Source organism: Camellia sinensis, chromosome 15 (assembly GCF_055761805.1).
Source record: "Camellia sinensis isolate YWXY chromosome 15, ASM5576180v1, whole genome shotgun sequence".
In the NCBI taxonomy this organism is placed as follows: domain Eukaryota; kingdom Viridiplantae; phylum Streptophyta; class Magnoliopsida; order Ericales; family Theaceae; genus Camellia; species Camellia sinensis.
The window spans coordinates 14,592,501-14,664,180 of NC_138975.1; the positions used below are offsets into that span (position 1 = coordinate 14,592,501).

The 71,680-nt window shown below is 39.2% G+C and overlaps 5 protein-coding genes across 6 annotated transcripts; all 5 read right to left on the minus strand.

Moving 5' to 3' along the window:
• Window positions 1-4,266: 4,266 nt before the first annotated feature.
• On the minus strand, window positions 4,267-10,339 carry LOC114262118 (Ribosomal protein L34). The gene is made up of 3 exons (XM_028202471.2): window positions 9,965-10,339; window positions 5,022-5,121; window positions 4,267-4,688 (listed from the first exon to the last, which is right to left on the minus strand). Exons 1-3 carry the CDS (start codon window positions 10,236-10,238, stop codon window positions 4,616-4,618), a joined length of 447 nt encoding a protein of 148 aa, XP_028058272.1. The 5' UTR covers window positions 10,239-10,339; the 3' UTR covers window positions 4,267-4,615.
• Window positions 10,340-16,074: 5,735 nt separating this feature from the next.
• LOC114262137 (protein FAR-RED IMPAIRED RESPONSE 1-like) lies at window positions 16,075-21,634 on the minus strand. Its single transcript, XM_028202494.2, has 5 exons — window positions 19,764-21,634; window positions 16,785-19,065; window positions 16,623-16,703; window positions 16,457-16,522; window positions 16,075-16,350 (listed from the first exon to the last, which is right to left on the minus strand). The coding sequence occupies exons 2-5, from the start codon at window positions 18,186-18,188 to the stop codon at window positions 16,207-16,209; spliced, it is 1,695 nt and encodes a 564-aa protein (XP_028058295.2). The 5' UTR covers window positions 18,189-19,065; window positions 19,764-21,634; the 3' UTR covers window positions 16,075-16,206.
• LOC114262127 (protein FAR1-RELATED SEQUENCE 5-like) lies at window positions 18,285-18,992 on the minus strand. Its single transcript, XM_028202484.2, has one exon. It carries the CDS (start codon window positions 18,990-18,992, stop codon window positions 18,285-18,287), a length of 708 nt encoding a protein of 235 aa, XP_028058285.2.
• Window positions 21,635-22,570: 936 nt separating the features above from the next.
• LOC114262119 (Survival protein SurE-like phosphatase/nucleotidase) lies at window positions 22,571-27,350 on the minus strand. 2 transcript variants are annotated; one of them, XR_014356643.1, is made up of 10 exons: window positions 26,735-27,325; window positions 26,186-26,280; window positions 25,882-25,949; window positions 25,756-25,799; window positions 25,405-25,482; window positions 25,161-25,314; window positions 24,126-24,272; window positions 23,911-24,021; window positions 23,388-23,679; window positions 22,571-23,117 (listed from the first exon to the last, which is right to left on the minus strand). XR_014356643.1 is itself a non-coding variant. In XM_028202472.2 (10 exons), exons 1-10 carry the CDS (start codon window positions 27,025-27,027, stop codon window positions 23,019-23,021), a joined length of 1,155 nt encoding a protein of 384 aa, XP_028058273.2. In that variant the 5' UTR covers window positions 27,028-27,350; the 3' UTR covers window positions 22,571-23,018. The 2 variants fall into 2 exon arrangements, 1 of the variants encoding a protein (XP_028058273.2); XM_028202472.2 differs by having other exon boundaries at window positions 23,388-23,453; window positions 26,735-27,350.
• Window positions 27,351-33,703: 6,353 nt separating this feature from the next.
• On the minus strand, window positions 33,704-39,629 carry LOC114262120 (heterogeneous nuclear ribonucleoprotein 1). The gene is made up of 6 exons (XM_028202473.2): window positions 39,086-39,629; window positions 38,881-38,921; window positions 35,169-35,332; window positions 34,945-35,053; window positions 34,677-34,846; window positions 33,704-34,574 (listed from the first exon to the last, which is right to left on the minus strand). The coding sequence occupies exons 1-6, from the start codon at window positions 39,283-39,285 to the stop codon at window positions 34,080-34,082; spliced, it is 1,179 nt and encodes a 392-aa protein (XP_028058274.2). The 5' UTR covers window positions 39,286-39,629; the 3' UTR covers window positions 33,704-34,079.
• Window positions 39,630-71,680: the final 32,051 nt, after the last annotated feature.

Genomic DNA, 71,680 nt, shown 5'->3' on the forward strand with positions numbered 1-71,680 from the left:
ATGATGGAGTCCTCCTCCCCAGCCAACCTGAGATGGACGTTGGCCGGGATGTCAAACTCCTGCTTGAAGTATTCTAACTTAGTTGGGGTGTCTACCCTATGCTTCCACATATCCATGATATCGGCTTGGGGGAAGGTGTTGGATTTCAGGAAGAAGTGTTTTTGTGAAGGTTTGAAGGACCTCGGCCAAAACCTAAATGTGTACTGTGGTAAGAATTTTTTAGGATCTAAGGGGAATTTGTTTCAGTTCTCCCTAAGGTTCGTAAGTTCTATAAACAAATCCCAAACCTAAGTCTAAGCAAATGAAGATTGAAGGCTGGAATTTGAAAAAAACACAGCAAACAGAAACAGGAGTGCGATTCAGAATCAAGAACAGTGGTGAATCATCAAGAACACAGTCATAAAGTTTGTACAGGTGTGTATATATTCAAGAATGGATTGGGAAAAAACAGAGCCATAAAACGAACATGCTCAAGTACATGATGGAATCCAAGACACAAATTAACGATCAAAGACATGAGCAAACACACAAAGGCAGCGAGTACAGCAGTGGAGTTCTTTGAAGTAAAACAAGAAATTTATATAAGAGGAACAGTGGCTTACTAGATGAGTGAAGCTGGTGTTGAGTACGCCCGAGTCAGGTAATGGTTACAATCGAAAAAGGTCAGCGAAAGCTTCACCGGAGGGAAGGAATAAAAGCAGCTGCAGAGCTTGAAGGTTTGAAGCAATGGCGGATTTGGGAGAGTAGAGAGAGAGAGTTTGCACGAAGATGATGGTAAAAAAGTGAAAAAATAGAGAAAGAGGGTGGTTTTAATCAAACGCAGAGAATGGCGGCAAAATACCATCAATGCGCCTAGAGAGACGTGCTTGTCAGACAGCGCACCCAGACGCAAGACGACTTAAAGGCACGTATCAAGTACAATCCAGTGAATGGAAGACGCGTGGTTAAAATGGTTGGGTTGCTGTGCGTGACAGCTTTCACGCATAATAAAACTCTTAAAGTTCTTGGTTTAAAGAAGCAAGGACCTCGGCTAGGAGGATGATCTCGGCTAAATAATTTAAACCGACTTAATTATTTGCTCTAAAGGCATTTTGAGGAAAACAGATTACAGATCTTGGTCATATTGAGTCTACGAGTCTTGACTTCGACAATAAATAATGGAGTTAGCTTAGCCGACGTGCTATGAGATCAAAAGATATAGGTTCCATCACCTCAGTATGTCGAGGTAATAGAACCTAGAGGGCAGTTGTGAGGACATAATTTTTGAATGGCAACATATGGCCGAGGTGTCACCGAAGTGTCAACCAAGGTGCCAAGTGTCCTGATCATGAGCCGAGGTGATCTCAGTTAGGCCGAGGTTATCTCCGAAGATACCGGAGTTCGGGATAAACGGATAAGGGATAAGAGTCCTAAAATGAGAGAAGGATTCAGTTTTGATGAAAATAAGACTCTTAGAGAGTTTATCCCAATCCTACTGGGAGTCCAAGATTAGTAGTAATTCAAAGTCCATTGAAGCTAGGCTTCTATTGGGATTAGGTTTGTGATGATTATAAAAGAAAGGCACCCCCATGGGTCTAAGGTGCGCTTTTGATATTCTGAATAGTGAGTTAAGCATTTTTGCTATCTTTGAGAGATAACTGACTTGATCGTCGGAGTTCCCCCGGGTGGACGAACCACTGCCGGAATCTCTTCTTTCTGTTACAGGTCGTTCAGGCGTCATCTATTTTGCCAGTGTCCTCCAGTTGAATATTAATTTGGCAGTGTGGTCAGAAATCTACTCACACAATATATATATATATATATATATATATTAATAATAAATTTCATAAATCAAACATGTAAGTTTACACAAATAAAAAAGTAAAATAAAATAACAAAAATTTATTTGACATATTATTAAAAATAAATATTAATCATTTAATTTGTGTTCACAAGCCTTATTAAGTCGAGCTTGGATTTACTTGGGCTCAACTTGATTACTAAAGGAGCCTAAAAATCAAGATCAGACTTGTTCATTTAATAAGAATAAATTATAGCAATGAATTTACTTCGCCATTGGAGAGGTGATTTGGGGCATTGCCATCCATTTTAATTTAGACAGATTGAAAAAAATCAATTCACATCTATCTGTTTAGTTAACAGATGTGGATTGAGCAGTCTGTGTAAGTTGGCGGGTGGATGTGGATCGGTTGGCGGGTGTGGGTTCTGTTTTGGACATTTTTCGAACTATTTTCTAGTAATTTTTTTTATTATTTTGATCCTAAGAGTTTTTATTCTTTATTTTTTATAGTAAAAATAAAGGCCAAACTTTCATAAGCATAATATCATTTTCTTAGGAGTGTTGATAGATCGAGTTGGGTCGAATGGCCTCCCATCTACCATCCATCAAAATTTAGGCTGATTGAGAAAAATGAATCTACATTCTTTCGCTCAGACCATTGAAAGAGTGTGACGGATTGATTCGGACCATTCGGTTTTGACTAGTCGGATGAATGCTTGCCCAACTCTAACTCACTTTATTCTACATATATTTCTATAATCAATTCTGTAATTTGATTTGTACATGTAGAATTATTTTTTGACGAATTACAACCGATTTTGAAGGAAATTAAAGCAACTGATCACAATTTTCATAATCTGAAATGAGGGAATATTTGTATAAGTTTCAGTGTATTTTCAATCAGTTTTTAGAAAATGACATTTCAAAGAAATTCCTTCTCTTTTCAAGAGATGTGTTGAATGTACTATCTATTCTATCATATACAGCACACAATTCTGATTTTTTTTTTTTTTTTTTTGAAATTTTGTAACATTTTTTTTTTCTTTTTTTGAAAGTTAACATCAAAATGATTATAGTAATAGAATAACTGCTAAACAGTTGCAATTATAACCCATCTTTGCCATCATTAAACTATTCAAATGTTTAAATGTAAAATTACAAACGTATGGCATTTACAATAACCACTAATATACATATACAATGATATATGAATTCTTACAGCAGATATAAACTCGCTGTCAGGAAAAGGATGTAAGTTGAAGAAAAATCCATGAAATGTTCTCTTTATTCCCAACTGTTTTTGGTTCTTATAGTTTGTACAACTTCACATTATTATGAGCTTTCCCCAATTTTCAATGACCATCTCTTTGGACTTGTGTTCACAACTTCACAAGCAACCTTCACATCTCGTGTATGTACGATTAAGAGCATCTTCACTTGGTGTAGTAATGTTAGGTCATTCAAAAAAATTTAGAAAAACAGAAAAACTGATAATAGAATTAAATATAACTTTATAATATGAGGTGAGTTCCGTCTTTTTTTTAGTATTATACTCATGTGAGATTGTTTCTCATTTCGTGATTGATTTCTGTATAAAAGGAATTATATATTTTCTATTCATCAATAAAAAGGAACACTTGAAAAAATGTTTTGAATTTCCCTACAATTAAATTTGAGATATATGGGATCAACCGCATCACCCACTTAGGGTGTAAAACGAATTAAACTACTAAAATTTAATTTATGTTTAACTCATTAAAAACTTATTTTAAGATCAACTCGTTATCTAACACACACACACACACACACTAAAAAAAAAACTCGATAATTTTTAAATTTCAATTCGAACTTGATAAACTTATATATACTATATAAAATTAAATTACTTAAGTTAGACTCGATTAACTTAGTACTCAATTCAACTTGTTCACAAGTATGAGAGCATCATATAAAGATGCACAGTTACTGTTCCAAAAACTAAGGCCAAGTATGAGGCCAAGTCGAGTGCCACAAGAATTTCCACTATGGATTGGTTATAGAAAAGAAAATTACATACAAACTAATAAATTTTATAAATTTTTCTTACTAACTAATGTGTTTTGCAATGATAAAATCTCATAAACTAAAATAGAACCCGCTTTAATGATACAACGATAAGTTAAAAAAAAGTTTGCAATAAGACTTGTTAATTTGTATAGAACATTACTCATCAAGAGAATGCCAACGCAAAATTTGACATTTACATGACAAGGACGTTACGTGTTGCCTGCCTCCTAATAATTACTCATCTCGCACTTTTTCTTTTTCCTTTTATTTTTTGAAAATTTAAATATAGTTCATATATTTAGCATAGTTTATATATGTAGCTTACTCCTAAGAGTGTGAGAGTGAGGACAGGGAGCTGACAGTTGCAACAAATGACTAGTTATATAAATATAAGCAAAAGATGCGCTGCAAGCAAAGATGAACATTAATTTAGAGGCCACTTTTCATTTCAAAGCACGAATTATCTATAAGCATCAATCCAAAACTTGTGATATTGTGATCAATTTTGCAACAGTTCGACACCAAACTAGACTTGACAGAGCTACATTGCATAATTGATAGATAGATAAATGTGAAATAAAACCCTGTTAAGATACTAACAATAACAAAAATTGAGTAATAAACTGCGGCGAAGATAAAGGGCATAATTATAAAACGAACAATTCAAGTGAGCCCATAAAATTAAGGCTCAGTTTTACTTTACTCAATAACCTTCAAGACATTCAGAGTTTGCTCGCTCTTACAAAGCAAGCCCCTAAGAGTTGAATCCAAGTTAAAATTAAAAAGCAGCTATGCTGTGATTCTCGACCGACCCTTTGCGATTCTTCGTGCAATGACCCGCCGCCCACCCTTGGTTGCTTTGCTGGCCATGTGTTAAAGACATGCATTAATCATACCATAAAAGTGATATATACACTATTCTAATCTCCATATGCGTACGACTTAATTGAAAAATAAACCTACTTCACATAACTAGAAGACAGATCTTTGGTCACATTCACACAAAGATAAAGCAAGGAGAGTTAAAAACCCAAGAGTTCCTAGAATAAACCTTTAGTTGGTTTTTACATCATCATTTAACAAAAAAAGGGGAACAAGAATTTAAGGGCACACATCTGAGTTTTAAAAATGCATATATACATGTGTTCATGCGCATATGAGAGAGAGAGAGAGAGAGAGAGAGAGAGAGATGTACCGAGCCAAGAATCCATGCGTCCTCTTCCTCTTGATGACACTAGGTTGGTATGTTCGTTTGGGGAACAAAAGCATTGGATCACTTGATGAAGGCCCATCCACTGAAAAAGAGAGCAACAACTTAGTTCACATACAAATTAAAGAAGGGGCAAGATATAATATTTTTTTGAGCAAGTATAGTTTATTAGAAATGGTGAAAAGTCAACAATCCATCTAATACTATTGCAAGACTTGCCAGCTCACCTAGGAAAGACATGTTGAACGTTTTTTTTCTATTTCTTTTTCTTTTTCTTTTTCTAGGTGTTTAGCGGACTTCACAATGACACACCAGGAACTTATATACAGTCAGATTAAACCCCTGTAGCTAATAAAAACTTGCCATAAAGGGTTTGGACAATTGGACAATCCTCCTAAGACCTAAACAAAAGCAGAGCTTTCATAGAGCAATTATTGCAGAATTGGACCATCGTATCATAAGACATTGCTTGGCTGAACTCAGGCTCAGGGAAGCATCAATTTCACAAAGTAGTATAACAGTGAATCAAAAGAGCCCTTACCAGGCAATCATGCTGAAAAGCTAAAAAAAATATGAGCCAAAAGAGCCCATCCAATCATCTGGAAACTATAACAGTGAATCAAATCTCTGGCCGACAAAATTGGTTTACCAAGGTAGCATCATGTTGTTTAACCTCTCATCAACAAAACTAGAGATTTTTTCCTCATCACAAAGTAAACGCTACAGGGTGAATTTTCCCAACTGTTTTCCTTCCTATGCACACCATCTTAAAGCTCTATTCAAAGTGCTGACAGAAACAAACCTTACCACAGCTAAACGCTGCTCATATAAAAATGAAAGATGCAATTGACCACAGCCAGAATTTTACTTCCCCCTACCAATCTTATGAAACTACGTCTTTAGTAAAGAGATGGTCATTACCTTCTCACAGACTCTACGCAAAGTAAATATACTGAAAAAAATAGTGAATTGCCCAAATTGAGGAAGGGTGAAAATAGAGAACTGTTTTTTTTTTTTTTTTTTTTCTTTTTAACATTTTGGAGGCACAAAGACATTTGCAAGGGGAATTTCAAATGAGTGTTATTATTAGCACCCTATGAATTATTTTGGAACCCCACTTATCAATTCTAAAACCCTTAAATTTTCTTTTCTCCTCCAAATAATGCCAAAATTATCCTTATAAAAATATTTCACCCATTCAAATGCACACCCCCACACACCCCACACCCCAAAAAGCCTCTCTCCCAAAACCCTGACAAAACCCACGACGGTGGAACCTCCCCCAAAACCAAGGAAAAAAATTTGTGGTGATTAAGAAATTTTTACTCTGTTTCATTACGAGGTTTTTCAATTTATTTGATTTTTTTTTCTTCTATTACCTCTTTTCACACACACAACACAATCCACTTTTATGCTTCTCTGGTTGATTTTCTGTGATTCATCCATGATTTCACTGTACTTGTATCTCTCTATGTGAGCAAAATTGGACAGGATTTTACCTTCCAGTCAACCAGCCAGTCGGCCACCCAAGGGTGGTCCAACCTCCTTTGTTTGTTTGCCTACTTCTGCTGCTGTTTCTGCTTCAGTTATCTGTTCCCGAACAAATAAGAAACATTCAGTTACCTATTCCTAAACAAATAAACAATGTTCGAACCTATGTTCTCGAATTTCGGTCATATGTTCAGAAATTTCAACCCGAAAAATAACCTTTTTATTTGCCATTTTTTTCAAGAAACTTACCCTCATAAGGCCAATCTCCTCTGAGTTAAGAATATCATTAAATTTATGGATCTCTTCTGAGCTTTTATTATTGTACTCCTCTCGTCTCATGGAGTTGTGCTTGTCGGAAAAACTTTCACTCATTGTCATTGCTGAAGAAGTGTATGTAATCAAATGGTTACTACCATTGTCGCCGGAATATTACCACCAAAGAGTTTTCAAGTCAAGGTTTTGAAAGTGGGTAAGTTTTGAAGATGGGATTTGGAGAAGATGGATGGATGGATGGATGGATGGTGATGGAGGTGGGTATGCTCATAAGCCCTAACTCATGATGTAGTGGGTGTGTGGACTTAATTGTGAGATTAGGTGTTCCAAAATTTTTGATGTCCTTTTTAGTAATTTCATTTTAGATGATTATTGTAATAAATCAGTAACAAAAAAACTAAAAATGGAGGGTCCAAAATAATTGATGGGGTGCTAATAGCAGCACTCATTTCAGATTTTTAATCAAAAAAATGTGCAAAGCATTCTGCGAAACAAAGAATGCACAGAATCATTCTGTGCAATACAGAATCACATTCCTCTGTCTAGTCTATCTACCCTTACAGCCAGAGTGTCTTGGGGATCAATTATATTATATATGTGCTCCAATCTCCCATAGATGTATCTACAATTGAATTGGGAGAGGCATGGATCTTTATTTGCCCAAAAGTCCCAAAAGAACAATCATTTGAGAAAATGGTTGGTAAGGCAGACCCATATACACACAGCAAGCAAGCAGATTTTGTTGGTATGCCAGCAAGCTCATAGCTCGTGGTGAGATTCATGTCATAATTAAATCTCGATTCTACCACACTATAATTTCTCTGGATCTGGACCCAACCAGGGAAAGGTATAAGCAAAAATCATATCTTGGTCATTATACCAAGGAAAAGTGGTACTCCCAGACCTTGCGACAGCAACCTACATTCTGTTATTGTTTCTTTCCAGCACAAGTGTACAACCTAGCAACATACATAGGATCAATACAAAAGAATCCGAGAAGATCTCCATGAAATCTACAGAGTTGCCTCCCTCTCTGCGGGTTAAATGATCATACATTGTATATTTTGCACCAACTCTTGTAGTGATGTATAACTGTTTAAAATCGAAATGGGAGATGACGCCCTTGATGTGATCCAATCTCCCCTAGGTGTATCTAAAATTGAATTGGGAGAGGCATAGATCTCTATTTGCCCAAAAGTTCCAAAAGACCAATCTAAGGCTCATAATAAAGATTAAGGCAAATTTATTTACCAAAAAAAAAAAAAATTAAAGATCAAGGCAAATTTCACTTTATGCTTTATGGTTTGACTCATGTGCAAATGATCCTCTTGTCATTTGAAAATATGCACATTGCCCCTTGTGAACTGCCAACCAAAGTGCAGAGATAGTTTTCCCATTCAAGTTAATGGTATGTGAGAGCCATGTGCCTATGTAGGAAGTAAGCCATTTTTAAGAGAAAAATACCCCTTATACACCTTCAAATTTACAGGGGGGAAATGCCATTCTTCTTCTTCCTCTCTCTACTTCCCCCCTATCCCCTGTCAGTCTCTCTTGCTCCACATCCCCTAGCCTCGCATACCAAGCACCACGCCACCCTCAACCACTAGGTGACCATGGCAGCACAAAATGAACAGATCTTTAGCCCCCAAAAGCATGCAACACTGGCAATTCTCTATCATGAACCAATTTTCATCTCATTGTCCCAATTTTCATGACACAAAAAGGAGCTTCTAGAGAAGTAGAAAAGATTTTACTATATAACCCTCTTCGCTATAGTGGAACAACTGGTTTTGAGCATAATTGGCTGTGGAAAGGTTCCAGTAGGGAAAAATATAGAAATCAAGAACTTGAAAAGAAAAGGCACTAAAACAGAATAAAGAAAAAAGGAATAGAAAATACAAAAAACTAGAAATCAATTTATCCTAGTTGAAACAGGAAATATTGGCTTCTACTGGAGGCGGCAAATTGAAAATGCAACTAGTCTTCGTTTCGATCAACCATTCCCTTAAGTTTCAGTGAATATTTGGGTGAGTTGTGCACCAAACATGAGTGATATATATGTTTAGAGAAAGAAGACGAGAATTTGGGTAATTATACAGGTGCTATTAACAAAAGTTAGGTGCACTTTGGTCCATGAATCATAGGGGCAACATGTTCAAATGATATGGGGGTCATCCGCACATACGCCAAACCAGGAGGACATAAAGTGAAATTTGCCCTAAAGATTAAAATATTTGAAGTTGACTCCCCCCGTGGGCCTGCATAATCATACATTGTATATTTGCACTAACTCTTACAGATTTATATATGTAACTGTTATTATCTTTTTGGGCTATTAGATCTTCTACATGCATAGGGATATATGGTCATTAGACTCATTACTCAATTTAAATCAACATTTGTAGAGTTGTGCCTATGTTCTACCCTGTGTTACAAAAAAATGCTAAATGCTAATTCCCTAGCAAATTACGTATTGGAACGAATGTTCCAAAACATAGTACACTTCCGTTCCAAAACAGTAAATTTAGTCAACCGATACGAACACAAAAGTTTTTTTCAATAAATTTCCTTAAATATTACCTTACGAGAAAAAAAAATCAAATATAATAAACTAAAATATAAGGTGAGTTAAGTTTTGACAAGACAAAACACCAAAAATGGAAGAAAAAAAAAATACATTTTATTAGATGTCTAATAGTTATAAGAAAATTACTCAAGAAGTATCTGGAATTCTTAACTGTAATATATACAAGTCAAGCCCTATCTACCATAATTTAGAGCATGTGGCTTACCAGGTTCCCGTTCCACGTACTGAAATGATCCACGTTACAGGTAACATAGGTACTACCATTATTTCATTGAACAACTAAACAGAAATGAACTGTGAAAAACAAATTTCCCCCAATTCACATATTTTACAAGGTAGAAATTGAAAATCCCTATAGCTAACGCTTCAGTAACATTGATCACTGCATTCATGCCAAGAAATAATCAGATTCTACAACTACAGAGCTCACAAATGTCAAATTACACTCTTTTTCGCTTGTTTTAACAACACAATTTGAATCTTTGACGTTGTAATTTGTAATACAGACAAACAATCCACCAAAATCAAAAATTATAGAGAGAGAGAGAGAGAGAGAAGGAGGGAGGAGAGAAAGTACCGTCGGGTAAGAAGAATCGGAGAGAAGGAAGGCCGGAGGGGTAGAGAAATCCATCGAAAGAAAGTCTTTTGAGGGGATCGGAGTCGTTGTGGGGGAAATTGAGAGAGGTCTGGAACTTGGAGAGAGAAGGTGGGAAAATCATGGGAGTGATTTCGAGGCAGCTCGATGCAATCAGATGGTTTGAGCTCGTGTTCTTCTGCTGTTGCTGAAGCAATGGATTCAACAATCGATTCATCAGAGAAGCTCCGGTCCGAACTAGGGTTTTAGACGCCATTTTTGGGTGAGCTGTCCCTGTGTGTGTTAGAGTTTCTCTGAACCCTAGAGAGCGAAGACGATGTGCAGTAAAGAAAAAGAATGTAAATAATTAGGGGTTTTTAGGTAACTTAAACAAGTGTATTTTTTATCTTTATATAAAAAGATGTGTGAAAAAGTAAAGAGGTAATATGATGAAAAAAAGATAAAAAAGTTGATTATTTTTAAGTTGTCAAACTTGATCTTAATGTAGTATAATTTTAAAAGGGTTGAGCATTTATAATTTGAAAGATGTTATATATATTTGAATAATGTTATATAATTAATATATTAATTGGTGATGTGATATAATTTAAGAAATTTTAAATATTTATAATGTAATTAATGAGTGAGATTAATAATAATGTTATTAGTAGTGTTAATATGTTAGTTAATATATTAATTAATATATATAATACTTCCGTTATAATTTATATAATAAATGAGATTAATAATAATGACATATGGACTAATTAATATATTATTAATTAGTAGCATAAGATTATCGAGGAAAGAAAGAGTACTGCAAAAGATAGAAAATCTGAGAAAAGCCCATTGGGGCTTTGATTGTATTGGCTCAGGCTGGCCCTCTTTCGTTCTGTCCATTTTGTGTTTTTTTTCGGATCACCAATGCTATGGGAAAGGGCTAATTGTTAACAAGAGTACATATTTCAAATCAATTACTTAGTGAAAAATTTTAGAGTGATGCTAGAGATTTTTTAAATCTTTTAATATACCTTTTACATGGGTATGGAAGTCATACACATGTAAATTTTTGTGAATCTCGTGTGAAATGTGGTAAAAAATTTAGTAAGATGGTGTTTGGCAAGAAGGTTTGAGTGGGTTAGGTGTTAAAATAGCCACAAAAAGTAAAATAGACTATTTTAGTCACAAAAAACAAAACATCAAATCTAACCCATAATCATTACAATCTTCTCTCACAAAAAAAGTCAAAAAAGTCAAAAAGTCCTTCCCAAACCAAGCTAAAATAGTCCAGGCTAAAATAGCTAAAAAGCCAAAAAGTCAACCCACTTCCCAAACGGAGGCTAAATTATTTGAAGTTTATAACATTTTTTTAAATTTTATGAATAAAATATGGTGTTATAAAGATGAAAGATAAACTCATTTAGGTTTCGTTTGGAAAGTGAGTTAGCTTTTTGATTTTTTGACTTTTTTAACTATTTTAACCTGATATTAAAAAGACTAATTTGAGAAGGACTTTTAATTTTTTTAATTTTTTGTGAAAGAAAGAATGTGATAATTATGAATTAAATGTAATATTTTATTTTATTAGATTAAAAAAAACTCCAAAAGCCACTTCCCAACCATAAGCGAGTGTGGCTGTTCTTTATTTCTCAAGAATACCACGTTGGCAATGTCATATTCTGTTATGAAAATATTTAATAATTTTTCATGTAAAACATGTGATGGGTAACTTTTTTTTCTATTTTCTTTTTTTTCTAACGAGAATCCTCTCTAAGGCAATGTCATATTAGAATTATTGGACATTTGAATATAGGATTTCATCCTGAAGACTCTTAATAAGTAAGGGGGTGTTTAGAATTTATTTTTTGGCTAACTTTTTGCTGGATTTTTCATCTTCCGCAAATTTCTTTTAAAAAACTTTATACTTTTAGATTTTATTTGAATAGACGGATTAGAAAAGTAAATATATATGGAGAAAAAATCAACTCTTTTGACCTTTTTTCTTGTTTAGTAAATTTTTTTTCAACTCTTTCAAAAAAATTAAATCTTCTCAAAAGTAATAAAAATAAAAATAGAAATAAAAAAAATAATAATAATGACAAAAAAATTATTTTAAAATATCAAAAAATCATTCCCCCAAGTTACTCTTACAAATTGGTGATAAGACGTCAGAAACACATTTAATACACTTATTAGTGGAATCTATGACCTCTCATAGGGGGAGTCATAGTGGCCAAAGACAATGTTAATTAAATTAAATCAATTTATTAGTGACAAATAATATTCAACTTTTGTTACCATAGTACTATTGAAAGAATGGAGAAGAAAGCACATATTAAAAGGAGTATATGATACCTAATAATACACTAAACTAACTATTCCATATTGAGAATGATATACAGAGTCAATGGTTGGCTTTAAACAGACTAAAACTATTCCATATTGAAAATGTTATTCAGTATTATTTTCAAGGCAACACTTGACATGAATAACACTTAGGCCTCGTTTGGAAACAGGCTAATTTAGTAACTTTTTAACTATTTGGCTAAAATATGAACTAAAAAAACTAGTATGTTTGGGAGAAAATTGGTCCGTAGCTCGAAAATTGAAGGGCTCGAAAGGCTCGAAATTAGAAATTTCTCTCTCCTCTCACTTTTTCATCTCGTCTCCCCTCTCCGTTTGGCAATGAAAACAACTCCATTTTTCTTTTCTTCGTAGCTCGAAAGAAATCAGAAAGAAATCATCCATCCGTCTCTCGATATCTTCCCTCTCCTCTCGATATTATCCGTCTCTCCTCTCTATCTCTTCACTCTGGCCTTCAAGGAGTACGAAGGAAGACGCGATAGGGGACGATGGACGAGGAGACGGTGGACGAACAACGACGGGGAGGACGAAGGACGAACGAAGAACGACGATGGAGGACAGAGGACGAACGACGGAGGACGAATTTGAGGTACAAATTAAAAATCGCAAAGTTAGGGTTTTACATTTGGTTTCAATTTTTTTAGAACAGATTCAATTGGGAGTGTTTGGGGTTGGATTTTTGATGCAATCTGTGTTAGGGTTTGCGATTTGGCTTTAATTTGTTCAAGAGGTTCCGCTTCTACCACTCTTGTTCTGTGTTGGTTACCTATTGCGTTTTTATAATTTCAAAAATTGACAAACATGAATTTCAAAAAGCCAAAGTAATGGAAATTCTGAAATTCATACAACATACACAAGTTCAAAAGGATAATCCTCGTTTCAAAAATAATATAATCAAACCTGGAAATTCTGTTAGAACAGCTGTTGAACATGAATTTCAAAAATATTATAATCCTCGTTTTCACTAACATGAATTTCAGAATTTAGGGCCTATGAATTTCAGCTGTTGAACATGAATTCCATACTCTTGTTCTCTGTTAGTTATAATATTGTATCAAAAATAGTATAATCCTCGTTTTCACTAACTACTGTATCAAAAATGGTTATATTCCTTGAACTAAATCTGACTGAGTTGAGTTATTCCTCAAATTTATGAAAATGGCCTCTCCAATGGAGGCAATTGGAGGAAAATGAATTGATGTAACCATCTCCACTTCATGAAGACTATGTCCTATTGAGTTAGAGTGAAGACTAAAAATAGAGTGAATTCATGTGGATTCATGTTACCATTTCCTAAATCATTGATACCCAATTTGAAGGAAGGTTAGCTATAATAGAAAAATAAAAGGAAATTTTTGTAGTTATTCTTGAATTTGGAGGCTTGCCATTGAAGAAAACTGCTTGAGAATTGATTTAGCATCTTTGTCTAATTTTAGTGAAGACTAAAAACTGCTTGAGAATTGATTTGGGAATGATGATTCAAGATTTCCTTGAACTAAAAACTGCTTGAGAATTCTTGAACTATTCAATTCAATTGTTGGTTATGGAAATCTTGTCTAAGGGCTGTCTTTTGTTTTGATTTGTTGTAGGATAGAAGCAATCCCTTTTTCTTAGTATTTGACTTGTTGCAAACCATATAGAGAATTTGGGTAGTAAGGTGAGAAAAAGAAGAGAAATGATTGTATTTTTTCACTATTATAGTTGGATGGGTAATAAAGCAAAACATATGAAAGAGGGACATGATATGACTGAGATTTTTTTTATTCCTTTTGTAATTTAAGGGTCAATCTTGGTAATATAAATATTTTATAACTAATCAACTTGTTTCCCAGCGAATCTCACCACTTTTGGTGAAAAATGAAATGAGCTAAGCAACTCCAATACTACTATGCATTTTGCCTAGTTGTGCATAAAAAAAATGATATATATGCAACATAAAAAATAATATTTTTTTCATGGCATGACACATAAGTTCTTATTTGTGATGTAGTTGTCGATGTGATATTTGCAAAACAGTAATATCTTTTAATAAATAAATAAATTACTTTGCACAAAGTTTGAGGGGACATTTCTAAATTTCTCTATTGCATAAGACTAGCAATCTCCATTTATCAAATTTAAGTCGTGTAATAAAAATAAAATAAAACAAGACTTGTGTTGTGAGATTGATGTCTAGAGCAAAGGAGTAGATAACAGCAAGCAACATAATGGTGGGAATACACATTTGCTTAGCATTAGACACTAGCTACATGTGGAGAGTGAAATTAAAAATAGGCAAAATGCCTCTTGTGATAGAGAGAGCCTATTGAAGACACAAAATGGAGCTTCACTAGCAAAAATGCCTAGAATGCTTATTTTGCCTCTTGTCTTGGAGTTGCACTAAATAAGATAGTTCTCTATCCCCATTTCTCGTGGCCCCTCATTTCAGTTATAAACCAAACATGAAAAGAGTTCACTTTGTCATTATTTCTTTTCTTATCATTTCTCATCAAGTCACTGCATCCAAATAGTGTTAATGTCATTGTGTGAGTGGACCATCTTTGTGGTTTTGTTGTTTTTTGAGAGTTGTTGTTCTATCTTTTTCTGCTAACTTTTCTCTGTTATTTATCATATCATATTTTTCTAACTTGAGCAGACTTTCTGACGACTTTTTGTTTTTCATGAATCAGGATTCCAATTATTTTTGAAGGTGATCTAGCACATATTGCGGCCTGCCATGTAAAAGAAAAAGATTTTGTTTATATAGATGATGACGACGATGACGTTACGTCCACAATTCGTGCCAATGCTGGACCTCAGACAGATTCAAGTACTGCAGAAATTAATGATCTAAGGAGAAGGAATGACCTGATGGACATAACAGTGTCTAATATGAATGTATTTTAATTTATTGTATGAAGGAATGACTTGATGGACATAACAGTGTCCACAATTTGTATGAATGTATTTTAATTTTGTTGGTTGAATGAATGTAGACTCTGTTAACAGTGTCTAATATTTAATACAAAATTTGGTCTATTGTTTGAACATAACAGGTACTCCAATAATCTGTGTAACACATGAATGAATGAATGAACTTGTTTGTTTGAACATAACAGGTACTCGAATAATCTGTGTATGAATGAATGAATGAAATTGTTTGCTTGTTTGAACATAACAGGTATGAATGAATGGGCAGATGAATGAATGAACTTGTTTGTTTGTTTGAACTTGTTTGTTTGTTTGAACTTCATTGAACTTCGAGTAAACAACCCATATGGTTGCAACCCATGGCCAACCATTGAAGTGCAGCAAAGAACAATGATGCAAAATGAACAGTTGATGCAAAATGGACAGTTCGCTGCTGTTGTTCCTATGGATATGCATACAGTTGCCGATTGATATAAAATGTAAGCCAACTCCTGTACAGGTCAGAATGGACTCATCCATGAATTGACATAAAAAATTAACACCATGTGCCGAGTTGACAAAGTAAATTTGCTACAGCAGAATAGAAAGACTTCTTTTTTGATCAGCAAAATAGAACTTCATTGACAAAGCAACTCTATTGAATAATCACCCTAACACAAATAATCAGCAGCTTCACTCCACCACCAGCAGCTTCACTCCACCAGCTACAGCAGCATCAGGAGGCATAAAGCAACTAATGGACACACAAATAATCATCCTAACACATTCCATCAGAACAACATATCAACAGCAGCAGAGCAACTCTATTGAATAATGCAACCAACCAGAACAACATACACAGGTTCAAAATTTCCAGGTTCACTCATTAATGGTCCATGTTCAACAGCTGAAATTCAACAAATTCACTGAACATACAAAGTCAGTCATACTCTTTCAGTCAACATACACAGGTTACAATTACCACTTCGAAACTAAAAAAAAAATGGATCCCCGTCGATGTTCAAGTCAACAAAATTTGGTGGTACTATCGAACTTTGACTGGTAATATTGTTGAGCATTCCAGCTTGAGTATGAGATGTGCTTCCAATGTCGTCCCCAATTGTACTAACTGGTGCCTATAAAAAATAAAGTAAATATTAAAAAAAAAATTTCACAAACATATTTACCAATATCAACCGATAACAAACAAAGTGCAATATATTAAGTCCGTTCAACACATACCGGTACATACATACTGTCTGCTATGGCATCCATAGAAGGATAATAGTAAGGTTCATTTGGCGGCACCTAATAATGAAATAGTAACACAAATGAATTAGTAATTTCAAGCAATAAAATTAAAAACCAAAAATGTTAACACCAAACAACTTTTATATTTAACGCGTACCGGTTCATACATAGTGTGTTGCACGCCTCCCGTACAAGGAAAGCTTAACTTACGAGGTTCACCTTGACGCACCTTTTGACCCTATAGCACAAGTTCATTGATGAATATTTGAAGTTTAACAAATTCAGCTATATATGATGTAGTGCAGAATGAAAAATGTACCGGATTATCCTTCTTATTTTTTCCCTTCAACCGATTCACTATTGCATCAACCTTGCTAACCTTCCGTTTCGTACATGGACGGCCTCTTCTTCGAGCAACCAAAGGACTGAGCACCTTGCGAGTCATGCTTTCTTTTCTAGTACTGATACGAGGCGGACTTTTTGGTGAAGTATGGGAAGGTGGTAAAGTAGTACTCGAAGGTGGTAAAGTACTAGTACATGGCACATTACTCGCACTACTTGATTGAACTGTTCTCACTTCATCCTTGATTTTCATCAACCCAAGTTGAATCACTTTGTGTTTACCATCATCATTGGTAGCAAGTTCTAGGATCTCATCCAACGTGTTGTGATAGTTATCATGCAACTTTGGATGTAGAGAAGAGCCAAAGTTAGTATATGTGGTTGGAATGCATGTGTAGCCTCTTTCCAAGTCTTTTCTCCACCTCGAAACAATGTATTTATTTGGCACCTCATATATGGATCTCTCAATGAGCACACAAAGTGAATGGGCACACATAATACCTCTAAACTCAAACAACCGACACATACATTGGAGCTCACATTCAGTTGAATTAAAATACACAACAAATTCCACTTTCTTCATCCCCTCACCCACAACAACAGCCTCCCTCACATGATAGGTACAAATTGCGCCCTCCTCTTTGATAAGATTTGCACGACAATACACTAGACGCTTCATTTCTAGTTGAACTTCTTTAAATTTTGAATTAGTGTAAGCTGCACGAAATTGCTTCTCCAAACGATACACCGTTAAGCAATCATACGATTTGTTACGAGACTTAAAATCTGCTTTTGTCTCCTTCTCTACCTTACTTCTTAACGCATTGTCATACTGCTCAACAAATTGCTTTAATGTTGTCTTGGAGTTCACATATCCATCAAAGAATGCATTCATACTCTCACTTCGTTGTGTAGTTGACATGCCAGCCCAAAATATGTCTTTAACATAGGCAGGAATCCACCTATGTCGCTCATGGTATAACACCCTCAACCACTCGTTATCATTCAAATTGAAATTTTCAATCATTGCTTCCCAGTATTCCTGAAATTCATCTTTTGTGAATGAATCATAAACTGCATTACTCAAAGCAACCTTGATGGACTCATATTGCGAATATCCTCGCAATTTCTCCGGAATTTTCTTCATAATATGCCATAAACACCAACGATGCCGAGCCTGTGGGAAGACAATTTCTATGGCATTTTGTATAGCTCTGCACTGGTCAGTTATTATCGCTTTTGGAGGCGCATCTGACATACAACTTAACCATTCTTTGAAAAGCCAAACAAATGTCTCCGTGTTCTCATTACTTAACAACCCACAACCAAACAAAATTGACTGACCGTGGTGATTAACTCCTACAAACGGAGCAAACGGCATATCATATTTGTTTGTCAAATAGGTTGTGTCAAAAGAGACAACATCCCCAAATGCTTTATAAGCCGCCCTACTCCTTGCATCCGCCCAAAACAAGTTTCACATGCGACCATCTTCATCAAGGTCAATTGCCGAATAGAAGTTCGAATTTTGTTGTTGCATTTTATGAAAATAAAATGTAACTGATTCGGTGTCGCCTACCCCAAGTCTCAATCTTCTAGCATTTTGAATATAATTCCTTGCATCTTGTTCATCAAACGTTAATGCCTCATATCCCCCCGCTTCAACAACTATGGAATGAAAATTCCTAGCCACCCCAATCCCTGCTGCATCGTTAACTTCTAGTCTCCTCTTCACCGGAGTAAGAGTCCTCTTATTCATTGGAAAATGCCGTGAGTCACTCGGAATAAAATCATGAGTGTGCTCAAGCACAACCGTGGTTAACTTATATCTTCCATCTTTTTGTAGAGTGGCTCTAACCCTTGCTTTACAATCTATTTTTGATGACAAAGATGGTTCGAGGGGATTTACTTCTGATTTTTTTGTTCTATTCTGCGCCCGAGTACATTCAATTCCAAAGTACTTTACTTCCCCATCCCTCGTTACATTTTGTGTTCTATAAGATATAGCAAATCCAAGTTGTTTCGCATATTTTGCATAAAATGTGTGTACTTCTTGCTTGGAGATAAAACATATCCCCTTCTTCGGTTCTTCAACTTCACCACTCTCATTAAATTCAACATTGTTATCTTGTTCTTCAACTTCCTCACTCACATTGAATGAATTATTCATTGAATCAATATCCATTGTAGCTTCAAAGTGGGTACAGATTCTTCTCAACAAAGTAAGTGACTTGATGTGGAGTGCCCTTCAATGGAATCTGATTATGGAAAACATAACTTTCAAGTAAGTGGATCACTGCCAAAATGACAATCTATATAAAAATACCTTGTTATGAGCATTAAAGTATAACAAGATGAAGCCATTGAATTGTAGTTCATAACAAGGAACTTATGAATCTGTTCATTGAATTAATTTATACAATGAGTTATGGTGTTTATAATTTTGTGCAGTGAATTATGGTGTTTATAACATATCATTGAATTTTGTAACAACAATATATTTCATAACAACAACAATGTGAATTTTGTTAATCTTGTTAAATTTTCATGAAGTTCCTTTTAAATTTTCATCAACAACAATGTTCCTTAATAGCACCAGATTTCATCAACAGAACATATTTTTCATCAACAATAATGTTCCTTAACATGTTTTGTACAGCAGCAGCAGATTTCATCAACATCTTGAATTAATGTTCCTTTTTAATTCTGTACAGCAGCAGATTTCATCAATATAACATGTTTTTTCATCAACAAAAAATAACCCATTTCCTACCAGTTTAACAGAACATATGGATTTATACTTTGACAAAAGGTGGGAAAAGGTCAAAATTCGGCACGCACATGGATTGAGCAATGTTTCCTACTAGTTTAACATCAAGATTCGGTGGGTGATTGCTCAATGTTTCCTATTAGTTTAACATCAAGATGATACCACATTAATTTTTATTTCACTCACCTTTCGGCACACACATGCAGCGGCGGCAACACCTTTCGCACACACAGCGGCAGCAACCTCGTCAGCGGTACTAGTAGAAGCGGCAGCAGCTTCGTCGGTGACACCCTTTTGCACACACAACCTTGATCGGCGTCCTTTCTCTTACTCTCTATACTGTGTTCTTGTTTTTCTTCTTTTTTTTTTCTTGGAAACGAATGTCTGAGTTTGGTAAGAATTACCTGTGTACAAAGAAGAAAAGGTGGGTGTGCAAAGAATGGTCAAAATTCGGGCCTTTCGACCCTTGACCTTTCAAGCTACGAAATGGGATTGATGTTTGGGATGACTTTTTGACTAATTACGAAAAGATGTGCAAAAAATAGGGAGAAAAGAGAATCTTTGACTTTTTAGTATGGGTTGTTGATTTTTTGGCTAATTTAGTAACTTTTTTACTTTTTGGCTAAAACAGAGCCTTCCCAAACGAGGCCTTACTCTCCTTTACCTAAACATTTTATTTATTTATATTTTTTTTCAAAATTATCATATACATGTGCTTGCTTGCCATTAATATTCTCATTGAAAAGATAAGAAAATAGTTAGTTCCCACTTACTCTATTATGACAATAATTATATCCTTAGGGAATTAATCACTCTAATATTGCTAAGTGGCATCATTTTACTAAATGTTAAACTAAACCAGCTTCCACACTATTTGGTTATTTTTACTTCAAACAAAAAACAAAAAAAAAAAAAAATCATAGAAAAGCTTAATTTGGATAACTTGGGTATAACCTTCACGACAAAAATAAACAAATAGAAAGATTTTTAGTCCGAGGAAGGCTTAACCTAAAAAAACATTTGAGTAATGTTACAAACATAAAAATTACCCAAAATTTGAATTGTGTAAACCAGATTCATTATTGATATGGACCTACAATACATCAATCTCCATCATACACTCACTTTGTGGATAAATTTATGGGAAAAAATCTTGGATTTGCATCTTTTCTGAAAACATTTTAGTATTTTACACTAGAAATTGAAGATCCTAAAACAATCAAGGAAATCTATTTCGTTTCCAAGCACCAAATAATGTCGCTATAGTTTGTCCACAACCCAAGTTCATGTTGGATGCCTTCTGCAAAGAGCACTAGAAAGTCTGCAAATACCCATGTGATGATTGATCTCTTCCAAGCTTTTTGGTTGTTTGTTTTTTTTTTTTTTTTTTTTTTTTTGAAAGTATTTACAAGGTACAATAGGCTATGTGGTCCAAATTTTAAACTTGATCACAAAGCAATTCTGGAGAATCATCTTCAATTGCAAATCTCTTGATGAGGTTCCTTTCAACGTTCAGCCAGTCCCACATGGACCAAGCTTGCTCAGTTTTTTAACACCACACAAGAAAAGCATTTATGCCCCCACCGGCTTAGAACAATTCCGACACTAGGTTACTATTTAAATTAGTCAAAAAATCATATCAAAAAAAAAAAAAAAAAAAACAAAGATTCATTCTCATTCTCTACATTTTTTAGGTCTTTAATATAAAAAAAATATCAAAAAACTATTCTCAAACACTTCAATTGCGTTTGGTAAATTTTTGTAAATATGATTTGAAAATATGAATTGTATTTTAAATTTGTAAATTTTGAAATTATGATTTAAATATGAAAAATTTATTTAGTGAAAGAGTTTTAAAAATAATTTTAAAAATAATTTTGAATTGAGTGAAAAATTTTTAATGTAACATACACTATTTTAATACAAAAACTTACAACTCATAATCAAACATACAACTCAAAATTCTATTAAAGCACATAAGAAAAATTTAAAAATTCAAAAAATATTTTTTTCAAATATATAAAAATTAACATATGTCAATTGTCAAAAAAAAAAAAAAAATTTGCGCCGTTCCGGTCAACCGGCCGGTAGGACGACCGGTGAGGCCAAATTTGAAAAGAAAAAAAAAAAATTGAAAATCACACCCCAGACAGAGTTTTGTAAATATTGTGAAAATGTGATTTGAGTGTTGTATCCAAACATTATGTTAGAATGTGGGGGTAGAAATATAGTTTGAAAATCATTCCAAACAGAGCCTTCAATTTTTCACCTCATCTTTTAACCAAAAACCCTACTAAAAAAATCACTTCTCAAACAAACCCTAAATAGGCATTTCGCCTAACCACTTTGTAATCCAACAACACACTACTCCTAAAATTGATTTGCCTACTCTCTAAGCAGAGAAGACAACAGGACAAGTTTGTGGTAGATTTGTAGGGCAAATAGGGAATAAAGCAAATCGAGAAGGTGGTGGGAATATTAATAAAAACCCGCAGAGGGTGGTGGATAGAATGGGATGGGAAAGAAAAACTCGTCTCCACCCCACTTCCTCATTAGTGCAAGGAAAACCAGCACAGGGCGAGGCGGGGGATGCAGGGGCCAAGCAAGATGAGAAAAAATTGTCATCCCCACAAAGACCCTCCAAATGTAACTAGCTAAGAGATGATAGGCATAATGCTTACCATGTTGCGTATCTTGTTGGTGAGTTCCATTTTGTGCCAAAACTAAGCTAAAATGCTCTAAATGTCTCTCCTATTGGAGATGCTTTTATAAAAGAAACCAGTAGTTAAGTCGGATGCTCTATCCAAATCTTCCCCTATTTCTTATCACAAGCCAGCTCTGTATCACATGATGAGGTCCCTCTAACCGATCGTGTGGCAGAGAAGAGCCTTGGGATAGATCCTATGACCATCTAAACTACACAAGTCAAAACTCATCAAAATTAGGCCCTATGGCCATATATCAACCATAATCTCGAATGCAAACAAATTCCATTGTAAAGATAACACCATTCCTTGATGTTTCTTAAAAATCACAACCATCAAAAATTAGAAATCCAAACACAACACCATTCCGACAAACCTACGGATCAAATGATTCGGACTAAACCATTTTCAGTTACTATAGGAACAAGTAAAACTACACAAAACCGACCTCCCAACTGAGAAAAGATGGAAAATGCAGACAAGCAAACTGAGAATCTTGTCATCGATGCAGAAAAAGCGGGGATGGACATTTTACAACATGCCAAAGACCTAAATCAATGGTGGAAGCATTTGCTCCACAACAAAAATAATAAAATAAAAGAACTGAGACGAGAAAAGAGGACAACAAAAATAAATAAAGAAAGAGACAGCTAAACTCAGAACCAACATGCATGTGTAATAGATAATTAAACAACAACAGATCTCAAAATGTACATGAATTCCCTGAACATGTTGGTCACTGTTCCCCCTGAAGTGCAGAAGAAATCCATTCTGAAGCAGCTGTTTGAGTGTCAGATTCTACATGTGGTGAAACAGAGAGTGGAGTTACTGCAACCTGTTCGGAAGTAAACACAGGAATCAGCAAAATAAGATATGGTTAAAGGTTTTTGGATTCCAAACAAACATGACTTTTACTGTCTGAGTAAATCAAATGAGCCTACACTCATTTCCAAAACGTTTTCACAATTTTCATGCTCTTAACACAACCAGATCACACAATTCCCTATCGGCATGAAAGTAAACGCTACAAATTAGATCAAAACCATTTTATATTTACATGGCTAAAAATGCCCCCAAAAACAAAAAGAGATCGTGCAAAACTCACAAATCCATTTTCAAGTGCTCTGAAATCGAGATCCTCATCCACATCTTCCTGCTCCTTGTCCACAAACTGCAAACACCAATGATTACCTGAGTCATCCCTTCATTAACAACTAAACCATTAACAGAAAAACAAACGGAGACCAGTAAAAAAATGGCAAGCAAAATCACTATACGTATGAAGAAAAATTTACACGATGGATCAGAACTTAGAAAACGTATGCTTCAACTACTCTGCCAGTATTTCATTGAACTTGTTCTTGGATGCCCTAGGAATATTACATTGTAGCGAACTTCTACATAGATTAAAAATAAATAAATAAATTTGTAAATCTAGCTTCAAATAATAGTTTTAATTTTCAAGTAAGACTCCAAAAAGGAAATACCTTCGAGAGAGAAATAGAAAGATCATTCTGGAAAATATTGTTTCATATGTGTATTAAGGCAACTAAATATTATTTGACAGCAACTTCAAATGACTCCTACATTGTTTCCAAACAAAGCCCTAACAGACAAACTTTTTTTACCTCCAATCGAAAGTACTTCATTGTTCGGTTAGAATCAGATTTTCCTGCAACTCCAACTGACTCAACAATCTCAATATTTTTTTTCTGCGTGATCATACGTCGAGCTGCACCCTGAAGGAAACAAAAAGGTGAAAATTTGAGAAAGACACTGAAAAGGTCACAATGATCCTCATGGTAAAAGGACAACTTATTAAATCTTGTGAAAAACTACTCACAGCAGCAGAAGCGTCTCGACTGAGCTGAGCAAGCTGCATGCCAAGGCTTTGCTGATTGGACATGAAACGCCCTGCAGACCTGTTGGCTGAGATGGCTAGCCAGCTTGGTGTGGATCTCCACAGACTTTGCTTGGTCAATTTAAAGCCCTGTCCAGAAAATGAATGAAACACAAACATATGAATGAAAGAAACCATTTTTAAAGAATACAGCCAGGAAGTATTTCATATTTTGAAAGAATAAGAGTATTTCAGAAGCCACTGGAATCGTAAAACAACATGCATGGCACAGTCAAAAAGATCAGGTTGTATCATATCAGCACAAGAGAGATTTGCACCATTGCCACTGATCTAATGCCACGTGCAAATGGTGTATTAGGATAGCAACCATTTAGGTGATGCTTGCTTAGGAATGGTGCCCCTTGCTGCAAGACTAAGGAGCAATGAAACCTATCCTCCTGCAGTGCTCTACAGTCAAATTTTCTTTTTCATTATAACATGGAGACCAGAGACGAATTTTCCATGATATTAAGTCATTTTCCATTTAGGAAGAAAACAATGAATAGGCATCACTGAAGAAATGTATGTTCTCTTCTTTTCTTTTCCTTATTTTTGAGTAAATCGAGAAACAATTTATATTATCTAAACTAGGGGAGGGCGTATTGGAGACAGGAGGGGGAGAGGGTTGAACCCCTGACTGGATGGCAGCCTTTCAAGTTCGTAAACATTGAGCTACAAGGCTTGCACCACGCTGTTCTTTATGAAATGTTTAAAATTTGCCAGCTCTAGCTCAGCAAGTAAAGTTAATGTAATAGGAAAAACATCAGAAAGGGAGGTAATATCATCATCTGCCAACACTATAGATGCCAGCCAACCAACCAATTGATTAACCAAGGGAAATTATATAAGCTAAATTTAATAGTATATCATCAATAAAGGACATGCTCTGTGAAGTTCGTCAAGCATTTCATCAATGTATTACAGTGTTTTGAGTATAAAAAACAAAAATCTGATGTAAAATACTTAAAAGAGGCAAACCTTGTTTTGCAGAGGAGATGTTGGAACTTCAATATTCAGTAAGCAACTTTTGGGGAAAATTCCCTTCTCTATATCTCTTATGGCTGCGTTTATTAAAGGTAAACTGACAGCCACAGCATCCTTGAAATCACTATCTTGACTTTCATCCTTCTTCCTGAAATAATTGATGATAACAATATGTTAGACATATCAAGAGAGATAAGAAAACAACAAGAAATAACAAGAGTAAAGCACCAAAACCCACCAGTTCAGTGAAATTGACATAGATGGTACACCACTCATCAATGACTCTCTAGCTCCAGCTACAACACCTGAGTAGAACCTGGAGAATTCCCAAGCAATAAACATAATTGATAATTCTTCAACACCATACATAAACCATGCATTAAAAAATAATAACAAAATTCAATTCAACCCCCATTCGCATCTTAACAACTTCAGCAAACTGTCGACGATAGAGTGCGAAAAATCCACAAGCAAAAAAATTATATATATATATATATATATTGTAAGACGAGCCCAAAAGTAAAATTGTCTAGGCAAGCTGGATGATCTAGCTACACACAAATCACAAAACCGCATGCAAATTACTTACATGTGATGGCCACAACTTGAACCCTTGTTGATTCCACTTATTACCTAAACATCAGATCAAAAACTTAAATCATTGGACAATGACCAAAAACAAAATGCATCAATAATCCCATATATGACAGCATACCAGCAGAGGCTTTGACCAAGAAAATAGTGCCCCAGATAATGCTAATGACACACAATCCACAGGAGTCCCTGAATGAAAGAGTCAACACCAGACCCTAAATACCATTAAAACCACAAATAAAGCACAAATTTTTGCATCAAATTTGCAGAATTTTAAAGCATAAAAGATTTAGCAACACAAAATAAAAGATCAAGCTGCAACTAATTGTCAAAATCAACACAATTCAATCATTTAAAACACTGTTAGAACAAATCCCAAATTAGGATGCATAAAATCGAATAAGATCAACATGATAAGCCCATACCAGAAACTTCATAAGCTGTAGCCCCACTGATCTCGGTGGAAGTCACTGCAACTGTTTCTCTAAGCGTCACAGAATGACCCGACATTGATTTGTCCCTACAACCAATCCACCAACACATTAAAAAACTGCAATTTCACAGATGAGAGAGAGAGAGAGAGAGAGAGAGAGAAACGGAGATAAAATTAAGAGAATCAAGCAACCAATAGAGACAAAAAAAAAAAAAACAAAACAAAACAAAACAATTATCATTCATATATTCAAAAACCAACACTACAAGTCAAAGAAACTCGCACACCCAGATGAGAAACTTGACCAAACTACACACACATATATAGCAACAAAATAGAAGGATTAAAACTTTAAAGAGAGACCCAAAATTGTAACCTGAGATAAAATTAAGAGAAACAAGCAACGAATAAAAAACAATTATCATTCAAAGATTCAAAAACCAATACTATTATAAGTCAAAGAAACTTGCAATTTTAGCTATACAATTATATTTATATAGCAGCAAAAGAGAGAGAATCGGAATTTGAAAGATAAACCCACGATTGAGGAGCGCAGACATGGACATTGCAGAGGCCTTCACGGACCAAAGCTTCAACGAGGAAAGTAAGGCCAGGGGAGTCAATTCCATCGCCATTGGTGACCAAAACAATAGGCTTCAAATTATCAGAATCGGAATTGGGTTCAACAATATCGGAAAGCGAAGGGGCAGAAGAGGGTTCGGGGTTCTTCGATTGCTCGTCGTCGGTGCCCTTTCTGCTGAGAAGAACTTCCTGGAGATTGGAGACCAGACCTGGAGGCAAGAAATTGTTCTTCATAGCAGAAGTGGTGGTCATTTTCTAGAGAGAGAAAGGGGTGATGATGAGAGAGATTGAGAGGAATAAGGTATGTTTGTGGTGTTGAAGATTGGAATTGTTATCAAAACCCTAGAGAGAAAGAGAGAGAGTAGTGAAAAGGATAGGAAGAAGAAAAGAGGAGTAGAAAATGGAAACTGGTAGCGATTGATTTGATGCGACAGAGAGAGATGGATAGACCGGTAATTAGGGCGTTACTTAGAGAGAGAGAAACTGTTATATAGTACAGAGATCGAGGAAGTAGGGCCACCGCTCAATCGCACCGATTCATCGGCTAATCGTAGATGAGTTTGATTGAAATTTTCAAATATGAATAATATTATATGTCCTAATTAATATATTAATTTGTGTATCAATTACTAAAAGGAAAATTTAGTTATAAATTCTTTTTAGCTTTCTTTCATTGTTAAAAAGATTAAGAAAAAAATTATACTTTTTAAACTCCTTCATAATTATAAAGTCTTGTATAAAGGACAAAATTTATTATTTAAATATTTTATAGGACTATTATACCCTCAACTTCTGCATATATAATCAGCTTCGTCATCAATAGTTGCATCTTCCAAGTTTCAGCAGAAGGTCGTCGACAAGCTGCCGCCATAGTCGCGGCTTCCAAGCTTCAGCAGAAGGTCCTCTCTTCATTTTAATAATCAGCAACGATGTGGCTTTGAATATGTTGAAATTGAATGAGGATGTCGTTGGAGATTCGAAAGCCAGGGTTTCAGAGCAGATGGAGATTCAGAGTGCGGTGGAGATGGCTCAATTGGAAGCGGAGAAGAAACATGATGAGGTTGTTAATGAGATGCTGGCGATGTTGAATGCGAAGGCTGAAGCTTCGAGATTGAAAGAAGTTGAACAAGAGGTTGGGAAGGATGTGGATGAGGAACAGTAAAATATATGTATATATATATATATATATATTTGTGTGTATGAGTGTTGTTGAACACATGTATTCTTTTTCATTGAGATGTGTGATTATTGATCGAGTTTTAGAAGTTTTTCGTTTCAATTAGATATGTGGATTTGTTGATTAATTTGTTTTGTTTTTGTTTGTTTGTTTTTTTTTGAAGTTTTTTTTCTCAATTAGATATGTTGATTTGTTGATTAATTTTTTATTTTATTTTTTGTTTGTTTTTTATTTATTTTTGTTGTTTTTTATCTAATTTCATTTGACAGAACCAGAGTAAAATTTTACTCTGGTTCTATTGCTCTGTTTTTTTTCATTTGACAGAATCAGAGTAAAATTTTACTTTTATACAGAGTAAAATTTTACTTTTGTGTAGAGTCTAACATTTTACTAGTTTTTCAGAGTAAAATTTTACTTTTATACAGAGTAAAATTTTACTTTTAGTTTCAGAGTGTAACATTTTACTCTTATTCAGAGTAAAATTTTACTTTTATACAAAGTAAAATTTTACTTTTAGTTTCAGAATGTAAAATTTTACTTTTATAAAATTTTACTCTGAAATATATAGTGAAGATGGCTTAATAGGAGAGCTGATAGATATGAGGGTAATATAGTAAAAGAAACAAGTTTTAAAATATTAGGGGGTTTTGAAAGTACTTATATAATTCTTATCCTTTTGAAAGACAAATTAGATAGTGAGGGGGCTATCACCAAATCCCCCATAATATGAGAAATTTAAAAAAAAGTAAGATTTATAATATGATTAATGAGTAGAATTAATAATACTATTATAACTAATGTTAATACACTAATTAGTGTATGTAACACACCGTTTGAATAATATTATATATGTATTAATTAGTATATCAATTGATGATGAGTGGTACTATATACACCAATTTGTATACTAATTAGTGTATCAACACTAGTTATGTCACTATTATTGATCTCACTCATAAAAAATTACAAATATCAAAAATACCTTAAATTATACCACATCGTCAATTAGTATACTAATTAATGCACATAGCATTAGTCATTGACGATATGATATAATTTAAGATATTTTTAGTATTTATAATTTGTATAATAAGTGAGGTCAATAATAATATCATAACTAGTATTGGTACATTAATTGGTATACTAATTAGTGTATATAACACCACCGTTAAAATTTAGAGCTATTTTGGAAAGTGAGTTAAAAGTCACTTCTCAGCTTTTAACTTACTTTTCTCTCTCACAAAAAAACTAAAAAAATTAAAAAAATAACTTTTAACTATTTTTTCAAAACACCTCTAATGTAATAATGATTCATTTATATAAATTTTCTTTTGAATCTTATGAATAAAAATTTTACTAATAAAATTTCAAACTCGTATCGGTAAGAATTTCATTCATAAGATTTGGAAGAAAGAAAATTATCTAGATAACTTAGCCTCCGTTTGGGAAGTGGGTTGGCTTTTTGACTTTTTGGCTATTTTAGCCTGGGCTATTTTAGCCTGGTTTGGGAAGGGTTTTTTGGCTTTTTGGTTTTTTTGGCTTTTTTTGTGAGAGAGGATTGTAATGATTATGGGTTGGATTTGATGTTTTGTTTTTTGTGGCTAAAATAGCCTATTTTATTTTTTGTGGCTATTTTAGCCAAAAAAGCCTGGGCTTTTTCTTGCCAAACGGAGGCTTATTAATTAAATTTATAATTCATATTTGAAATCCTTCTATGTTAACATTAATATATGTTTCTTACTTCTACTGAAATATCAAAATAAAAAATCAATATGAGAGAAATTTGTAATATAAAATTTATTATAAATTAGTATTATATATATAACAAATATTATGTAAAATTAGTTAATGTTATATACATAAAAAAATATTATGTAAATTAGTATTTATATTATATAAATACTTGATAATTGTTTAAGATTATTTTTCAATCAACTAGTAAATTAAAATTGCCCAAATCATCGTTTAGTTATTTATTAATGGGCATGGCCTCTGTTCAGTCCTTAATCGGACTGGACCGTACTGTTGGGCCCGTGAGGGGCCACCACAGATCCCTTTTTGATAATCTAAACGTTTAATGTGTAGAACTCGTCGAGTACTATATGCCTGTAAAAAATCACGTTAATCGGATATCGATAGCTATGTGATCAAATCAGTTTTGTATAAAAAAATGGACGGTGAATGAATTAACGATTGACAAAAATCTGTTTTGATCACATAGCTATCGATATTCGATTAGCGTGATTTTTTATAGGCATATAGTACTCGACGATTTCTACACATTGCACGGTTCAGATTATCAAAACGAGACCCATGATGGGCCTCCACGAACCCAACAGCATGATCCAATCTGATTAAGGACTGGACAAAAGTCATTCCCCTTATTAATCTACCATTCATAATTTAGTTTATAATTGTACCTTCAAATCGTATCGAACTATATCGCGCACTATCCTAAAAGAGGTACATGATTTTGAGAGAGGGGAAGAGACTGTTTTTAGAGAGGGAAATTACATTAGTTTTTTAAAAAAATCAATTCACATAATTTAATTTATTTTTGTCAATAATTAGGGTTGCAAATAAATTTAGTCAAGCCAAGTTGAGTGTTCAAACCCGACTTGTTTGTTTTATCAACTTTGAAATTTTAACTATAGTTTGGCATGTAATATTCAAGCTCGAGTTTAGTTTGAAATTTGATAATGATTTTTTTAAATAAAAATAAGTGATTCGAATTGACAATGGCTTCCTTCCGGTCCTATATTGGATGGGAAGGTGTTGTTGGGCATATGAGGGCTCATCACATATTTTTTTTTGATAATTCGAACCGTTGAATATATAAAACTTGTTGAATACTATATGCCTATAAGTAATCAAGTTGATCAAATATCGATAGTTACATGATCAAATCAATTTTGTATTAAAAAAATAGACGTGAAAAAATAAACGGTTGACAGAAAACTAATTCGATGAGATGGCTATTGATATCTAATCAACGTAATTTTTAACAAGCATATGGTACTCAACGAGTTTTATACATTAAATAGTTCAGATTATCGAAAACGGGACCCGTAGTAGGCCCAATAGTGCCTCCAATCCGATTTAGAACTGGAAGGAAGCCAGGCCCATTCAAATTTATTCGAGCTCAAGCTCAATTTGTTTATTAAATAAGCTTAAAAATCTGACTTCAACAGTTTTAATTAGAAACTCTTAATGAGCCAACCTTATAAACAGCTCATTTCGTTTGTAATCATATAAATGAAAAAATAATTTGTTATCTCGTTTATATTGAAATATATATTTTTTATGTATTATTGTGTTTTCATGTTATTTATATAAGTTTTGGTCTCTTTAACAATACTAGAAAGGGAAGTTTGTGTAATTATGTTAAAAATATGAAATTTTTGAATATTTTCTCAAAATCTCAAGGAAATTCAGTGTAATTCACCCAAAAAATATGAAGTTTTTATTTTTTGTAAATAATTTACAAAAATATCTATAAAAAAAGTACTAAAGAAAAACAAATTTATGTCTTTACAAAAAATTTCCAGATTTCTTCGACAAATATTTTTTTGTTTTTTAATAATTTTTTACAAAATTTGTTTATAAATATTTAGATTAGAAACACAGAAAAATAAAAATCACCAAAAAACAATACCATCTCATTAGAAGAAATTCACCCAAATTTATCAGCACCGTGTAATAAACAAAAGAGGAGTGTCAAAATATTCTCTAACTTGCTGCACTCATCAATTTTTAATTTTGGATTCCATCAAATTTATACATTTTCTTAGTTTTTTTTATATTTTATTTTAAAGATTGGATAAAAATAATAATGAGTAACATTTTCTTAGTTTATTATTATTATTTGTTATGATCATAATTTGGAATGCATTTGCCAATTACCATTGCTTATGGTAAAAAAAAAAACATGCAACTAAAAACATATTGTTAATTTCATAGTTTATAGGGAGCATTAATTCATTAAAATAAATAAATATAAAATAAAATAAAATAATTATTCCTTAAATTCTCTATAAAATTATCATTCTTTTATAACAGTGAATAATGATATAATTTATAATGTATATTTTATTATTTTTTTAGGTGAACCAAATGCGAAAACGGATATCAATAATGGCTAACATATTTTGAAACCTTAAGCTAAACATCAAAATGATGTCTCATCGTATTAGATCTTTGAAAATTGGAGCCTTCGGTAACCCTTGTTTTTTTAAGAAAAATTCTCAATATGGTTCACATGATACACTAAATAACTTAATAGTTGAGCCATCTCTTATGGACATCAGGATAGAATGATCGTTTCAGCGAATCAACTATAATCTAAAAAAGATAAGACGATTGTTATGAATTTTGGAGGCAAAAAAAAAAAAAAAAGAATTACTTTCCTCAATATCAAACTAAATGCATATTTTGAAAGAAGTGCTTTTATGGTTTTTTTATTTTTATTTGGGTAAATTACAAATACATCCCCCGACGTTTGATTAAAATACAAATCACCCTCTATGGTTCTGAAAATTACATTACACCCCTGAGGTTTCTAATTTCATAAAAATCGTCCCTTTTATTAATAAATTATCAAGTTAAATAATAATTTTTAATAATGTTAGAAATATGTTTCAATTAATAATGTAGGCAATTTTATTATTGTATAGGAAAATAATTATGAATTTTATTTTTTTAATTAATTCTATTAAATAAAAAATTATGACAAGAAGATATTCATACTTTTTCAAATCACAAAAGATAATATGTATTTAAAAAAAAAAATATCGAGAGATGTATTTATAATTTACCCATTTTATTTTTATAGATTTCCTCATAAATTAAGCTATTGGTGAGTTGATGATGTTACACTTTAGATTCAATAATTGGATGGTATCATTGGCAGCTCATTTGTGCAGGCTTATATACATGCCTTTTTTTCAAAAGGAAAAAGTGGTGGCCCATTAATGTTCCTCCCTCCTTGGTTCATTGGATGGGATCCATATGAATTGTCAAAATAGTTAAATTTCTTTTATTTCAAGTATATACTATATAATAAACACGATAAGCCAATTCTCCATCTGCTGCTGCTGCATATCCTTCACAATTGAAAAAATAATACAAATTTAATAGTTCTTCTACCAGAATTTTTTTTTTTAAATCAAATGCAACCTTCTCACATAGGCATGGGATCACAAAAAAATTGTGTTCTTAAACTTTTTCATTCAAGTTCTAGTTGATCTCTAGGCACATAAAAAAACCTTTGAATAAAAAGTCAAATAACATGGCATTATGATGTTAAAAAAAAACAGTGTAATTTAAAAATAATGATATATAAATAGAAAATTCATATAAATTTTCTATATAAAATATGATTTAAAATAAACTTTTCACTTCAAACAAAAGACTAATTAAAATGATTTTTATTTATAAATATCTCACTGTTACATAATTTTTGTAACAAATTTTGTATAAATATTTTTAATTAAAAAAAAATTAAACAACTCCTGCTCAAATTCATGTAATGCCATCACTACAATAAAGAATTTGTGCTATTAATAATAATAAGAGAATTTATATCACAGGATAGTCCTCTGTGATCCCCCTATGCTCAATTTGAAAGTGACCCTAGATACAACAGTAAACCACAGCCAACAATATATATATATATATATATAAATAAATAAAACTGAATAATTATTTAGACACAGAAATAAAAGAAAAGTGTTTAGTTATGGAGATTTTAACTTGAAAGATGCTAAACAGTATAACAATTGCTTGTATTTACAGAAAATTATCACCCTCAGAATACAGATGCCAGGCTTGAAACCACAGCTTCTAAAATTTAATTTCCCTTCTAAGAAAATAGAGGAACCAAAATCTCAAAATATTATCATCCAAGTACAATTTGATTCTCTCAAAATTACAGCACTATTTAATGTCTCACCTAGTACAGCTACAAAGAAGGTTTCCTCAAATCAGAATATGCAACTTGCACTATAAAAAGCACTCAACAATCAACTACACATTCCAAAATGATATGCACTCTTTACCAAAGGTTACAGACTCAAGTCGGAGTACTCGAATACTTATTTTGATCCCAACACAACACCCGTTATATAACTCACTTTTGGTAAGGATGGTACCTTCCAGTCGCAGAACCAGCAATCCCATATCCTTTGCCGCCACCGCTGCCACCATATCCTTTACCACCACCCCCATACCCAGCACCAGCACCAGCACCAGCACCGGCACCGGCACCATAACCACCAGGGGTACCATAGCCAGTACCTCCATATCCACCGCTGTTATACATGGGCCCCCAAAACCCAAATCCATACCCATATCCACCATAGCCACCATAAAACCCTGCAGCTCCTCCACCATAGTTTCCTTCGTAGCTGCCATACCCACCACCATGCCCACCATATGCGCCACCATATCCACCATCATGCATTTTCCCATTGTATCCACCACCACCACCACCACCACCACCATATTCAGCTGCACCATTGCTAAAACCACCATATGATTTTGAAGCCCTGCCACCATGATGCATCCTAACATCATTACCATAATCACTTCCAGCTCTTTTTGGCACAGCCTTCTTTATTTCCACCTAGAGAATTTTACATTGAAGCTTAGATCATTTTGTTTTCCCAAAAAGAAAGTAGAATGCTATGTGACCAATTTCAATTTTAATCAGACTTTTTTGACTTACTTGTTTGCCTCCAAGTTCATGAGTTTGGCCATTAGAGAAAATCCTTTCAACGGTTTCTTCATCATCAAAGGTGACAAACCCAAAGCCTCTTGATCGCCCGGTGTTATGATCCAGCATAATCTGATGCTCAGTGATACTACCATAGGAAGAGAAATATTCCTTCAGCTCGTCTGCAATGTTAACCCACATAGTAAGTCACAGGCACTTCATTTCATCAAAAATAGATTTTTTGAAAAAAAAAAAAAAAAAACTAGAATGTATTTATTACCTTCGGTCAAAGATGGTGGTATACCACCAACAAAAATTTTCTTTGTTTTTTGTTCTCGTTTTACTTGCATTTGCATGTCCGCCCTAGGGACCGTCCTCTTCACTTCCACCTGTTGGAATGGACTTCTCAGAATAAACTTTGGAGGGACATAAGAATTACATGACATCTTGATGGGGAAATGAAGTAAATATTGTGTAATCATCAATCACAGACAGGGTTCATACCACTCGGCCATCTATAACATGGTCTTCCTCCAAAACCTTGTCAGCAACTGCAGGGTCAGCGAATGTTACAAATCCAAACCCTCGTGATCTTCCAGTAAGCTTATCCAACATTATTACCGAATCTGTGATTTCTCCATACTTGCAGAAGTAATTTGAAAATGTCTCTGGAAACCAAATAGCCAAAATATAGAATGTGGACTAAAGGAAAAAATTTCCGTCCTCAAAAGAATAAAAAGAAGTGTATGATAAATAAAGACCCATAAAAATAAATAAAATAAAAAAGCAGGAAAATACATCGAAATGGTTCAAATTTTCATCTCTTAGGACTAAAAAACACGAAGGAGCTTTCTCTTGGAACGTAAAAGTTCGAAGTACCCCCATCCACCACTGTACATGAAATCCTTCCAGCCACTAGCAACTAAAACATATTGTCAAACCAATACACTCATCACAAAGAAAACAGATGACACACATGGGAAGTTCAAATGCCTAACAAAAGTTTACATCAGTCCATTTCTTCTCTTCTCACAGTTCATTTGAAATAACTACATTTTTTCAAAAAAAAATTCATAAGCTGCATTAAACACTTGCAGAATTTCATAGAATATAACTGTTTCATATTTGCTAATGTTCGTGGCAATGGCTCTATTATGTTCATGAACCTAAAGACAAAACTCAAGATATTGGATAACATGAAAAATAAATATTTTTTAGTATTCTTCTTTTAAACCCAACCTAACCTTGGGCCTAGACTTAAACCTCAAACAAGGTCAGAAAAGCTTGGACTCACCATATAAAGACACAGTATGAATGAAATTCCGATACAAAGCGCCAATTAAGTGTAGGTCATTTACAAACCAAACTAGCACCAGTTTACAAATTTAAATGCTTAAATAATAATACTTCAGCTCATAAGCTCAGTCAGAGCTTAGACCAGGTATCTATTTCTAGAGCTGCATTTTAATTTGACAAAAACTGAGCAAGAAATACAGGGCAAAGACAGCCTTAGAAACCATTAACCAGTCTATCACAAATTTTACGACAATCAAAGAATAATAAATGGTCAATCAAAAGACAGATATCTATGTAGAATACAACAAATCTTTATCCTCAATTCTTTCAATCAATATAAAATGAGGATCGACACATTTTCACAAACAGCTCACCAGTCTTTAATTGTGTAGAGCGTAACACACCTTTACTGTGGACGAATTTGAAGGTTATCACACTTCTTCATTACTTTTGTCAAGTAGATTCTTAATACTTCCATTTCTGACAATACTACACTAGAAACCAATTATCCCCTGCTTAGGGCTTACTATGGTGGTATGAGTCAACACCCCACTAGTGTTTACTACGATTGGCCTATGACATTATCAAATCACAGAAACCAACAAACAAAGTATCCCCTCCTAGTTATGAAAGTCATTCTTTGTTGAACCTTGACATAAATAATCAACAACAATCATAATTTTCCAACATGCACAGACAATTGAAACTTTTAGAGGCCAGAAGCTCATGGTTATAATTTTAGGTCAATTGAAACAATAATATAACCACCCAAGATGTTGATAGGTCATCTTTCCACAATCTATGTCCTCATCTTTACCAACCAAGAATTAAACAACCATAAAGTGTCAAAGTTCACATTACCTAGTCCAGCAAGAAGTGTTTAAATCTAAGAGAACTCCTTGCAGTTATTTTTCAATTGTGTGTCAGTACTAGCTGCCTCATTCTTTACTTTGCTGAAGTGACTTGACTATAATTAGGTCTGTTTTGGGTGTTGGTATTGTTGCATGACTAATTTTAAAATTTATCTTCAAACATGATAGCATAGCAGAAATGTCATCTTAATCAAATATAATCCATCTGTAACACAAGTTCAGAAGAGGAGTTCATGCAAATTTCTTGATAGATATGAGTGATTACGCTACACGGCTCTGCAACAAGGGACAAATTTAGAAGGCATTTTTTGAAAATATAAGCAAACTAGGTTTTTGTTCTTTTGTTCTGCTGCTAGACACTCTCGACAAACAAAGCAATTATCAGTGGACACTGGACATGGCAAACGCATATCACGGAAACCAGTATTGTCTCTTGTCCAATATGAACCACTGCCAGTCTACTCCTAAGTCCTGATTACATATCTCCATCTCATATGGTAATTAATATTGGCTTTATTATAATTGAGGCAGTAAATAAAACCATTCACAATTAAGTCAAATAAAAACTAAATTGTTTCCTAGTCTTTATTTTAGAAACTTAATTACAAAAAGGTCCAAAAAAAATGGACAAAAATGTCTATTTGGCTAGCCTTTCCCTTCCCCATTACAATTACCAATCCTCCTCCATGTTCTACAACCACCACCACCCATCACTCCCCTTCCACCGCTGCAATGCCACTTTCCCCTCCTCTTTCCACCATCGTTGCTCACAGCATAGTGTTTCAATGTCATCAATGTACTGATATGCCCCACATACTCAACCTGAATTTCATCAAAAATGGCTCCCCAAATCTTCCATTACTACCCACACATGAAATTTTCCAAAGCTATCTATTCAATCCCCTTGAATTGCATGTGCTTCTCCTTCCTACTGATTGCCCCAAGCCCTCACCGCAGTTCGCCTGCTGCTCCATCAATTGTAGTGGAATTGATGTCATCACCGAGTGCGAGTGATCTGAGAGCTCAAGTCAATCTGAAATGAGATTCAGTCATCGGCAATTTGTGTCTGGTTTGAGAGGGGGTTGTTGAGGCAATGGAAGGGGGGAAGAGAGCAGTGGTTTACAGAGACAGATGAGGGCTGATGGCTATACAGGGGAGGGAAACACAAAGACAAAAAAGACATTTTTGTCCATATTTTTTAACAGTTTGTAATTAAATTTTCAAAATTTAGATTTGGAAATAAACTTTTATATTTAATAGACTTAATTATGTATAGTTTCTCATTTACTACCTAAATTATGGACTTCGGCCTCGTTTGGGAAGCGACCGGTTTAACCAAAAAGTCAAAAAGTTACTAAAAAAGTCAAAAAGTCAAAAAACCATACCAAAAAGTCAAAGATTCTCTTTTCTCTCTACTTTTTACACATATTTTCGTAAAAAGTCAAAAAGTCATACCAAACATATTAGTTTTTTTTAGCTCATATTTTATCCAAATAGCCAAAAAGTTACTAAATTAGCCTGTTCCCAAACGAGGCCTTAATTATGTATAATAATTCCTTAAATATTTCTACACTTTCAATAAATATTGGCTAATATTTAATATTAAACTATTCAAAAAGTCAAGTTTTGAGCAGAGCCAACACCAATCACCCCCTCCCCTTCTTTCAAAAAGAAAACAAAAAAGAAAAGTACTCAGAATAACTTCACATACTATGTTTTGAAAGAAAGTCGTTTGCAATGTTCAATCCTTTTATCTTTCATACTTCAAATATAATGTATATTTTGTGCTTTACAATACTGCATAAAACAAGTGAAAAACTTCAAGAATGTATATTTTCCATGGTTTAATTACATGTATGTAGACTTAACGGACTACAAATTTCACAATTTCATGCAATCATCAATTCGATATCTGCATGTGATACAAGGAAACTTCATTTCAAATGCAAATATAGTGTAATAAAACAACTGCATTCTCATGGGAAGACAAGAAACAGGTACAACTCATACTAAATTTCAGTAAATAATGCAAGAAAACCATTGAATACCTTCAGTTGTCTCCCAAGCAACGCCACCGACAAAGAGTTTTCTACCACACAAGAAAGAAAGAAAAAATCAAAAGTTACTATCTATCATACAACCCACATATATATATATATATATATGTGCAATTCGGATCATTCTCTCCATACATAATATATATACAATTCTAAGGAAACCCTAAGACCTGTACAAACACTACCAACAACTAACCCTGAATAAGAATCACGATGATGAAGATGATCATTGATCGAATGCTTTTCGTAATTGCTTGCACTATCATCATCTACATTAACAAAGGATTTGATTCCACGGTCTGAGGAGAGTCGTTGGCGAGTTGGCTCCTCTTCTTCTTCGTCGCCATTAATGGCGACGAAGTACTCTGCAAAACCACCACCACCACCACCATCCATTTGTGTTCTAAAACCCTAACTCTCTCACTCTCTCGCTCTCTCTCTCTATGTCTTTCTAACTACGAACCTGCACATGAATATGAATTGTTTCAAGCTTAGCAGTGGAGAGTTTTGATTATGTTGTAATCCCTAAAAAACACCTTATACAAACACAAAAACTTGTTCTTCGATCGATTGTGATTGTGGATTCGTAGCTTTTTAGGGTTTTTTTTTAGAGGATTCGAATTTCGTTTTTTTCAGGAGAATGGAAAAACCCTAGCTAGCTCCGTTGCAGAACGGCGTTTTTGTGTGGTGTTGTGTTGTGTGCTTGAGGGAGTCTCGTACAATTGTGATCCGCTTGGAGTGTTCATGATTTGGGGATTTATGTTGAACAAGGTCATGCCAGAAACGACGTCGTTGAACATTTTCTTTCTTTCTTTTTATTTTTTATTTTTCTCTCTTCCCTTTTTCAAACAAACTTAAATATTAATACATTTTTTTTAAGGTCCCTAACATTAAAATTTTATAATATAAAGAGCCTGCAATATTTTTATAGTAGTTGGAATCCTTCAATATTTTTTCAAAGAAATTTTGATTTAGAGAAATTTCAAACTAGCAAATTTCTCTATATTTTGAAATTTCTCTAATTTACTTAACTTTCTTGATTTTCTCTATATTTTAAAATTTTCTCTGTATTTTCAAATCTCTCTAATTTAAAATTTTCCTAATTTGCTCACAATTTCGCTGTATTTTGACCAATTTTGTCTATTTTGCTTACAATTTTCTTTGTGTTTTGAGTAAATCAGAGAAAAATTGAACTACACAAAAACCAAAAACAAAGAGACTGAAGAAAATTAAGCTAGGTGTCGTTTGGCAAACTTGGCTTTTTGGCTTTTTTTCACTTTTTTAGTTTGGGACTTTTTTGTTCGTTTGGTTTTCTTATTTGGCTTATTTGACTTTTTTGCATTGGAATGACAAAATTACCCTTCACTTGAAAATGATACTTTTTTGACTTTTGTTTGTGACATAGGTGGGCCTATAAGGGCTTTTGGCCCACCGCTTAGAGCCCAATACATAATTCAAACACCAAAGCCCAATGTTGCACCAAGGATCAATAACATCTAAACATTTGTCAAGAGATAAACCAGCCACATAAGTAGACAAAGATCCTGCAGAGTTATTGCACCACACATCAGCCATCAATGAGGTTCCATACAGCATTAATTACGATAACCCCTTCACGTCGGAACAGAACAGTCTCACCATGAACAAGGCAAGCTAGAACATAGACTTTCGACCAACATGACAAGTTGGAGTGGACAAGGAAATGATGAGCAAAGGATATAAGTAGGTTTCTAAGGCAAGGAGAAGGGTAAGTTCTTTATCACCATCCTATCTTTATATCTCATTGATCTCTCTTCTCTAACTTGCTCGTCGGAGGGTTCACTAGGGGACTCCTATTCCCCGTTGAACTCTTGTACAGGTTTCTCAGTGGGCCCAGCGATCGGACAACCGTGTGGGAGGCCTGGATCAGTCCGACTCGTTCCTCAAAGACAAGTAGTATCATCAGTTGGCGCCGTCTGTGGGAACCTTTCACTCCGTGTGGCAACTGTGCTCATTGTCGCCGGAGACCCATTCTCGATAATCCCTACCTACCACCCACCAAGGTGGATGGTCACAACTAGATCCATGACTTCTCAACACAACGTTACCAACCCCCAAGCAATGCTTTGCTTCAACGAAAACTCTCTGTGCCTCCTCCACCACCACAAGATACCCACCTAACCAAGAACGAACCCCGAGCCATCCCTTCCAACAAGCCCACCCTTCTAACTTTGAGGATTTGCAACCTCCTCCCCAAGATATGAACCCGCCACCTCGGGGTCCACATCCATCAGTCCAAGCACCTGCTCCCGAAAGAGAGGCCAATAGTGTCCAACCTTCATTGCATTCTGGTGGTGACAACGTTTCTATATGGGATGCGGAACTCCGAGCCATGAAACTCTAGTTTCAAGGAGTCATGCAGAACATACAAAACAAACCCTCCATAACGGCCAATTCACCATTCGTCACCTCCATTAGGGACAAACCTCTACCTCCTAAGTTCAAAATGCCCTCGATCGACTCCTTCGATGGTACAACAGACCCAGTCGACCACTTGGAGACTTACAAGACCCTGATGGTCCTCCATGCATTCCCTGATGAGATCATGTGTCGGGCTTTCCCCGTAACGCTTAAGAGGTCGGCTCAACTGTAGTTTAGTCAGCTGCCGACAAACTCCGTCTTTACTTTCCAACACGTAAGTGACTCATTTCTTAGCCATTTCATTGGTGCCCAGCATCAGTGGCGTCCAGCGACCCAGCTCCTCAACATCCGTCAGTCAGAGGGGGAGTCGCTGCGTAGCTTCGTCACCCATTGCAACACCGAAGCCTTGCAGGTGGTGGAAAACGACGACAAGGTCATTCTCATGTCTTTCATGGCTAGTTTACGATCATCCGATTTCCTTTTCTCCCTCTCAAAAAACCCTCCAACCTCCATGGCAACCCTCATTTCCAAAGCCCAAAAATATATGGATGCCGAAGACTCTTTGGCCGCCCGCCAAGATTCCACAACCAAAAACCCAACCTTCAAAGAAAAGAGAAAGGAATCTGAAACCAGAACCACCTAATACACCTAGCAGCCATCTCAGTATACCGACCGAACCACTCGAGTATACCGATCGGTACCTACTCGACCATCTGGTCGGTTCGAACAGTACACACCCTTCAACTCCCCCATGGAACAAGTCTTAAACAAGATCCAACGAGATTACAACTTGAAATGGCCACAACCCTCACAGTCTCCTTCCAACTGGCGAGACCAATCCAAATACTGTCGTTTCCATCAAGACCACAGCCACAACACCGAAGAATATGTTAACCTTAAAGACTAGGTAGAAAGCTTGATACGCCAGGGGCGCCTCAATCGATTCACGGCAGCTCGTCCCCAGTAACGGCTGAGGACCAAACCTGCTAGGGACAACCGCCGACACACTCTTCCCCGACAACCCACACAACCTAACCAAGGCAATGATCGACCCTCGTCACAACCCCGAGCACAAGGCAACCCTGCTTCTCCGGTTGGAGAGATCAGAGTCATTGCTGGTGGACTTGCGTACGGAGGACCATCCCGTTCGGCCCAGCGAACGAAACTTAGAAAAATCAGATAGGGCTTCGCCAAAGAAATCGCGACTTTGGATCGCCCCCTCAAACACCCCAAACAGTGGATGGAGCCCATTACCTTTTATGGAGGCCAATTGCACATGCATCCATTACCCTCACGACGACTCCCTCGTCATCTCTGCTCTCCTGTCCAATTACAAAGTCAAACGATTGCTTGTCGACAACGATAACTCTTCAGACATCATCTTTCTAAACGCCTATCGCCAGCTCAAGGTCGGAGAAGAAAGTTTGTCCCATCTCCAAATCCCACTGGTCAGCTTCACTGGGGATTGGGTGACCTCCATAGGCTCTATCGATCTTCCCATCACCATCGGAGAGTATCCACAGCAGACTACCAAGTTGCTCACTTTCCTCATCGTCAACTATCCCTCTGCTTATAACATCATCCTCGGCTACACCGTTGTAAGCACCCCATTTTTGACCGACCTTAAGACTCAAACGTCACCAGTTGAGCGCTCGGTGATATTGCATATCGTGCTCGTTCAGAAGTTTCAGAGTCTCGGCTGCGAGCCTTGCCTCTGGACTTTCGGACTCTTTCATGCCTTGCCTCGGTTTACGAACCAGGCTCTGTTTTCTCTATTTTCTCTTCCTGAAGGGAGAGAGAGGTCTCGTAGATCATCTCTCAGTGGCCGTAGGCTACGTTTCGTGGTCGTAGGCCATTTTTCCCATTTGGAGTCCGGTTTTTGATTTTTCGGAGCCGACGGCCGTGTGCCTCGGTTCGGGACCGCCTAACCACCTCCGTTTGCTCCGATTTTTTGCACACACCTTGTTTCCTCCCTTTTGAGGAACACTGTGGCCCAAGAGACCAACTTCGTCGTCGAACGCCACCTCCGGTGCTTAATAGCCTGTTTTCGGGGCCCCTAGGCCGCGTGTTTCTGTCCCCGAACCTTCGCTTTGCATCCGTTTTGATTTATTTTTGGTGGAGACCTTATTTTCATTGTTAGGAAGCTTGTAGGAGGGTGGGAGCCCAGCAATTGTTCTGAAAAGCCAGCTTTATTTCTTCATCGCTCTCCGTCGCCCGTTTTCCTCACTAAAAAGCTAATGTTGACCACCCTGGGGCCACTTTCTTTAGCTCTAAACCCCATATTTGTGTTGTACACACTTGGGAGGCCACCAATATGTATAGGCCGGCCAGTAATTGTCCTTGACCCTTTTGAACCCTCTAAAAAGTTGGCTTTTCTCTCTCCTGGTTCACATTTTCTAGATTTTGACCACATATTTGTGTTGTGCACACATGGGAGGCCACCTTTTTGGGATGGGAGGCCAGCAATTTTCATTGACCCTTTTGACCCCTGGCCGGCCGGCCGAGGGGGTGGCCGGCCAGCCACCTGAACCTTTTGAACCCGGTCGGCCAGAATCCTCTCTCTAAGTGCCTTCCAGCTGCACTCTCTGTTTTCTCCCAGATTTTGTATCCGGGGGGCTGTCTTTTGGGGGGAAAATTTGAATTTGATTTTCCCCCCCATTCCTCCACTCTCCTCCTCTATATAACCAGCACCCCTCCTTCATGTTTGAGGGTTACAAAAATTGTTTTGAGCCTTGCATACAACTCTCCCTCTCCCTCTTTTCTAAACCCTTCAAACCCTAAGGTTCTTGCCCCCTTTACACTACCACTCATAGCACCACACCTCCACCCTTCATTCCAGCCCTTTGAAGCTGATTTCCAGAGGCTAGGAGCACCATTTCTTGGACCAAAAGTTGTTGAAGACTTAGGCTACAAGGGTAAGTCTCTTTTCCCTCTCTTTTAGCTCTATTTTGCATGCTTTCTTAGCTTTTTTTTCTTACATTTTTGGGCTCCGACCCAAACCGGAAATAGTCATATTTCGAGCTCTTCTCCATGTTTGATCAAGGGTCTTTCTCTGTTTGAGGTCTCCTCCTCCCCCTTTGTGTTTAAACTCTCTTTTAGGCCTATTTTTGCATGATATTTTAGGCTTATTTGTGAGCTGTTTTGGACTTGGTCATAAACTGTGAAATGTCTTGTTTTGAGCCTCTCTTAAACTTTGTTGGAGGGCTCTCCTATGTTTGAGGTCAGATGCTACCACTTACCTCTTTATCCCTCTTTTAGGCCTTTTTCTTGCATGCTGATTTAGCCTCACTTTTGTTCATTTTCGAGACTTGATGTAAACTGTAAAGTGCTTAATTTTGAACCCCTCTTCAACTTTATTGAAGGGATATTCACTGTTTGGGGCCAGATGCTGTCCCTTGTCTCTATTCTCTCTTTTAGGGCCATTTTTGCATGATAGATTAGCCCTATTTATGTTCATTTTTGAGACTTTTTATAAACTAGAAAAAGGCTTGTTTTGACATCATATTCATGTTTTATCAAGGGAATTATTTTATTTGAGGTCACATGCTTCCTTATATGCTTGATTGTCCCTTGTTTTGAGCCTTACACCTAGGCCCCAATTGCATGCTTTGTTTGGCCTTCTAGCCACTGAAATCCAATGGATTTTCAGTGGCTGGAACACTGTTTTGAGAGCCAAGATTAGAGGGGGGTGATCCCCTCTCTCCTTCTCTTGTTTGGTGGCCTTTTTGGCCTTCCAAAGAGACCCTACCTTGCATGCTTCGAAGTCACTTTCCAAGGTCAATTTGGTGAGTTTTAGGACTACCATATTTGATTTTCATAGTTGTTTATGCCATGCTAAATGTCTACCTTGCATGTGCTTAATAACTCCTTGCATGGCCCTCCAAAGTAACTCACTATTTTTGCATACCATGGTTGCATATCAGTGGTTATTTGGGCCTATTTTTACATGATTTATTCACTGATTTTTTCTGGTTTGGTGAGATTACATTTGCCTCATATACTTGCCATGTAAACCATGATTGCTAGTCAAGATTGCATGCTATTTTGTCCACCATGCTAGCATCTTTTGGCCATGCTTTGAACTGGAAATGTTCATTTTTTGGGACTGCCTTGGCTCTATCTTCATGCTTCAAGATTAAATAATGCATGCTTTGTATAGCTATAAGTCATTCCATGTGCCTAGTTTCGGGTTTCATCTCATGCATCATGTGCCATTTTTCCATGTTTCGGGGCTGTTTAGCATCATATTTCAGTGTTGGAATTTGTGAGTTTGCATGCCATCTTGCATCCTTTTCCATGCCTTATTAGAGTTACATGTTATGCCTTAGGTTCGGTTCTCGGTTTGTGTGCATGCATGCACGCATTTCGAGAGTCTCATTTTCACCTAATGGCTACTGATGTGAGTGTGGCTGAGGTCCACTCATGTTAGTGTAAGTCCATTATGCATTGTGCATGCCATTTCATTTCATAGCATTGCGTATGCAAGGTTGTATGTTAGAGCATTGTGTATGCCTCGTTATATCGTGCATTGCGTGTGCCATTTCATAGCATTGCGTATGCTAGGTTGCATGTTAGGATTGCATTCATGCATGTCATGCATATTGCATTGTGCTTGGGATAGGAGTTAGCCCAAGCACGGGAAACGAGGGACGTTTCGTACTCCAAGTGACGAAACGTGTCTCAATTTCCGGTCGCCGACACTCCGGATTATCCATGATGGAGTCTAGGCCTTGTTGTGTCCATATGTGCATTCATTTCATATTGAGTCATACAATTCGACTTCTCAACCATCATGCATAGAGATGCGTGATTGGTGGCACGAGGATCGAGGATTACACTCCCTGAAGAGTAGTCATGCATACATATGTGAAAATACTTTGCCATGTCCTTTTGTTGTTCTCTGTTGCAGCAAATCAAAAATCAGCAACCTTCCGGAGCCTGGCGCGCATCCCAAGAATAATTGCAAATAGAGGCAAACCGGGGCTTCACAAGGGATTCTCCACACAAGGCAACCCGAGCATGCATCATTCATCATTTGGAATAGAGCTGAGGCGGTCCATGGATTTGCGTGCCAATTTACTGCTTTCCTAGATTAATTTGTTAATTAATTAGGATTCTGTATTTATTCGGGACTGTATTATTTATTCATTTGGGACTGTATTATTTATTCGGACCCTCTGCACGAGGGCAATGTTGTAATAAGTGTGCGTGTGTGTGATGTATGTCTTCCAACCCCACGTTTTTCTCCCTTTTATTTATCAACTTATGATGGTTAGATTAGGGCATGTTTCAATTAGCATATAGTATGATAGCATGTTTGCATTCATTCATCTGTCTTGCATGCATCGGGCTCGGCTCATCATACTAACTGCATTTGTATCTCAATTCCAAGTTGAATACATGTTAGTTGTAGCATTTCACATGCCATCTTTAGAATAGCCGAGCCTATCTTAGTTGCATTTTGCATGTGTTGCATTAGGCATTTCTGTATAGTTAGGATCATGTATGGATTTCTAACATAGCTTTTGTTTTGGCTTGGAGTACTCGGTAAGTGTTTATGCTTTAGCATCCTTGCATGTGTGTGAGTGACTGCCATGATAGCATGCTTACCATGAGGCTATATGCTTATGTGATATAAATGCCTGAATGCCTGTGGGTGAAGGTTGGATTATTTGAATTGGAATAAATGCATTGACTGTGAGTTTTAAGCCCACTAGATAGTGGCACAATCATGTTTTTCTAAGCCCATCCGAGGGTGGCAAATCCACGTCTTAGCCTACTTGTGGGTAGCACCATCAAACCACTTTAAAAAATAAACATGAAATGTTTTGTTCCAATTCAGACGATCTAGTCTATGCTTGTATGCTGTGCGCATCACATAGTAAATCTAGGCTAATAACCGGAATAAGAACGCATAAAGTTTTCAAAACTAGATATCATGGTTGGTAGAGGCCGATCTTTGATCAGGCGAGCGAGGGTGCGCACGAAGTGACCTTCCCCAATCGCACCCAAGTTCCCGAGCCGAGGCAACTTTGGTGATGACGGACGCATGGCCTTAGGCAACGAGTCAGGGTTTCCTAAATTTTTCAAAAATAAAATATTTAGGTGGCGACTCTGTATCTGGCAAAGCAGTCCATGTTTGACACTTCTTTCAAAAAATCTATTTTCTCAAAACGATTTGCCGGATTTGGACTCTTTGGTTCAGATTAAGAATCGTGACAATTTGAGTCCGAACTGTAGTGAACCCCAATACGAACAGAACGGGACCTTATTCCTCCCGGGGCGTTCGGGGCATCTACAGTTTCTGGCGACTCTGCTGGGGACTTAGAGAACTTGACTCGAACTCATGATATCTGTTTTTGACTACACTTATGTGTTTTTTTGCATTGCATGTGCATTGGTGCGCCTAGGACATCGTGTTTGTCATCTGCTATTCCTGAACGGTTTGCCGGAGGCTTGTCTTGTCAAGGCATGACCATAAGGCTGACCGATTGTGGGCTCTGCCAGTATGGGAACACAAACCCTGGTTTTTCCGGGGCACCCTTTTGACCATTCGACCTAGTGTATATTCGGAATCCGTAGTGACCATTCCAAACTAGGACAGGTTGCTTAACCGATAGGTTGTTTGAAACCGTTGCGTGCATAGTGAAACCCTAGCTCCTGACAGAATAGGACAGGGAAACCTTACCCCAACATAGGGGTGTTTTGGCTCTCACTTGTTTGTTATGTACTTTTTAGAGTGCGTCTCTATACGAGTGTATGTATCAGTTTACAAGTTTGGGCATCAGGCCTGCGGGCGCCAGTTCAGTGTTTTGGGTATCAGGCCTACGGGTATCAGTCAGTGTTTTAGAATCAGTTATCTGCGGGTACCGAATTCAGTTTTCGGGGACAGTGATTCAGGGATAATGATCAGTGTTTGAGGATAGTGTGTACTCAGATTGTTGACCGTGTGTTGTTATGCCCGGCTGTGTGTTGTGCATTTATTTTAAGCTGTTATGCTGTCTGTTTATATGGTTATTTATTTCCTTATTACTTTATTTATCTTTTTGCTAGGGAGGGTAGTTTAGCGCAATTGCTTCAAACCAAGCAGATATTCCCCAAGCACTCTGGACTAGAGGTCGCCGACTCAATCGATCCGAGGATCTGGTTGACGGACAACCAGTGTTCCACTCTCTACCCCCGGTTATCAGGCAAAGACCAAGGAAACGCAGTGTATCCGAGCAGAGGTTGCCAGAGCAGTAGATTACCCCATCAGTGGACAGTCAGATTGAGATCCCAATTGTTGCTATAGAAATAGACCTGCCAATAGTTCAGATAAATCAGGGCAGTATGGCGGCACCGACAGGAGTTGAGGAAATGATGCGTCAGATGCAAGAGACCATGAGAGCCATGCAGCAGGACGCTGTTCGCCGGGATGAGTTTGCCAAACAACAGGCCGAGATCATGGCCCAGCAAGCAGAATTAATTGCCAGGTTGCAACAACAAATCGGAGCATCTGCTTCACACCCAGTTCCTCCCCCACCGGGAATCCCAGCACCCGAGGAGGCACCAAATGTCCAGGCAGATACGGACATACCAACGGGGCCAGCTCCGCCCCCAATTCTGCCCCAGTTATCTAAGGCACCTACGCCTGTCAATCAATTGGACTCTCCCTTCGAGTTCGAGGTAGACCATACAACACTGAAATTGAGCAAGCTCGAGAAGCTATTCAAAAAATCCCAGGGGGTAAAGGCTATCCCGGATATCGAGGACGGATATACCGACGTGGCTGTAACGTTGCCGGATAGATTCAAAATGCCGCAGATCGATCGCTTCGACGGATCTGGTGATCCCATGGTCCACCTTCGGCTATTCTCAGATATATTACGGCCAATGGGCCTCACCAGACCCCAGAAGCTTTCGCTATTCGGCCGGACCCTGTCAGGCGTGGCCGCTATCTGGTATGCTAAGTTGGAGGATGATGTCAAGCGGAGTTGGGATGAAATGGCCGAGGCCTTTGTTGCGCAATACTCTTACAACACCCAAATTGAGATTACAACTCGTGATCTCGAAACAACAAGGCAGGAGCACAAAGAGAGTTTCTCGGATTTTGTGACCCGATGGAAGGCGAAGGCCTTGATGATGACTTTAAGGCCCACCGATAAGGACCAGATCAGGATGATTGTGCGCAATCTCCAGCCAAAACTGATGCAAAAAATGATTGTGCTCCCCTTTCCCACCTTTTCGGATCTACACGAGATGGGAGTACAAATTGGAGATGCAATGAAACAGGGTCTGATTGACCAAGACAGAGAGCAACCCCGAAAAACCTTTAACCGCAACAATAATGCAGGCCCAAGTGGCGCTGCAACTGCAAGAACTTCGGAGGTAAACATGGTCGCCACCATTCCTCCTCCCCTTCTAAGGCCCATGGCAGCCACACCCTTTTCTGGTACATCCGGAAGCAATACACAGACCACCAAATACCAACCTAGAGGCCAAAGGACCTTCACCCCATTATACATGCCCTTGTCCAAGGCTCTAGGGGTCTTAATCAGAAAAGGACATCTAAAACCCCTGTAACCGAGGCCGTTGCCAAATCCACTCCCCCCCACTCACAACCCAGCCAAATATTGCGCATATCACCAACAACACGGTCATGACACCGACCAATGTTTCAGATTGCGTCATGAGATTCAAGATCTCGTTGACAAACATGTGATTTTGCCACCAGAAAGGCCTAATGTCACAACCAACCCACTCCCTATACACAACCAAGCTCTACCTCCCAAAAGAATCAACTTTATCTAGACTGGGGTCGTGTTTTACGATCCTAGTATCTATATCACCCCGTCCTATCTCCCTAAACCGGAGGTGTTCCTCCCTGACTGCACTGACTTTTTGTGCATGCTGGGCATCTCCACAACCCAACCTGAGCCAATGGTCGCGGCTGTTGAAAATGGTACGAGAGAGATTGTAGAGGAGGATGGAGCTGTTGAATCAAGGTTTGAGCAGTCTGGGAACTTTGCTGGGGAAGCCTATGATCCGAGTGATTACATCCTGTCAACAGGACAGTCTAAGCCAAGTGTAGAATTGCCAAAGAAAGCAGAACTGTGTGTAATCCAGGGGGATAGATTTGAGCAAGGAACAGATGACGTGGCGGTTGTAGAAGAGGACTTTGCCAACCTACAGTTTTTCAATGACCAAGAATCAGGTGGCGCGGCAGTCAACTAGTTTGATTATGAGGAATCGGCAGAGGTTACCGGATGGCTGGATGATCAACCGGATATTGTGGAAGAGTTCCAACCAGAACAGGGCTTGGCAGGGCCAAGAGTATCAATTGTGGCCGGAAGGGCCGGAAGTCAGAATACATTGCCGGAGAGCGCCGGTATGAAGAATTTCACTCGGGACTTGAGCATTGTGGATGCAGAGAAAGTTGAACCACAAACTGCACTGATGCAGTCAAAACAAGAAAAGTTTTGGGATTCTGAGAGAATCAGGAAGGCAAAAGCCTGTGAAGGGGCCGAAAGTGCTGTGGGCACAGGAACAGAAGACTCTGCGGGCATGTGGGCTGAAGGTACTGCGAGTACGATCATATCGGGGCCGGACAGGTGTCTGTCGGCCGCCGACGGAATGTGGTGGGAAGACGATGATTTATGTCTCGTCTACACAGATGAAGATTGGAGGAGTAACCAGCCAGATGATACCTGGTATATCGGCGAGGTCGATCATATGGCAAGAAGTGGGCGGTATTTTAAGCCCCCGCACCTAGACCAACCAGAAGCATCTAGAAAGGATAAGGAAGCGGAGAGACAGAAAAAAAAGCAAATCGAAGAAGAGGCTGTACTGAAGCAGTTAAAAAAGATACAAGCAGACATCTCCATCTGGGGACTGCTTATGGCATCACGAGTACACAGGCAGGCTGTCCTTTCAGCCATGGACAAGGCCAAGCTTTCTATTGATACCACGCCGGAGCAGCTGGTTGGATTGGTTTTTCCGGGAGGAGGTTCCCCGACGTTGACTTTTTCTGACAAAGAACTACCGCCTGAAGGCGCAAATCACAACAAACCTCTCTACATCTCGGTGGAATGTAGAGACAAATGGGTACCAGTGGTTCTTGTTGACACGGAATCCGCTATTAACGTGTGCCCGTCAAGGACGGCATATGCAATCGGGTTGAAGTCCACGGACTTCGTGCTAACTACTCAAGTGATCAGAGCCTATGATAACACAAGTAGGGAGGTGATGGGGACTGTCAAAATTCAGACCCAGGTTGGTCCAGGACAACACAACATTGAATTATGTCTTGGACGTTCCCGCAACCTTTAACCTACTTTTGGGGTGACTGTGGTTGCACCAGGTCAAGGCAGTCTCTTCCACCTTGCATCAGATGTTGAAGTACCCTCACGGGAAAGGGGTAGCTATTGTTTTTGGGAATTCGTCAATCCATCCGCCGCCGGAAGTGTCTACACCAGTATTGGAAATCGAACATGGCACGGAGGATTTGTTCTTATTAGGGTTTACTTTGGCTGAGGCCCGAATTGTGTAGAACATCATGGCTGTTAATGAGGAAGTGTATGTCAGCGCTCAATCTGTATACCTCATGAACAAGCTTCAACACATCCCCGGGATGGGATTGGGAAAGAGCGGCCGGAAGGGCGTCGCAGCATTGGCCGAAGTGCCGCACAATCCGCATACCTTTGGCTTGGGTTATCTGCCCACCAAAGAGGACTAGGTGAGGAAGGATAAAGAGATGGCTGGGAGAGCCAGAGCAAAGAAGGCAGGGAAGCCTTTTGAGTCAATGCATCGACCCATTCAGGGTACCCTGAACGGACGCTTCGTCCGGGAGGGGGAGGACTTTCCATTTTGTGGCTTCCCAGAGCCGTGGCTGAATGCGGAGAGGAAGCGTGTGCCTGGTTTTGAGATCTTCTTCGACTTGCAACTATCCGGTGATGACGTTGCCAAAGAGCAGACGGACCCATTGGCTGAGGTTGGGCAGAGTAAGAAAGTGCAGTCTGAGGACACCGAACTTGAAATGGGGGTAGCACTGGCGTATCTATTTTCAGATCCTCTGATCGACCAGGAGTGCTTGGGGGATAACTTCTAGGTATGCGTGATCAGGAATGAAACGACTGTGGGCCCGCCAGCAACTATTTTGGATACATTTATCGCACCCTCTCTCATTTGGCAGTATGAAGAGGGATTTTTGTCCAGCAGCACCGAGTCAGGTAATGAGCCGGAATTTGATTCCACCGAGTCTTGTGAGTCGGAATCAGGTTCCAGCTCGACTGAGTCTGAGTCTGGTAATCCTGGGGATGATAACCCGGATGCCACAGTCTTGTCCAGGTCGTCTTTTTCCTTCTCTTTTGAGTCTATTGTAACCGAAGAATCGGACGATTTGGATGTGCTTAATGAGAATCAAGTAGCTGTGGTTTCTGAGTACTTTTTTGTGCCTTTGATTTATTGCATTAACTCAGACTTTTAAAATTTTGATGAAAACGACGAGGAAGAAATTCCTCCGGTTTTGCAACGCTTAATTGAACAAGAGCAGGAAAGATTTGTTAAACCCCTAGTTGATGAAATCACTACTGTGAATATTGGTACTGAGGAGGACCCGCGGCCGGTCCAGATCGGGTCCACGTTGTCTTCGGAGGAACGCGAGCGCTTAGTCGCTTTATTAAAAGATTTCAAAGATGTTTTCTCGTGGTCCTACGAAGACATGCCTGGAATCGATCCTGAGATTGTACAGCACCGGATCCCTCTTGACCCCGAGGCCCAACCCGTTAAGTAGAAACTTAGGAGGATTCGCCTGGATTGGGCTCTCAAGATTAAGGAAGAAGTCAACAAGCAAATCGACGCAGGCTTCCTGCTGGTATCCGAATACCCGACTTGGTTGGCCAACATCGTCCCAGTGCCGAAGAAGGATGGCAGGATCCGAGTGTGCGCGGATTTTAGGGATTTGAACAGAGCTAGTCCGAATGATGACTTTCCCTTGCCACATATTGATGAGTTGGTGGATTTCACCGCAGGGCATGCTTTGCTTTCGTTCATGGATGTCTTTTCGGGCTACAACCAGATAGTGATGGCACCTGAAGATCGGGAAAAGACTGCTTTCACCACCCCGTGGGGGACCTACTGCTACAGAGTGATGCCGTTCGGGTTAAAGAATGCTGGAGCTACATATCAACGGGCCGCGACCACAATATTGCATGACATGATCCACAAAGAGGTTGAGGTGTACGTGGACGACATGATTGTCAAGTCCAAAGAAAGAGAGGGCCACTACACCACCTTACAAAAGTTCTTTCAAAGGATCAGAGAATTTCGGTTGCGGCTAAATCCTCAGAAGTGTACGTTCGGTGTTACAGCGGGAAAAATGCTGGGGTTTCTGATTACACAAAGGGGCATCGAGGTCGACCCTTCAAAAATCAAGGCCATCTTAGAAATGCCACCACCAAGGACTGAAAAGGAGGTGCGAGGCTTTCTGGGTAAAGTGCAATTCATAAGACGGTTTATCTCAAAATTAACCTTGACTTGTGAACCACTTTTTGGTCTCTTGAAGAAAGGAAAGAAATTCCAATGGGACAGCCGATGCCAAGCTGCTTTTGAACAGATCAAAGAATACTTGCAGAACCCACCCGTGTTGTCACTGCCAGAGCTGGGGAGACCGTTGATATTGAACCTTTCAGTGACCGAGACCACAATGGGCTGCATGCTCGCGCAAGAATCAGAGGACAAAATGGAGAGAGCCATCTACTATCTGAGCAAGAAGATGCTAGAGTATGAGACTCGCTACACACCGTTGGAGAAGGCTTGCTTAGCTTTGGTATGGGCTACCAGGAAGCTGCGGCACTACCTGTTAGCTCACTCCATAGTGTTGGTTTCACGACTCGATCCCATCAAATATCTTTTCGAGAAACCAGCACTTACGGGTAGGCTAGCTCGTTGGTTGCTATTGCTTTCTGAATTTGATCTAAAATATGTGACGCGCAAGTCAGTCAAAGGAAGAGCAGTAGCAGAATTCTTAGCCGACCATCTAGTTGAAGGGGGCGAAGCAGTCGAATACTTATTCCCAGATGAAGCCATTTTGCACATCGACGATGAAACTTGGACGATGTACTTTGATGGAGCGTCAAATCATTACGAGTATGGGATAGGAGTGCTGCTGATAGCACCTGACAATCCCCGTATCCCTTTAGCCTTCAAACTCTGGTTCAAAGTCTCGAACAACGAAGCAGAATATGAGGCATGCATTGCCGGTCTAGAAGTAGCCCTGGAATTAGGGACAAGACGGTTGGACGTCATCGGTGACTCGAACCTTGTTGTGTCTCAAGCAAAATGAGACTGGAAAGTCAAAGAAGAAAAGATGATGATGTATCACCAGACCTTGGACTTGTTAATTCCTCGGTTTGAAAAGCTAAACTTTGTTCATCTTCCAAGAGAGAACAACAGGTTCGCAGATTCTTTAACAACTCTATCTTCCATGATAGACATCCCGTTTGGAATCCGGATGCGTCCAGTCATCATTGACCAAAAATTTACGCCAGCCTATGAGTCGATCGCTGCTATAGATGAGGTTCAGGATGAAAACCCCTGGTATTATGACATTTGGAATTTCTTGGAGAAGGAAGCATATCCGCCAGGGGTAAATGCCAAGGATAAAAGGGCAATCAGAAGAATGGCCGTTCAGTTCATCATCTGTGGGGGTAAGCTGTATAAGAGAGGTCATCTGGGAATGCATAAGCTGTGTGTCGAAGCCAAAGAATCGAAGCGCCTGATGGAGGCCATCCATGGAGGAGAATACGGTGCGCATATGAACGAAGTAATGCTAGCACGGAAGATCCTCAGGCAGGGTTACTATTGGTCTACCACGAAGAAGGATTGTATCGTCTTTGTTCGACGATGCCACAAGTGTCAGATTCATGCAAACCGCATGAACATCCCGCCGTCGAAGCTGTACAACATGACTTTGCCATGGCCATTTTCAATTTGGGGAATCGATGTGATCGAGGCTGTCACTCCAAAAAGATCGAATAGGCATGAGTTCATCCTGGTCGCGATAGATTACTTTACGAAGTGGGTCGAGGCCCAATCATATGCGGTGTTGAAGGCGTCGCACGTTGCAAAATTTATTAGAAATAATATCATCTGTCGCTATGGGGTCCCAAACGAGGTCATTTCAGATAATGGTTCCCACTTTAAGAAGGAAGTGATTGACTTGTTGGAAAAATACAACGTGGCTTTTCATAAGTCATCCACATACCGGCCGCAAACCAACGGAGCGGTCGAGGCCGCCAACAAGAATATCAAACACATACTGCAAAAAATGGTGGAAACCTACCGGGATTAGCCAGATAAGCTGCCGTTTGCTCTGTGGGGCTACAGGACTTCAATTAGAACTTCTACCGGAGCGACTCCGTATTCATTGGTTTATGGGATGGAGGCCGTTCTACCTATCGAGATTGAGGTCTTGTCATTGCGAGTATTGGCTGAGTGTCAAATAGTCGAAGAAGATTGGCAGCAGAGCAGATTTGAGGAACTCATGCTCTTTGATGAGAGAAGACTGAAAGCACTGTACCATCTTCAAGGCTATCAGCGCAGAATTGCTGAGCTTTCAACAAGAAAGTTAAGTCCAGGAATCTAAAGGAAGGAGATTTGGTGCTCAAGGACAACCGAGCTCCCATCCACGACCCAAGGGGCAAGTTCAGACCCAATTGGACTAGTCCTTACATCATCAAGTCTATCTGGTCAGGTGGAGCTGTGGTTCTGATGGACGTAGATAGCCTAGAATTTTCACAACTGATCAACATAGACAAGTTGAAGAAATATTATCCCTGAGAGGCTCGCTAGGCCGAAAACCCGAAAGGGCGACCTAGGCAAAAGTTAGAGCATAAAAAATTGGAAAATATAAAACTGAGCTCACAAGGTTGAAAACCCGCAAAGGGCGGCCTTGGCAAAAGTTAGAGCGTAAAAGGAGAGTGAAAATACTCGAGTGAACCTAAGCCTGAACTACGTAAGGCTTGATTCCCATCTTCGAGATACGAAGGCAACTTCATCCTGAAGTTCAACCATAACCTTTTCCCCGATCAACTCTGTCCATTTGATCATCTCAGTCATCTTTGTCTACTAGCATCCATTGGAATCTCCGGTGCAGTGCTTTTTAGACTAGGGGCAATTTTTCGTTACCATGCAGGGCCGCGGTACTCTTCAGACTAGGGGTAACTTTCCAGTTGCAGGGATCTGGGGTTATGCATCTCAGTGACATATCTCAGGCGTGTCCAGTTCTGATCCATATCGAAAATGATTTTGAAAAGTTTTAATAAAAGTTGACTTTGTTCAAATTAATCTTTCTACAACTAAGACCATTTTTGGACCGAAGCGGAAAATTTTCAGTACCACAACCTTCAATTTCATTGATTTCAAAACAGAGTTCTCCTACTCTTGCATATAATCGAAGTTGCTTTTTATTACATTCATAAAGAAAACTTGAAAGTACTAATAAAGCAATAAATCCGGGGCATAGTCAAGTCAGGTGTCCTTGCGCCCCCTCCCAGAGCTGGTCGAAGCCTCTGATGCCAAGCTGGGCCCAATCTGTGCCTCTTCATTGAGCCAATCCAAGCACTCGTCAGACAAAGTATAACTGAAAGTGGGAGCGGGGGCCAGGAGTTCTCTCGTCCTCCATGCTGTGGCATATCGGGCAAGCTGTGCACCTCGAACTGGGAATGAAGCTGGATACTCTATCCCCTCTGGTGGACAACTCTGATCATGACCGAACTGGCGCTGGAACCGGAACGGAAAGTAGAATACACAGTGGGTCAGACCAATCAACTGGATCTCGATCAACTGGGACATGCTATAGCTCATTGCCGGGAGATTAAGTCAAGGGCAGCGCCAAGCAATGCGATCTGCAGACAAATTGCACATCTAGTCGAACCATCATCCCTCATCAAGGGCATCGACTAAACGTTGTTGAAAGAAGTAGCCGCGAGCTGAGTAGGCTGGGCAAGAGTCCACAACCTGTAACTTATCCATCAACCATACCTGGGGAGGGATGAAAAATGAGAGAATAAAGAATAGAGAGATGTACGATGAGAGAAAAGTAAGACAAGGGTTTTGTGAGAAAAACTGAGCTTGTGGGCCGAGTGATGTGAGCAATACATATGTGAGATTGGGTGGGAAACATTACCTGCAGCAGTAGTGGACTTCCCGCAAATCTGGTCGTCTACCGGCGATAGAAAGCATCCAAGCCCATCAATGTTTCGGCCAATGCCATGGCAATGCAGCTCTTTCCTTCCTTCAAGCCTTGAACAACTTCAATCAGACGAATGCTAGATCCACCGAAGCCCGGAGCAAGCAGAAAATGAGACAGCAAGCACAAGCAGAGGGCATGTTGTCGAAAACCTTGCCAATGATGGTCGCCGCGGTCGCCAGCATCAAAAAAGCGATGAATCAAGCCGAGGATGTCCAGTCCCCCATTACAGATCAGAGACCGAGTGTCATGCAGGGTGAGTCTGCACATCCGCTCTAAAGCTTGGGCGTGGCCAAAACGAAACTGAGGCAAGATCTCTTCATAGCGTTCAGACTCCATCAAAATTTGAAAATCTTCGAAAGTTGGACATACCTCTTGCCCGCCGAAGCTAAAGATATGCGTTACTGGGTTCCAAAACCTCGCCACGACATGCAGGAAAGGAAGGTGCAGCGGAGTACGGCTCAACATGAATAGTGCATTCAAGCCGAAGCCCCGGAAGTTCAACTTTTCCGAGCCGTCTAAAGAAGCGATCCAAGCTGTGAGATTTTCAACGAGAAACGCCTCCATTTTGGTGCAAAACTAAGATGAAATGAATCAACCACGGAGCTAGGTCTTTTAAAGGGGATAAGGCACTGTTCGGAGGGACACGTGTCAAAAAACTGGTGGTGCCTGAGCAAAGTGGCCGGCCGGCCACCTTTTCTGATAGGCCGGCCACCCCTCTCCCCTCTAATGCAAAAAGCTAGTCGGCCGGCCCCCAAAGGTGGCCGGCCATGCTGTAATCTGTGTATTTGGTCCTGTTCTACCCTTTGGAAGAAAATCCCTAACATTTCCATGCATCGGGAGTGTCGAAGGCCTCCATTTCCCTCTGTTTCGGATGCATTCCGTCACCCAGATCGTTTGAAATGTACTTTGTTTATAGAGTTGGTGTTTAGTCTTGCTTATCGAGTTTTTGTTTTGTTAGTCGAGCTGTTTCGTTTACCGAGTCTTGTTTATCGAGTCGCCGAGTTTTGTGCATTTGAGTTGTTACTCTTTGTTTATCAATTTTGTTGTGTTGTAAACTTGCTGAGGTTTTGTTGTCTCTTAGTAAGTTAGGTTGTTTAGTTTGTCGTGTCGGTTCGCTACCTGACTTGGCAAATACACAATGCATATTTACCGTTTAATCTCATTATTTGCAAAATGATGCGATGCGATGCTAAGAACATAAAGTACAACACTTTTTCAAAAAGCTGTTTCATTCCATCATGCTTCCTTTGTTACAACATTTTACAACAAAGGTACAAGTTTTACAGAAAATGAAACTGCCTAATAATGTACAATGTGCTACAACTACTAGTAAAAAAGGTAAATAAAGCAGGAAACAGCTGCACCAATGCTCTCAAGAGCAGGAATAAGAGGCCCTCTTCGTCCTCTACTGTGAAATAGGCTCTGCACCACCGGCACCATTTGAGTCGAAACTGTCATCCTCGGGATCCTCCTCAGCCTCCTCTCCACTCCCTGAACCAGGGTCGGAACCCTCCTCTCTGTCAGCAGATGTCTTTGACTGACAATCTGCAGCCTCCTCATCCTCTTCGTCCTCACCGGGCTCCTTCTCTACGATATGTGCTCTGCGTCTGCGGGATGACTCCTCTCTCCCGGCCCCGTGAGAAGGCCGAGATGGCCCGGCTCCCCGAGAAGGTCGAGATGGCCCAGCTCCCCGAGAAGGCCTGGATGACCCGGTCCGTGGCTGATATACCGGAGGCATCTGAAAATAAAAAGTGCAGTTTGAATACATCAGCTCAAATGTGTGTATCAGATACAGATGTAAGCAAACTACATGAAATTAGGGTGCATGCAGATACAGTATATGAATGTGGTGTGTGTCAGATGTGCTCTACACAGGCAACCTACCAATGCAGTGAAATGATCAAGTTCAGCATGTCATCGGAAGTATGATAAATGCGAGAAAATTAAAGAGTACTTGGACACCCATGATGGACAACTGTGCCTCTCTCCGTAAGACCATGCCCTCGAGTGCGGCCATCATCCCGAGCATCTCATCCATATACTCGACCGGAGGCTGCAGATATAAATGCAAAATATCAGTAAAGAAATGAATGTCCAAGTATCTGAGTGATAAATCAAAGCTGTAAAGCATACCGGCGGCAAATCAGGATCTCTGACATATCTGTGGTCAGACATGGGAGGCTCTATCGAAATCGAGTAGGGAGTCCCGAATCGCCATCCCGTCAGCTCGGTCGGCATGTCTGGCCACCCAGGATGATGATGAGTTGGAGGAATCGGGGGAACCAATCCATCTCCACCTCTGGATGTACTAGCCTTGCTAGTGCAAGAAACGTCCGTAGCCCGAGCCCTGCTTAATGAGGGCATACCAGCGGGTCTCCTCGTCGGAGTATGGACTCCCATCAACGAAGGCATCAAGTATGTGTGATGATAAGTCGCGTACTCTCCCTGCTCCAGATGAAGAAATACATCAGCGCCCAACCTGACGTCAACAACACCCTGGGGAGGGAGCCTATCAGCGGTCCGCATGTCGTCTGGGGGTGCTGAAGGAATGTCCTGAACGGGGTAGCCCCATGTCTAGCGCAGGAAGCGCTCCCCTAAAAACCAGGCCCTGCCAACCGGCCCCTCTAGCAGGATCCTGTACCGAGAGGCACCACAGGCTTCGGCAAACTGGAATCGAAGGTCTCTACCCAAAGGCGTCCAAGGCTGCCATGTGATCTGCGGATAACCAATGCATAAGCTGATCAGAAATTGTAAATGCGCAAGATAAATCGAAGGTTGGAAACATGAAGAACTGAGAGTTCTGCAATACCTCTGATGGCCGTACTGTATCGAAGTACTGCGGTAGATAGAGGAGAGACTCCTGAGGTCTCGGCCGGTACGGGCCCTCAAATACCAACGAGTAAGGGGTCATGAGAGGCATCTCCACCTCGAGCTCCGGAGCTAGTGTCGGGAAGTACGCATAGATCCATAGCTATGGGAAACAGGGCAGTAGCCATCAGAATACAGAATGCTGAGTGCAAATTGTAAATACAAAGTGCTGAGAGAAAAGTGCAAGGTACAGAGTGTAAAATGCGCCGTGTGTGCAATGTGCAAGTAATGAAAAGCAGAAATGTAAATCAAGAGGGTAGAAAGTACCTCCCAGGCTCTCCAATAGCCGCCGAGTATGTTCCCCCGTCCGCGGGAGGTCGCGCTCATATAGCAATAAAGAGTAGCCAGACTAGCGCCACCCCAATCATACCGCCGGACCTGTGATAGGTCCACTAGGCCACTCAACAGATAGAGCCCGATAGTGTTCCCCCTATCGGCAAACAGAGTGGTCCCGAAGAGGAACATCAGAAATCCGCAGGTATACTGGGCTACCTCCTCAGGAGTCTCAGGATCTATCTCCACCCTCCGAAAATGGGAAGAAAACCAAGTATATCGGACCCTGCCCGAAGATCTGTCAATTGGCGGGCAAGCTCCCAATAAGTAGATCCAGACGGCCTCCCATTGGCCCATGTCCTCGTCATATGGGATCGCCCAGCCTCCCATATCAAGGCCGGTCAATACGGCGAAGTCAAATGGGGTCATAGTTATGTCCCCAGTGGTAGAGAAATGAAAGGAGTTGGTGGTATCCCACCATCTCTCCACCAAAGCACCCATCAGCATCTTACTAACCGGACAACGAGATATCCCAGAGCAGAAGGGCCCAAACCCTACCAAGTCAACCAAATCGCGGACAGCCTCCGGGAGCTCCACATACCACTTCCTAGCCACAACGGAGCCGTATCCTCATGCGATACGGGAAGTCACCTGTATTCAGAATGAATACATACATTCAGTCTCAAAATGAAATAAATGAGCTGTGTGCAAATGAAATAAATGAGCTGTGTGCAAATGAAATATATGAGCTGTGTGCAAACTAAAACAGATACAATGCAATGAGCTGCGTGCAAATCAAGTATTTGGGCTGTGTGTTCAAATTTCAAAATCAGTAGGCTGCGTATTCACCTTAAAGTTCGAGCTGCGTGTTTGACGTCAAGTGTTTGGGTTGTGTGTTCAAATTTCAAAATCAGTGGGCTGCGTGTTCACCTCAAAGTTCGGGCTGCGTGTTCAACGTCAAATGTTTAGGCTGTGTGTTCAAATTTTAAAATCAGTGGGCTGCGTGTTCACCCTCAATCTGGGCTGTGTGTTCAGAAATTCAAAGTTTGGGCTGCATGTTCAAATTTCAAAATCAGTGGGCTGCGTGTTCACCTTAATCTGGGCTGTGTGTTCAGAAATTCAAAGTTTGGGCTGCGTGTTCAACCTTCTGTCAAGTGTGTGCTGTATGTGCACCTTCCATTCAGGCTGTGTGTTCGAAAATTCAAAGTTTGGGCTGCGTGTTCAACTTTCTAACAAGTGTGTGTGCTATGTGTTCACCTTCAACTCATGGACTGTGTGTCCAAAAATTCAAGTGATTGAACCATGTGTTCAAGATGCAAACAGAATACGGTGTCATAGACTAAAGCATTCTAAACAAGCGGTGCACTCAAATGAGTGGATAAACATAACATGGAATGCATGAAAAATGCAGGTTACATCGCAGAAAATATGAAAGCGAGGAACATACCTCCTGCGCCTGATGGGAGAGGTGGGACTCCGGCTCTCGCAATAAAAGATCCCCGGGTGCTCGATCATCGAAATCGGTAAAATGGTAGAAAACTGCCTGGGGGAGCATATGTGTCGGAGGGTCGTACCTCTCGGGTATGAAAGGTAGAACCCTCGGAGGTAGAGCCATGATATCAGGATTATCCCCGGCACCCGGAGGACCTCTACCGTGAGGAAAATGACCGGCTATTTCAGAAAATCTGCAAAAAGAAGCAAAAATGAGCAAAATAAGCCAAAATTGAAAAAAGTCAACAAAAGTCAACTTCCGAGAAAATCTTCCAAATGTTGAGACAAACTCACCCCAAGTGGCGAAAATGAAGAAAGAGGCACCGAAATCAAAATTTAATCAGTTCAAAGTGAAGAGAACTGAAAGTTTTTGCGAAACAATTAGGCGTGGGGCGTTGGAAAACACGTATAGAGCTCAGATCTGAAGAGGAAAATGGTCTAGGAAGGTAGAGAAGGTGTTTTTGGAGTTGGAGTTATGAGGAAAAATGCTTTGGCCAAATGGATTTAAAGAAAAGAGAGTGAAAGTACCAAAATGCCCACGGTTTTGGAAAAGTGGCCGGCCAGCCACCTTTTCGGGTATGCTAGCCACCCCTCTCCCTCAACCCTGGCCGGTGGCCTCTCCTTGGGAAGAGAGCTGGCCGGTGGTGTTCCCCAGGTGCCCACCAAGCTCTCTGCAAATTTTGGGGAGGATTAGAGTCCCCGGGACCTGAAAAAGTACAAGAGAAGTGCACTTTCTGTCGCGAAATCGCTCTACCAGAACTTCAACTTCAACTTTCGATGCGTTTCTCATCGTTACTCGTCAAAAGTGAGATGTATCCTTTTTGAACATGTTGCGATCCCTCCGGGAGGTAAACCGGAGGTCGCGCTCATCAAAAACTTGCATTTATTTGCTCGTCATTTTATGACAAATTCGCATTCGAATCCACATTTATTCTGCATTATTATGCACGTCACTTGCATTCTCATGCACACCACTCATACTATTGTGCACGTTTCACGGGTGTTGTCATACCCTCATGCTTAACCCGCGTTGTCAAGCGCGTTACTCCTTGCATTGCGATGCACTTTTCTATCGACGCCGCGATTGTCTGCATTCAATATCGTTTTGAAAATATGTTGTTAACAATGTTGTGCTTGTTGAGTCTCTCTCTTTTCAGGGCACGATATTGTATGTACGGTTCATTTGAGGCTGGTACGACCAGACGAACCGCGCAGGTATTGTATCTTCTCCGTGTGAGACGTGGCGAGAATTGAATAATTCTCCGCATTCTTAACTGCATGAAATGTAGTTGTTGCTTTTCATTCTTGCTTAAAACTGTTACATCTATTGTGAATATGTGCTTCATTACAGCTTGCTGCATTTGCATGATCATTGAGTTACCTTCGGCTTCTTGCATTGCCAGTTGCATTTTGCCCCCCCTGCCTGCGGGCACATCTCTGTTTGTCTTGTCTATTTGTCTAAGTCTTCGGCCTTGTCAAAAATGGGTCGTCTCTAGGCTTTGACATTCACTTCTGTCACTTCTGACTTCTGAGTTTTGTCAAAGAGGGGCAACTGTAGACACCCCAATTTTGACCGACCTTAAGACTCAGACGTCACCAGTTGAGTGCTCGGTGATATTACATATCGTGCTCGTTCAGAAGTTTCAGAGTCTCGACTGCGAGCCTTGCCTCCGGACTTTCGGACTCTTTCGTGCCTTTCCTCGGTTTGCGAACCAGGCTCTATTTTCTCTATTTTCTCTTCCCGAAGGGAAAGAGAGGTCTCGTAGATCATCTCTCAGTGGCCGTAGGCTACGTTTCGTGGTCGTAGGCCATTTTTCCCATTTGGAGCCCGATTTTCGATTTTTCGGAGCCAACGGCCGTGTGCCTCGGTTCGGGACCACCTAACCACCTCCGTTTGCTCCGGTTTTTGGCACACACCTTATTTCTTCCCTTTTGAGGAACACTGTGGCCCGAGAGACCAACTTCGTGGTCGAACGACACCTCCGATGCTTAACAGCCTATTTTCGGGGCCCCCGGGCCGCGTGTTTCGGTCCCCGAACCTTCGCTTTGCATCTGTTTTGGTTCATTTTTGGTGGAGACCTTATTTTCATTGTTAGGAAGCTTGTAGGAGGATGCGAGCCCAGCAATTGTTTTGAAAAGCCAGCTGTATTTCTTCATCGCTCTCCGTCGCCCGTTTTCCTCACTAAAAAGCTAATGTTGACCACCCTGGGGCTACTTTCTTTAGCCCTAAACCCCATATTTGTGTTTTACACACCTAGGAGGCCACCAATATGTATAGGCCGGCCAGTAATTGTCCTTGACCCTTTTGAACCCCTCTAAAAAGTTGGCTTTTCTCTCTCCTGGTTTACATTTTCTGGGTTTTGACCACATATTTGTGTTGTGCACACATGGGAGGCCACCTTTTTGGGATGGGAGGCCAACAATTTTCATTGACCCTTTTGACCCCTGGTCGGCCGGCCACCTGATCCTTTTGAACCTGGCCGGCCAGAATCCTCTCTCCAAGTGCCTTCCATCTGTACCCTATGTTTTTCCCCAGATTTTGTATCCGGGGGGCTGCCTTTTGGGGGGGAAATTTGAATTTGATTTTCCCCCCCATTCCTCCACTCTCCTCCTCTATATAACTAGCACCCCTCTTTCATGTTTGAAGGTTACAAAAATTGTTTTGAGCCTTGCATACAACTCTCCCTCTCCCTCTCTTCCAAACCCTTCAAACCCTAAGGTTCTTGCCCCCTTTACACTTCCACTCATAGCACCACACCTCCACCCTCTATTCCAACCATTTGAAGCTGATTTCCAGAGGCTAGGAGCACCATTTCTTGGACCAAAAGTTGTTGAAGACTTAGGCTACAAGGGTAAGTCTCTTTTCCCTTTGTTGCTTGCATTTTTGGGCACTGACTCAAACTAGAAATAGTCATATTTCGAGCTCTTCTCCATGTTTGATCAAGGGTCTTTCTCTGTTTGAGGTCTCCTCCTCCCCCTTTGTGTTTAAACTTTCTTTTAGGCCTATTTTTGCATGATATTTTAGGCTTATTTGTGAGCTGTTTTGGACTTGGTCATAAACTGTGAAATGTCTTGTTTTGAGCCCCTCTTCAATTTTTTTGAAGGGATCTTCTCTGTTTGAGCTCAGTTGCTACCATTTGCCTCTTTATCCCTCTTTTAGGCTTTTTTCTTGCATGCTGATTTAGCCTCACTTTTGTTCATTTTCGAGACTTGATGTAAACTGTAAAGTGCTTCATTTTGAGCCCCTCTTCAACTTTGTTGAAGGGATCTTTACTGTTTGGGGCCAGATGCTGTCCCTTGTCTCTATTCTCTCTTTTAGGGCCATTTTTGCATGATAGATTAGCCCTATTTATGTTCATTTTTTAGACTTGTTATAAACTGGAAAAAGGCTTGTTTTGACATCATCTTTCTGTTTTATCAAGGGAATTATTTTATTTGAGGTCACATGCTTCCTTGTATGCTTGATTGTCCATTGTTTTGAGCCTTACACCTAGGCCCCAATTGCATGCTTTGTTTGGCCTTATAGCCGCTAAAATCCAGTGGATTTTTAGTGGCGGGAACACTATTTTGAGAGCCAAGATTAGAGGGGGGTGACCCCCTCTCTCCTTCTCTTGTTTGGTGGCCTTTTTGGCCTTCCAAAGTGTAATAACCCTCATCACTGCTTACCGATAAACATTGATTACCGGCAAACTGAACTGATTAAAGTACCGTTAAAGTACCGAACTGACTGATAATTGAACTGATTAAAATACTGAACTGACTGACTGAAAACTAGAACTGAATTGACTGAGTATGTGTGTTAATTTGTATTCTATCTGTTTGATTGATTATTTGATCTGTTCCCGTTTTATGTTTAAACTGCTAATTGAAGGCCTTATCGGCGGCCGAACCGGGAATTGAGTGATGTTTTATGATCCTCATAATTAATATGAATTTATGGTGTATCTACCTGAAAACTGATTAGGTATGATTAAATTAGATTAAATATTGATCAATTGCTTAAGTTGGCCCTATTTACTAAACTAACCCTTAGTGGCCCACTCAATACAATATATTTGAGCCTCATTAGACATGTAGGTAACATTTTGTTCAGCCATTTCCTTGCTCTTGCCGACTTGAGAGGGAGAGAGGGAGAGAAAGCTTGAGTTCTTCACAATTTGCTTAGAAACTTGAAGAATTTGTAGTAGATTTTCATAGTTGAGCTTCCTTGACGTGAATACTAGACTTAGGTAAGGATTTCATCTTCTCATTCTTGTGTTTGAGCTAATTCTTGCATGGTTCATGATTAATTGTAGAGCTAAGTCATGTTTTAGTTCATACATGGTGAATTGAAGCTCATTTCATGCATGCATGTTTGAATTGTTGAATTGTGAGTTGATTTCATGGTAAAATGGTACATGCATGTCCATAACTTTGCAATGGTCCATGTTTTCAACTTGTTTTTGGATCAATTGGCTCCTTAGAGCATCAAATTGAACTTTGAAGTTGTTTAAAATTCATACATGTTTGCATGTTCATATTGTTCTTGAAATTGGTTTGAAATTGGGTTTGAATTCAACACCCTTGGGCTTTGATTTCTCAAAATTGAGCTTTGAACCATGATATTCTATGTGTTTATAAAGGTTTTCCAGAAAAATGGGCCCAAGAGGATTGGTTTTGATGCATTTGAACCTGGTTTTGGCTTGGAGGTGCAATCTGGAATTCCCAGATTTTGCGCTTCCGCTCGAGCGGGGGAAGTGGCACTCGAGCGTGGAATCCGAGCATCCAGTATTTCTGCGTACTGTTTTACAGTCCGCTTGAGCAGAGGATTGGGCGCTCGAGCGGAGGATTGTGTCTCAAGCTCGAGCGGGCATCGAGCGGAAATTTCACCCATCCAGTACTTTTACAGTACGCTCGAGCGGGAAAGTTGACGCTCGAGCGGGTACCTTTGTTGCATGACCGCTCGAGCGGGGGAAACCTACGCTCGAGCGGGACTCTATTTTTCTGAAAATTCTGAAACTGCTTTTTATGTACATCTTTGCATCCTCATCCCATTCTCGGCATTTTTAGGCCTAGTTTAAGACATCTTTGAGGATATAGATGTAGAACACACCGAGGCATTAGGGGTTAAGTTATTATCTTTCCCAGCTGTGTAGCTTAGTGTGTTCAATCTGTTAACTGTGTAGGGTTGGTGACTGGAGAGGCACGCTCTAGCATACTGTAGCCCAAACTCTGTGAGTAACGATTGTGTAAAGATATGTTCACAAATGATTATCTTCTGAACAACTGAATTGTACTGTTTTCTGAACTGATTACTGTTAACTGAATGAATGTGTGTCCTATATTCTGAATTGTATTGTGGCATCCTTAGCACCTACTGTTTACTGTTACTGCGACAGAATTCTCTGTCGGTTCCCTTGTTGGAACCACTACTGTTTACTGACTGATGGCCATCATTACTGCTCGGTCTTTTAAGACCTACTGTTTACTGTACTGATATGCTAATGGGTGTAGCACATATGACTGTACTGACTGAAAGACTGAAATACTGTTTAAATGAACTGTTTTCATACTGTAAGGACATTCATTCTTAACCTCTTTACGCTTTATGTTATTCACTGGGCTTTAGCTCACTGCTCATATATATATGTAGGTGTTCAGGCACCAGACCACGGCTAGAGGCGTCAGGGTTACTCCAGTTTTGTCAAGCCAGCCTATGTGCCTCACTGCGAGGTTCCGAGCCTATCGTGCTAAGGCTTAGGGGTGTTTTAGAATCCCCCTTTTGTACTGTCTTACTGTTCTATATAGACGGAATGTTTACTGTACTGTTATGCAGGGATTGAGTCCCTAGTCTGAATGATTGTAAATACTGAGCATACTGTTCTGTACTGTTTATGTATAAATGTATGAAAAGTCTTTTTGCAGACAGACTGTCACAGCTCATTGGGCATTGTTTATTTACTGTTTTGGCTTCCGCCAGGCCCTGTACTCTGTATTACTGTATTACTGTTCTGCAGGCCTTCGGTAATCTCGGATTACTGGCCGGTTACGGTGCTAAACCCATAGGGCCGGGTTTGGGTCGTGACACAAAGAGACCCTACCTTGCATGCTTCGAAGTCACTTTCCAAGGTCAATTTGGTGAGTTTTAGGACTACCATATTTTATTTTCATAGTTTTTTATGCCATGATAAATGTCTACCTTGCATGTGCTTAATAACTCCATGCATGGCCCTCCAAAGTAACTCATTATTTTTGCATACCATGGTTGCATATCAGTGGTTATTTGGGCTTATTTTCACATGATTTATTCACTGATTTTTTCTGGTTTGGTGAGATTACATTTGCTTCATATACTTGCCATGTAAACCATGATTGCTAGTCAAGATTGCATGCTATTTTGTCCACCATGCTAGCATCTTTTGGCCATGCTTTCAAGTGGAAATATTCCTGTTTTGGGACTGCCTTGGCTCTGTCTTCATACTTCAAAATCAAATAATGCATGCTTTGTATAGCTATAAGTCATTTCATGTGCCTAGTTTCGAGTTTCGGGTTTCATCTCATACATCGGGTGCCATTTTTCCATGTTTTGGGGCTGTTTAGCATCATATTTCAGTGCTGGAATTTGTGAGTTTGCATGCCATCTTGCATCCCTTGCCATGTCTTGTTAGAGTTACATGTTATGCCTTAGGTTCGGTCTTCGGTTTGCGTGCATGCGTGCACGCATTTTGAGAGTCTCATTTTCACCTAATGGCTACTGATGTGAGTGTGGCTGAGGTCCACTCATGTTAGTGTAAGTCCATTATGCATTGTGTATGCCATTTCATTTCATAGCATTGCCTATGCAAGGTTGTATGTTAGAGCATTGTGTATGCCTCGTTACATCGTGCATTGTGTGTGCCATTTCATAGCATTGCATATGTTAGGTTGCATGTTAGGATTGCATTCATGCATGTCATGCATATTGCATTGTGCTTGGGATAGGAGTTAGCCCAAGCACGGGAAACGAGAGACGTTTCGTACTCCGAGTGACGGAACGTGTCTCAATTTCCGGTCGTCGACACTCCGGATTATCCATGATGGGGTCTGGGCCTTGTTGTGTCCATATGTGCATTCATTTCATATTGAGTCATGCAATTCGATTTCTCGGCCATCATGAATCGAGATGCGTGATTGGTTGCACGAGGATCGATGATTACACTCCCTGAAGAGTAGTCATGCATACATATGTGAAAATACTTTGCTATGCCCCTTTGTTGCTCTCTGTTGCAGCAAATCAGAAATCAGCAACCTTCCAGAGCCTGGCACGCATCCCAAGAATAATTGCAAACAGAGGCAAACTGGGGCATCGCAAGGGATTCTCCGCACAAGGCAACCCGAACATGCATCATTCATCATTTGGAACAGAGCTGAGGCGGTCCATGGATTTGCGTGCCAATTTACTGCTTTCCTAGATTAATTTGTTAATTAATTAGGATTCTGTATTTATTCAGGACTGTATTATTTATTCATTTGGGACTGCATTATTTATTCGGACCCTCTGCGCGAGGGCAATGTTGTAATAAGTGTGCGTGTGTGTGATGTATGTCTTCCAACCCCACGTCTTTCTCCCTTTTATTTATCAGCTTATGATGGTTAGATTAGGGCATGTTTCAATTAGCATACAGTATGATAATATGTTTGCATTCATTCATCTGTCTTGCATGCACCGGGCTCGGCGCATCATACTAACTGCATTTGTATCTCAATTCCAAGTTGAATACATGTTAGTTGTAGCATTTCACATGCCATCTTTGGAATAGCCGAGCCTATCTTAGTTGCATTTTGCATGTATTGCATTAGACATTTCTGTATAATTAGGATCATGCATGGATTTCTAACATAGCTTTTGTTTTGGCTTGGAGTACTCGGTAAGTGTTTATGCTTTAGCATCCTTGCATGTGTGTGAGTGACTGCCATGATAGCATGCTTACCATGAGGCTATATGCTTATGTGATATAACTGCCTGAATGCCTGTGGTTGAAGGTTGGATTATTTGAATTGGAATAAATGCATTGACTGTGAGTTTTAAGCCCACTAGATAGTGTCAGAATCATGTTTTTCTAAGCCCATCCGAGGTTGGCAAATCCACGTCTTAGCCTACTTGCAGGTAGCACCATCAAACCACTTTAAAAAATAAACATGAAATGTTTTGTTCCAATTCAGACGATCCAGTCTATACTTGTATGCTGTGCGCATCACATAGTAAATCTAGGCTAATAACCGGAATAAGAACGCATAAAGTTTTCAAAACTAGATATCATGGTTAGTAGAGGCCGATCTTTGATCGGGCGAGCGGGGGTGCTCACGAAGTGACCTTCCCCAATCGTACCCAAGTTCCCGAGCCGAGGCAACTTTGGTGATGACGGACACATGGCCTTAGGCAACGAGTCAGGGTTTCCTAAATTTTCCAAAAATAAAATATTTAGGTGGCGACTCTGTATCTGGCAAAGCAGTCCATGTTTGGCACTTCTTTCAAAAAATCTGTTTTCTCAAAACGATTTGCCGAATTTGGACTCTTTGGTTCAGATTAAGAACCGTGACAATTTGAGTCCGAACTGTAGTGAACCCCAATACGAACAGAACGGGACCTCATTCCTCCCGGGGCGTTTGGGGGCGTCTACAACCGCCCTCAATGCTTTTTAAACTGTCACTTCCACATACCATCTGGCCATGAAAGTTCCTACCGACCTCGGGGTCGGCACCGTGAGGGGAGAGCAGACTGTGGCCAGAGAATGCTACGTTGCTTCACTCAAAGAGGTCAAGCTGAAGGAGGCTATGATCAACGAAAAACTCAACGTCAGAGACGAAGACGAGTTAGTCAGAGGGGAACTAGTGGAAGAACTTGTTGAAGTCCCCATCAACCCCATGAACCCAACAAAACATAGCCAAGATCGGCAGCCAACTATCCTCCCAAGCCAAGCCAACCTTACAGCCCTCTTAACCGAGCACAATGATGTGTTTGCCTGGATTCATTCCGACATGTCGGGTATCGATCCCTCCTTCATCACTCATCGTCTCAGCATTGAGCCCTATTTTCAACCCTTCCGCCAGAAACAGCGTGTTTTTCACCCGGAACGCAATGCTCTTATTGCTTCTAAGGTAGACAAACTACTGGAGGCACAGTTTGTCAAGAACATAGACTACCCTAGATAGCTGTCAAATGTGATCATGGTCCGCTAGTATTTTCCAGGCGTTCGACATCAACTGCCCTAGAGCCACCTCTAGCTTGTTAAGTACGTCCACCACTATTTGGGGGAGTGGTAGCTCAGAACCCCTTGTAGTGCTTCCTCGTATAAGGTGAATTCTGCCGGCCGTACATCCGACGCCCTCTCCTTAGACGTGGGCAGCCTCAACTCTATTTCCGCAGGAATTTGGTACTTCCTCCGTACCTCCGCAAACCCTTCCACCGTAAACGTAGATCTGTATGCCTTGGTGTGCCAGTAATCCGGCTCCATTTGGCTATTCAGCCTAGCGGCCGCAATCATCATTGTCGGATGAGCCCGCGCCCCT

Coding starts and splice junctions, on each gene's coding strand:
- LOC114262118 (XM_028202471.2), bottom strand. CDS start 10,238: ATGGCGTCTAAAACCCTAGTTCGGACCGGAGCTTCTCTGATGAATCGA. Junction 5,122..9,964: donor CCGATTCTTCTTACCCGACG/GTACTTTCTCTC, acceptor TCTCTTTTTCAG/TGGATGGGCCTTCATCAAGT. Junction 4,689..5,021: donor ACGCATGGATTCTTGGCTCG/GTACATCTCTCT, acceptor ACACATGGCCAG/CAAAGCAACCAAGGGTGGGC.
- LOC114262137 (XM_028202494.2), bottom strand. CDS start 18,188: ATGCCGTTTGCTCCGTTTGTAGGAGTTAATCACCACGGTCAGTCAATT. Junction 16,704..16,784: donor AAAATAAGAAGGATAATCCG/GTACATTTTTCA, acceptor CTTGTGCTATAG/GGTCAAAAGGTGCGTCAAGG. Junction 16,351..16,456: donor CAGACAGTATGTATGTACCG/GTATGTGTTGAA, acceptor TATTTTTTATAG/GCACCAGTTAGTACAATTGG.
- LOC114262120 (XM_028202473.2), bottom strand. CDS start 39,285: ATGGATGGTGGTGGTGGTGGTGGTTTTGCAGAGTACTTCGTCGCCATT. Junction 34,847..34,944: donor ACCACCATCTTTGACCGAAG/GTAATAAATACA, acceptor TTAACATTGCAG/ACGAGCTGAAGGAATATTTC. Junction 34,575..34,676: donor ATGAACTTGGAGGCAAACAA/GTAAGTCAAAAA, acceptor AAAATTCTCTAG/GTGGAAATAAAGAAGGCTGT.
- LOC114262127 (XM_028202484.2), bottom strand. CDS start 18,992: ATGGATATTGATTCAATGAATAATTCATTCAATGTGAGTGAGGAAGTT.
- LOC114262119 (XM_028202472.2), bottom strand. CDS start 27,027: ATGACCACCACTTCTGCTATGAAGAACAATTTCTTGCCTCCAGGTCTG. Junction 25,800..25,881: donor CTTGGTCAAAGCCTCTGCTG/GTATGCTGTCAT, acceptor TCTGATGTTTAG/GTAATAAGTGGAATCAACAA. Junction 24,022..24,125: donor GTCGAGACGCTTCTGCTGCT/GTGAGTAGTTTT, acceptor TGTTTCCTTCAG/GGTGCAGCTCGACGTATGAT.